Source organism: Bos grunniens, chromosome X (genome assembly GCF_055505025.1).
Source record: "Bos grunniens cultivar Pamir isolate PY7600 chromosome X, Bosgru_T2T1.0, whole genome shotgun sequence".
In the NCBI taxonomy this organism is placed as follows: domain Eukaryota; kingdom Metazoa; phylum Chordata; class Mammalia; order Artiodactyla; family Bovidae; genus Bos; species Bos grunniens.
In genome coordinates this window covers 44,465,015-44,529,148 of record NC_141194.1, presented here as the reverse complement: position 1 = coordinate 44,529,148, position 64,134 = coordinate 44,465,015, and the positions used below count along the sequence as shown (strand labels likewise).

At 38.4% G+C, this 64,134-nt stretch overlaps 1 long non-coding RNA gene across 1 annotated transcript; it reads left to right on the top strand.

Moving 5' to 3' along the window:
* The first annotated feature begins 3,668 nt into the window (after positions 1-3,668).
* Positions 3,669-41,162, top strand: LOC147340237 (uncharacterized). The gene is made up of 4 exons (XR_015158878.1): positions 3,669-3,874; positions 7,547-7,617; positions 37,356-37,543; positions 37,634-41,162. It is a non-coding gene; the product is annotated as an uncharacterized LOC147340237 (long non-coding RNA).
* Positions 41,163-64,134: the final 22,972 nt, after the last annotated feature.

The window sequence follows — 64,134 nt, the reverse complement described above, 5'->3', positions numbered from 1 at the left end:
GCAGACAGAATCCTTAAGTCCCAGACCAGTCTTCTAAATTCAGGCCAACATGTACTTTAACCCTTGACATTCTTTACAGTCACTGGGAAAAGCTTAGCTTGTTGCCAATGGACATGGCAAGCCTCATAAAACTCAAAATTTTCATGAAATCTTCAGGAATTTATACAAGTTTTTATTACTAGCTACCATTCTGATTATCAGTAATTTTGTGTAACTGCCATTTACTCTGCAAATATCACAGTACCCCATAGCTCTACTAATAATATTCTGGCTATAGATGAGGGTTTGGGCTGAGTCTGCTTTCACTGTGTTTAATATAAATTGCTACGTCTACACAAAGTCTTGCATGCTAATGTTCAAATCAGCATTAGTCAGAATAGCCAAGACATGAAAGCAACCCAAATGTCTACAAACTGATGAATGGATAAACAAAACTGTGGTGTCTCCATACAATGAATACTATTTGTCAGTAAAAAGGAATGAAGTACTGATACATGCTACAACATGGATGAACCTTGAAAACATGTTAATGAAAGAAGTTAGACACAAAGTGCCACATATGGCATAATTCCATTTATATGAAATGTCCAGAAAAGGCAAACCTATAGTGACAGAAAGCAGATCGGTGGTTGCCTGAGGCTGGATTTAGGAATGGGGAATGATGGCTAATGGGTACTAGTTTCTTTTTATGGTGATGGAAATGTTCCAAAATTGGACTGTGGTGATAGTTACACATCTCTGAAACTATACTAACAATCACTGAGTTGTACATTTAAAATGAGTAAATTTTATGATATGTAAAGCATACCTCAATAAAGTTATTAATAAATAAAGTGCTTCACAATGACACCTCCACATATATCTCTCCCCTTCAAAAAAACACCAAGGAAACAAATTGCCTTTGCCAAGACAAGAGGAATCACTTTATATCATTGAAGTTGGACTTTCAGGACAATAATATAGGTGTCATGAGGTTCAAAGCTTCAGTGTTGTGATCTGAGGGTAATTCCACCACAGGTGTGCAGCTTAACAGGGTGTTAATTGGGAAGCCTGTGAACACCTCCTCCACAGGCAGCCCAGAAAGCTGTGCCAGGATTTGTTAGTGAATAGAAGAATTCAAAAGCCAAACCCATGATCAAAAATCAAGAGAAATGTAACTTGTTTTTATACTGCAGCCATTACCACACAAAATTACTTACAGCACATTTTAATTGGAACTGAAGGCTTTTTGACTTTACCACTAATCAGAACCACTTCAGGTTTTGGAAATACTTCTCTGCCATGGAAGGAAAATAAAAGAGCCAAATTAAGGGCTGAGGTTTTCTAATAGAAATAACTTCCCTGCGTTTAGCAGGTTGGTTTATTCAGCATGGGTAAGAAAAAAGTCCTGCTGATTCCCTGGGGAATCAGACATCCAAGGTTTCTACATATAATAGAAGTATGGATAGCTGAAAATGTACTTTTCCTCTCATAATGCATATTGCTTCTTCCAAACTCTGAACCCTAGCTACTAGGGTAGGAAATAGAAAAGCGCTCTTCTCTGGGAAGGTAGCTAACACTCTGGAAATGAGAGAGCTCAGGACAAGAAATTTACATTCTAATTGGAGCCACAGGGTTCTAAATCCTACATCTTTAGCTTCCCCTGGTTATCCATCCTCTGCTGCTCCTGGAAGACTGCAAGAAACAAGGAATCGATTACTTTCCAGAGACAAAAGCCACCATCTCAAAGATAGGATGATTTTGAAAAGCTTTGATACCTTTCCCTTGGTAGGAGAGTCTTCTACTTTTACGGAAAAATGGTTTGAAATAAAAAGCTTCTGACAATATTATTAAATAAAATAGCTTTCCGAGAGCCCTAGTCCCAACCAAAGAGTAATGGTTAGCAATCTTATTCTCTTTTAACCCTCTTAATAAATGAGTGTATCATATGCCTAAGAAAAGCAGAAATTCTTTCTTGTATCCAACAATATTTGTAGAAAAATGAGATCTAAAACAAAGCATAAAACTCAGAAGGCATGAGTGTCCTTCAGAAGGCACCAAACTTGCCTTATGGGAAAGGCAGTGTTTTCCCACAAACACTTTCAATCACTGCATCCCAATCTAACATTGCATAAAAGCAATAAACCTCAAATCTCTACAACCAACCAAGGTCACTGAAAACGGAAAAATTGCCCTGTCCTTGGCCTAATGCGGAATACAATTTGACATATTAAAATCTGCTGTAGCAATCTCTTAGCATTTACCATGAGTGATTTGGACCACGTAATTTACAGAGATCTGCAAAACAAAATCTCATTCAGGCATAAGAAATGAAATTCTTATGTTTTTTTAATATTCGGATTGGCATAAACTCTTTGGGTTCCAGCTTATTCTGCCTTATCTTGGTATTACTTTGGATAGAAGAACGAGAATGTAGACCTAGCTCACTGCAGAAGCAGTATAAATCTAGAATATTTTTTTTTCCAGTGTGTTTCACAGGACAGAGTTAAACATATAGGACTTTTTAGAACCTTTAATGTGATCATGTTCATTGTGAATCTCTAAAGTGACTATGTAGTGCAGCATGTCCTAAAATGTCTTTATCCATGGTCCTCTTTCCTGCAGAAAATCGAACACAAATAACATTCTGAGAACTACACTTTAAGAAAGATTACAGGCAACTTGGGCTCCAATTCTGACAATAGCCCCCTGAGATTGCCAAAATAAGCCACTTGACTTTTTTAGTGTCTCCATTTCTTTCTTTTCAAAGTCTGATGTCCTTCTTATAGACTTCCAGGGATTTTAAAAGAGTTAAATGTCAGAGATATAAAAATGTTTTGAAAAGTTAAGAATGTAACACCGGAATGAGGCACCATTTCAATATCTGTTACCCCATACTGCTAAACCCACCCATTACTGCTTGTTAAAAGTTTTGAGAATTCAAAACAATATCAAAATAATGCAATTTCAATTCAAACCCCAGTGTGATTTAAATACCAATTAACTTTGTTTGTAGCAGTTAAAAATTACAATTCAAAAAGACAATCAATAGGGACTGAAGTTCATCTTTTGATTCAGTCTGCAAACACTTGTATTTTGACTTTACTTTATTGGCACATTAGGTAAATACAGTTTTAAGAACCATTGAGGTTCCGATTATGGCCTAGTTTGAGATCTCTTTGCCTGTTGGAATAAGTGATTCCAAGGTCCCTAAGACAAAAAGTCAGATCCATTATTCTACTGTGTTGATACAGTGGTGGTACTTGCACACTTGAGAAGAAAACTGAAAACTTGTGCCTTTTGTTTCTTTAGGAAAACAAATGAGATCCATAGTTATCCTTTACTCACTTAAAAAAAATTTTTTTTTGTCGTATAGTCACTTTACAATGTTGTGTTAGTTTCTGCTGTACAGCAAAGTGAATCAGCTATACGTATACAGATACCCTCCCTCCCTTTTGGATTTCCTTCCCATTTAGATCACTACAGAGCATTGAGTAGAAGTCCCTGTGCTATAAGTAGGTTCTCATTAGTTATCTATTTTATACATAGTGTGTGTATGTATATATATATATATATGTATATATATATATATATATATGTCAGTCCCAACCTCCCAATTTATCCCACATCCTCTCCCCACTTGGTAACCATGTTTGTTCTCTATGTCTGTGTATTTCTGCTTTGCAAATATGTTCATCTGTACCATTTTTCTAGATTCCACACATATACACTAATATGATATTTGTTTTCCTCTTTACTTGCTTTTTATTTCAGCTATCTAAACTGCCTCAACTGAGCACTGTTCCAGGTCTTGACAAGGGAGTGGTCCTGCCAGGGAAGGAGTGGGAAGAGAGAAAGGCTGAAAGGCCTGAATTCTAGTGTGGTTTCTGAGACTGTAAGTTTGATCCTCCATTTAGGATGGCAGACTGATCCTTTACTGTGCTTCTCCTTCTCCTTTCCCCAATTCTCCCCTTTGTTTATTTCCTTCTTCTCTTATTTTCCCTGTTCTTTCCCTAGCCTCCTCTTAATCTCTTTCTGAATGTATTACAAGTCCTTTCCCCCTTCTTTCCTTCCCTCCTTTGTTCCTTTCTTCTTTCCTTTCTCAAAATTCCAAGCGGTGCAGCAGTCACAGGCCAAACAAAAGATACTAAACACAAAATAGATAACCAACATGGACTGACTTCATAGCACAGGGAACTATACTCAATATTTTGTAATAACCTATAAGGGAAAAAGATATGAAATAGAATGTTTATATATAACTGAATCACTGTGCTGTAACCTGAAACTAACACAATATTGTAAACCAACTATACTTCAGCTAAAAAAAAGACAATAGACCTTCTACTTCTGTTAACCCTTACACTTTTGCCTACACCAAGCATACCCAGTTGAGTTCTTCGTGCTGGCAGAGAGAACCTTACATTTATTCTTGCTGCATTTCATCCTCTGTGATTCAACTCAATCACCCCAACTTTTCAAGATCTTTTGCAATTCTCTTTTTCTGCTACACAGGATATCTCTTGCCAAGATGGTCATATAGAAATTCAGTGAGTGTAGATAAAAAAAATGTTGGCTAAGGGAGTTCCTTGTGGTCTAGTGGTTAGGATTTGGTGCTTTCACTGCTGTTTCTGGGGTTCAATCCCTGGTCTGGGAACTGAGATCCTGCAAGCCACATGTTGCAGAAAAAAAAAAAAAGTTGGCTAAGATAGGAAAAGGAAAGAGTTTGGGTGGGAGAGAGGGCTAGGGTAGTCTATGGGGTGATCTAGTCTGTGAGCTGTAAATCATTGTACTCCAAAGATATTACTATGAGAGCAAAGAAGATGTGGAAGACGAGGCATGGTTATCCACAGGGGACAACCCACGGGATTGGGTCTGTACATCCCTTTCTCCTGGACCTCCATAAGTTTAAGTTACTTAGAATCTCAGAGTAATTGGACATGGAAATGTTGATGAAAGCTGAGATGATGACCACGAGTTCCCATTTATTAATGTTTATGAGTCCTTATCTTTTTTTTTTTTTTTTAGTTTTTAAAAACTTTGGAAGAAAATTACTGTACGATATTGCATTGTTTTCTGCTGTACAACAATGCAAATCAGCCATAATTATATATATGTTACCTCCCTCTTGAGCCTCCCTCCTCTCCCCCCATCCCACTGTTATAGGCCATCACAGGGCACCAGGCTGGGCTCCCTGTGTTATACAGCAACTTCTCACTAGCTATCTATTTTACACATGAATATATGTAGATGCTATTTTCTCCATTTGTCCCGCTCTTTCCTTCCCCCATGTGCCCCCAAGTCCGTTTTCTTAATGAAGGTAGTTTATTTTCCATCAGCAAGTGGTTTGGACAGAAATTCATCCATGACCCAAAATTTCAGTCCTCCATCTTCTAACTGATCTCTGCACAATTTAGTGCTCTTTTGTTAAGAAGAATGTCTGACTGCAAATAACCTAAGCAACAGGTAAATACCCACTTGCCTAGTAGAGAGGGAAACAGTAAGTAATAATGAAGAGACTAAATGAAGAGTAGAGGTAAAGTTGCTGCTGCTGCTGCTGCTAAGTCGCTTCAGTCGTATCTGACTCTGTGCGACCCCATAGACGGCAGCCCACCAGGCTCCCCCGTCCCTGGGATTCTCCAGGCAAGAACACTGGAGTGGGTTGCCATTTCCTTCTCCAATGCATGAAAGTGAAAAGTGAAAGGGAAGTCGCTCAGTCGTGTCCAACTCCTAGCGACCCCATGGACTGCAGCCTACCAGGCTCCTCCATCCATGGGATTTTCCAGGCAAGAGTACTGGAGTGGGGTGCCATTGCCTTCTCCAGAGGTAAAGTTAGAAAGGCCTAATTTTTGAAAGATTCTGAGATGGAGAAACACTTATTTTTTTGTTACGAACACTTCGGCCCTGGCTTCAAATAGAAATTTTGGAGTTACTCTGAGCAGGAAAATAGACACCTGCAGGTTCTCTGCAAACCTGTTGTCTACATCCTCCTTTCATGATCAATGTGAAAACAATGTGATTATTTATGTTTATTTGTTCTGATTATACTCAGTTATAGGTTATTACAAGATATTGCGGAAAATTCCCCGTGCTGTACAGTAAATGCCTGTTGCTTATCTATTTCATATATTGTAGTTTGTATCTGTTAATTTGTACTCCTAATTTGTACCCCTCGCCTTCCCTCCCTCCTTTGGTAACATAAATTTGTTGAAAACAATAGGATTAAGCCTTTCATTTTCTGATTCCTAAAGCTCTGAGAACCAGAGCATGAGAAATGAGAATAAATTCAATAGAAATTGCCCAATTATTTTACATCTCTTCCTTTTAGGAGTAAAGAGGAAGCATTGCATACATTTATGTTAGCATAAAAAGGGATTTTTAAAAATTTTGTTCCATCTAAATAGAAGCACTGGATTCCTGTTGATCAGCTAGCTTCATCTCAGATTGAGTTTTTCAACCCATAAACCAATTATGGTGATCATTCAATTGATTTAGAATAGAAAAGATTCATATCTCATACTCTATACTTTACATCAGCTTATACATCAAGCACAATGTATCACAGCAGGCATTCCATAGGACAAACATTTTTACAGATGCATAAGTAGGAGAATCCCCTATAAATTTTCATCTTTCTCTAAAAAAATCCTTAAACGTGGATGGGCTTTTGAGGGCGTTTTGTGAGGGGTTTTTTTTTGACACATCACAAAACATCTAACTTATTGTAGATTGTCAACAAATGTTTTTGAAATGATTTGTTATTGTGTTACATAAGGGTCACTTAGTAATAATAACTTCAAGCTAATTAAAAAGCCTAAATATCAGTGCTGCTGATGAGATAATCAGCTTTGGCTAGCACTGTTAATTTAGCAAATGTGGTTCTTTAAAAACACATTTCCTAAACTAACAATTTATAAAAATGAGAGAGTCAGAGAAATGACTACTCAATTCTAGGATAATATCAGAAAAAGAGGCCGAAGGAAAACTGGCCAAAATAAAATGATTACTTCATGTTGCCAGAATAAGAGAGGCTAAAGATAATGTCCTATTCATCTTGTACCTCTCATAATACCTAGCACACAGCCATGTTCAAGTTGACCTCTGATGGATTTATTTTTTGAATCACCAGATTTTTATAAATCAAGCAGTAGTTGGAAGTCATAGACTTTTGGAACTAGAAAAGTTCTTTTAATATAGTAGAAAGAGCACCTGCTTTGAAATTAGAAAAATACACTTTCAAATAGCAAATCTACCACTAATCAGTTCTGTCCTTAGGCAAGTTACTTACACGTTTTGAGGTTCAGTTTCTTCATCTGTAAAATGAGGATATTCTTATGCAAGAATTAGGCAAGATAGCATATGTAAATAGCTTTGCACATTTCCTGGCTCAATAAATGTTAGTTATTATTTCAGTATTATTGTTTTTAAGCATAGATAGAACAGCCTTTTGACAGATGGGAGATAACAGAAATAATAATGATTAATGTTTATTGATATTTGTTATATGCTGGTTACTGTGCTAAGTGGTTTATGAGCCTTATTTCATCTATTTACTTTTTTTTAACAGTTCATCAGGTAAACGAATCCATTAGATGTTTACTCTGACTTTGCAGATAAGGCAACTGAGGCTAATAGAAGGTAAGTAATTTGACTAAATTCACACAGCTGGTGAGTAGCAGTCATCCAATCTGTGTAGGAATAGAAAGTATTAATCTGAGTCCCAAGCTTATAGGGAGACGTTCAAAATCATCCTGATGGATAAAGTCAGAGTCAAGGTTGGCATTCAGAGCTCCTACTTTGCTTCTAAGCTTGTTTCTCCATTTGCCTAATAGGTAAAATAATCCTATCATAAAGGGTTAGGAGATAATGTGGGAATGGGACATAGGCTAGAATTTATGAGGACATAAGGGCACCAAGAAAAGGAGATGAGAGAAAATCAAAGACAAAGCCTTCTGACTTCAGAATTTGGCCTGGAGCCTGCCCTTCAGGCAGGCAAGAAGACTGAAGATCCCTGAGAAGGCAGTTTATTTGTATTCACTCATGCATGCATGCATTTGTTCATTGACTCACCCATCCATCCAACAGTTATTTATTAACCATTTATAAAGTACTCATCTCTTCTAGACATCACAGGTACAATGGTGAGCACAACACAGATAAGGACCCATTCCAGATTTTTGCTTGATGTTGCCAAGATTTGGGGAACCTCATGGAGGCTAAGACATCTGTTAACTGCTGGACCTCTGAGCCAGAAACTAACAGATTCCTGCTACTCCTGCTTGCATCTTTTGCATTTCTGGCTGGTCAACCTGCTGGTCCCATAATGTCTGGGTTTTCTAAGGACCAAAAGAGACAGGTTTGGAAAGGGAAAGTGGCTTACATAATGAAGGAGAAAAACCTCATTAAGCCAACATCAGAGAGGGATGTATACTCAGTAGAACTAATTGCTCTGTTGTGTTTGATGAGTAGTCCATGCTGTAAATTTATGCTAACAATAAATGGTTTAGTGCAAACAAGGTCAAGTCACTTTGCTAGTAAGTGGCTTTGGTTTTACAGTTCTGAATATAGTAACTCAATCAAGTTGTTAAAGGCACTTTATCATAGAAAAGGATAATTTCCAGTTACCACTTTGAAGCTTGGTTTATTTGCCTCTTGAAGACTCTGTGACATTGCCTAAAATCAATTTGCATTTACTACGTGAGAAATAATATACATAGTATCTTTTTATTGGCGAGGCTTATTTTCTGATAGTGGTCAATATGATTCTCTTCTAAGGGAAAATACCAGAATTTTTCCTTTTAAAAATAATAAATCTGTGTTTCATTAATGTTTGAATGAGAGACAAGATAAAATATATACGTTATTAAAACTCAACAGGAACCACAGCTTTGATCTTAGGTCAACTGTCCAATATGGTAGCCATTAGCAATATGTGGTTATTGATATGTGAGCACTTTATATGTGGCTAGACTTAGTACAAGGAAAGAATATATTTCAATATATATTTAATATATATTTTAATATATTTATATTAACAACACATTGAAATGAAAATAATTGGGATATATTATGTTAAATAAGTATATTATTCAAGTTAAATTTAGTTATTTCTTTTTACTTTTGAAAATGTGACTACAGGAAAATTTTAATTTAATAACCTTCCAAAAAAGAAATGCCTGGCCCCAGATGGTCTTACCAGTGAATTCTACCATTCTACCATTTAAGGAAGAAAATACCAGTTCTCCATAATCTCTTCTAAAAAACAGAAAAGAGCAAACACTTCCTAACACATTGTATGAGACCATTATTAGGCTAATAACAAAACCAGATAAAGACATTACAAGAAAGAAAAATTACACCAATATTTCTCATGGGCATAGAAATAAATATCCTCAACAAAATATTAACAAATGAAATATAATAAAGCTTATAAAGAATTATATGCCATAATCAAGTGAGATTTATAAGAGGTATTCAAGGCTGGTTCAACATTCAAAACACAATCAATGTAATCCAGGACAATAGTCTAAAGAGAAAAAAAAACACATAATCATATCAATTGATTTAGAAAAAGCATTTGACAAAGTTCGATACCAATTCACAATTAAAAAAAAAAAAAAAAACACCTCTCAGCAAACTAGGAATAGAGGGGAACGTCCTTAAATAGATTTTTAAAAATCTACCGAAGCCCTATAGCTAATATCATAGTTAATGGTGGAAAAAATGGCACTTTCTCCTAATATCAAGAACAAGGCAAGCGTGTCCTCTCTCACTATTCAGTAAAGTTTTAGTTAATGCTATTAGATGAGAAAAGAAAAGATATACAGACTAGAAAGGAAGAAATAAAACTCTCTACTTACAGATGGCATGATTCACAGAAAATCCCAAAGAATCGACAAAAATTCTTCCAGAACTAGTAAGTGACAAGGTTGCAATACACAAAGGTCAATTGCTTTGCTATATACCAACAATAAATAAATAGAATAAATGGAATTTGAAATGTTAAATAACTACCATTTGTGATAGCATTTAAAATGCAAGTACTTAGGGGTAAATATAATAAAATATATAGAGACCGAGACTTGTATGCAGATAACTACAAAACACTGATTTAAAAAATCAAGGAAGATCTAAATAAATGGAAAAATAACTCATGTTCATGGATTGGAAGACTGGATCCACTTTTCTCTTTCTTGTCCTTCTAGAATCCCTGTTATGTGTAGGTTGGCATGCTTTATATTATTCCATAGATCTCATATGGTGATTTCATTTTTTTCATTTGTCTTTCTGTCTGCTGTTCTGATTGGGTGATTTCCATTACAGATCACTTGTTCATTCTTCTTCATTATTTAGTCTGCTATTCATTGCCTTTTGCTGGTTTTTTATCTAGGCAATTGAGTTGTCTAATTTTGATTGATCCCTCTTTGTAGTTTCTAGTTCCTTGTTCCAGTGACCTGCATTTTTATTGATAATCTTTCTTAATCCCTTCATGAGGAATTAAGTTTCATTAGTTCCTTTAGTCTTAATTCCTTAACCTCCTTTTGAGTCTGGTATACTGGAGAGGTCTGTTTCTTGTTCTTTCAGGAGATTTCTCTTGTTCTTTTAATTAGAAGTAGTTTCTCTGCTTCTTCACTTTCCTTAAATTTCTCTGAGTCTATGATCAGTCTTGCTGCTAAGTCGCTTCAGTCGTGTCCAGCTCTGTGTGACCCCATAGATGGCAGCCCACCAGGCTCCCCTGTTCCTGGGATTCTCCAGGCAAGAACACTGGAGTGGGTTGCCATTTCCTTCTCCAAATTATCAGTCTTGAAGGACTGATTTTATGTGAGAGTATCCCTGTGTAGACTACCTGAGTCCAATATTTTTGGTGTGAGGGCTATTTTTTTTTATATGCATGCCTGCTGTGTCTCTCTACAGGTTGTGCTAGCCATTGTCCCCTTGATGGGGGGTGTGTTTCATGTTGTGGTGACCAGAGCATCCACAGGATATTGGGCAGGACTTCCCTTTTGCTCTGTGGCTGTCACAGCCCTGTTGGGGGCAGGGTCTGCTCCAGTTGTTGAAGTAGAAGCCCCCAGATCTGGTTCTAAGCTGCAATGTGAGGTAGGTGGAACTGCAGCATTCTCACTGGGAAAAGAACCACTGCATATTCCTCCCCAGGGGCTGTCCACCAGGGATGTGGGATTCTGTGATGCCACCCACCATTTGGTGTGAGTGCCCACAAAGTCTGCTGCTGCTGGCACCACCCCCAGACCTGTCCCCCCTCTGGAAGTGCTAATAATCAGCTCAGATGTCAGCCTCAACTCTGGTGAGTGTGAGCTCCCAAAGCCCACCAGAGCCACACTCACTGTGGGAACACTGACAATCAGCAATTTCATGCTCTGCAAATGACAATGTTAAAAGAACAAAAAGACAAGCTGCAGAGTGGGGAAAATATTTTCAGAGCATATAGCTGATAAAGGACTATGATCCAGAATGTTTAAGAACTCTTAAAACTCAACAATAAGAAAATAAACAACCCAATTAAAAATGGGCAAAAGACCTGAATAGACATTTCATCAGTGAGGACATACAAATGGTAAATAAGCATATGAAAAAGTGCTCAACATCATTTGCCATTAGGGAGCTGTGAATTAAAACAACGTTGGGATACAACTACACACCTATTAGAAAGGCTAAAATCTGAAGAACTGACAATACCAATTGATGACCAGAATGGAAAAGCAATGGGAATTTTCATTCATTGTTAGTGGAAATGCAAAATAACGCAGTCTCTTTGGAAGACAATTTGGCAGTTTCTTACAAAACTAAGTCTAATATTCTCATATGATCAGCAGTCTAATAACTATTTACCTAAATAATTGACAACATATAACACAAAAACTTGCATGCAAATGCTTATAAGATCTCTATTCATCATTGCCAATCCTGGAAACAACTAGATATCTTTCAATAGGTGGATGAATAAACAAGCAAATATTTATATAATGAAATTTTATTCAGTGATAAAATAAATTATCAAGCCACAAAAAGACATGGGTGAATCTTATGTGCAAATTACTACATGAAGGAAGCCTGTCTGAAAAGACTACACATTGTGGGATTTTAATTTTATGATGTTTTGAAAAAAGAAAAGCTACAAAAACAATAAACAGGTCAGTGGTTGCTAAAGTTTGGGGTTGGGGAGGAGGGTTGTATAGGTGAAGCACAGGAGATAGTTTTATTCAGTAAGTCTATTCTCTGTGATGATGTAACGGTGAATATGACATTAAGTATTTGTCAAGTCCCATAGAACAAATACAAAGAGTGAACCTTAATGTATGCAAGTTTTAAAAAATCATTTAGAAAGTTGGAGGATTCCAGAGTGGAATGTAGAATGTGACAAAACAGTCTAACTGTATTACAGGTGTATAAAATAACCTCACTGAAGGGGGTGGGGGAATAAGGCACTGACCTAAGTAACTTTGGAAATGAGTGGAGTTGTAAGGCTGAAAGCAAAAGGAACTCTACCTAAGGACTACTCTAGTTGATAAAGCTTTCCCCATGGGCATATGGGGTAATCAACAGCTACTCTTGTTGTTCAGTGGCTAAGTCATGTCCAACTTTTTGTGACCCCATGGACTGCAACACATCAGACTTTCCTGTCCTTCACCATCTCCCAGAGCTTGCTCAAACTCATGTCCATTGAGTCAGTGATGCCATCCAACCATTTCGACCTCTGTCGTCCCCTTTTCCTCTTGCCCTCAATCTTTTCCAGCATCAGGGTCTTTTCCAATGAGTCTGGAAGTCCAATGAGACCAAGAAGGACGGGTCATGGTGGAGAGTTCTGACAAAATGTTGGCCCACTGGAGAAGGGAATGGCAAACCACTTCAGTATTCTTGCCTTGAGAACTCCATGAACTCCATGAACAGTGTCAAAAAGGCAAAAAGCTAAACAGCTATAAGGACATGTAAACATGTATACTGGAATAAACAACTAAGTAAATGGATGATGGATAATGGGTGCCAATTCTCACTGTTGGAATAAGAGATTACAAGATAAGCAAGAGGAAGAGGCTAGAATGAATTGGTGATATCAGTATGAGTTCATGACTAGCTTAATATATAGATAACTACATATAGGAATGTTTGTAGATTTACATATACATAATGGTTTGTATACACACATATATCTTCTTGCTCCATCAGCTGAGAGGACCTAGAAACAATGACACTCCAATACCTAGTACTCAGATCTTGTTTTTTATACTGTTCTTCAAAAAAAACAAATAAAGGCCCCTTGGAGAGATGGCAGATTTTAGGAGGTGGAGGGCAAGAAATATACAAGATGAGCCTGGAGCATTTCATAGTACCTGAAAATAAGGAAATACAACCAAATAAATAAACCACAGTAGTTGACATATGACAAGGGATACAGGAACTAGCTGACTGTTGTTGTTCAGTCACTCAGTCCTTTCTGACTCCTTGTGATCCCATGGACTGAAGCACACCAGGCTTCCCTGTCCTTCACCATCTCCCAGAGCTTGCTTAAATTCATGTCCATTGAGTCGGTGATGTCATCCAACCATCTCGTCCTCTGTCGTCCACTTCTGCTCCTGCCTTCAATCTTTCCCAACATCAGGGTCTTTTCCAATGAGTCGGCTCTTCACATCAGGTGGCCAAAGTATTGGAGCTTCAGCTTCAGCATCAGTCCTTCCAATGAATATTCAGCACTCATTTCTTTTAGGATGGATTCATTGGATCTCCTTACTGCGCAAGGGACTCTCAAGAATCTTCTCCAACACCACAGCTCAAAAGCATCAATTCTTCAGTGCTCAGCCTTCTTTATGGTCCAACTCTCACATCAATGCATGACTACTGGAAAAAACATAGCTTTGACTGTATGGATCTTTGTTGGCAAAGTAATGTCTCTGCTTTTTAATACGCTGTCTAGGTTGGTCATAACTTTTCTTCCAAGGATCAAGCGTCTTTTAATTTCATGGCTGCAGTGACCATCTGCAGTGATTTGGGAGCCCCCCAAAATAAAGTTTGTCACTGTTTTTGTTGTTTCCCCATCTATTTGTCAAAAAGTGATGGGACTAGATGCCATGATCTTAATTTTTTGAGTGTTGAGTTTTAAGCCAGCTTTTTCACTCTCCTCTTTCACCTTCATCAAGAGGCTCTTTAGTTCCTCTTCACTTTCTGCCATAAGGGTGGTGTCATCTGCATATCTGAGGTTATCAATATTTCTCCCAGCAATCTTGATTCCAGCTTGTGCTTCATCCAGCCCCATATTTCGCATGATGTACTCTGCATATAAGTTAAATAAGCAGGGTGACAATATACAGCCTTGACGAACTCCTTTTCCTATTTGGAACCAGTCTGTTGTTCCATGTCTGGTTCTAGGTGCTGCTTTTTGACCTGCATACAGGTTTCTCAGGAGATGGGTGAGATGGTCTGATATTCCCATCTTTTTAAGAATTTTCTGACTGAAAGGATTATTAATGGTCAAACCTGGGGCAATTTAAACAACAAAATAAATAAAGTAGTATTGGATTATAACCCAAAGAGTAAAATAAATATTCATGAGTCCACACTGAATGGCTGCGATCCAAAAGTCTACAGGCAATAAATGCTGGAGAGGATGTGGAGAAAAGGGAACCCTCTTATACTGTTGGTGGGAACACAAACTAGTACAGCCACTATGGAGAACAGTGTGGAGATTCCTTAAAAAACTGGAAATAGAACTGCCTTATGATCCAGCAATCCCACTGCTGGGCATACACACTGAGGAAACCAGAATTGAAAGAGACACGTGTACCCCAATGTTTATCGCAGCACTGTTTATAATAGCCAGGACATGGAAGCAACCAAATGTCCATCAGCAGATGAATGGATAAGAAAGCTGTGGCACATATACACAATGGAGTATTACTCAGCCATTAAAAAGAGTACATTTGAATCAGTTCTAATGAGGTGGATGAAACTGGAGCCTATTATACAGAGTGAAGTAAGCCAGAAAGAAAAACACCAATACAGTATACTAACACATATATATGGAATTTAGAAAGATGGTAACAATAACCCTGTATACAAGACAGCAAAAGAGACACTGATGTATAAAACAGTCTTATGGACTCTGTGGGAGAGGGAGAGGGTGGGATGAATTGGGAGAATGGCATTGAAATATGTATAATATCATATATGAAATGAGTCGCCAGTCCAGGTTTGATGCATGATACTAGATGCTTGGGGCTGGTGCACTGGGACAACCCAGAGGGATGGTATGGGGAGGGAGGAGGGAGGAGGGTTCAGGATGGGGAACACATGTATACCTGTGGCAGATTCATTTTGATATATGGCAAAACCAATACAATATTCTAAAGTTAAATAAAATTAAATTTAAAAAAAGAAAAGAAATAAATGAATAAATACATGGGGGGAAAGAGACAAAGTTCCTATATAGAACAATTCCAAATATTTTATATAGATACTGTCTTTAAAGGAGGTGGAGCTTAACTCCTCAACTCTTGAGTATGTAGTGATTTGCTTTCAAAGAGTACAGTATGCAGAGGGAGAAACAAAAGGGTAACTGTACAGTGGAGAAACCCAACAAACATCAAGGTTAACATCAACAGTGACAAGCCACATTAATGGTATAGACTTTTGATATGATGTGATGAGAATGGCACTTTACCTTTTGTGGTCTTCCTACCCAAATCCCATAATCGCAGTCTAATTATAAGAAAAACATCAAATAAATCCCAGTTGATGGACATTCTACAAAATATCTGACCAGTACTCCTCAAAACTGTCAAACAGCATCAAAAACAGAGAAGTCTAAGAAATTGTCACAGCTGAGAGGTGTCTAAAGAGACACAGTAATTAAATGTAATATTGTGTTCTGGATAGATCCTAGAACAATAAAAGGACACTAGTGGAAAGTTAAGATAATCTGAATAAAGTATGGGCTTTTGTTAAAATAATATATAATATATTGATTCATTAATGATAACAAATGCACCATTCTAATGTAAGTGAAGTGAAGTAAAGTCGTTCAGTCATGTCTGACTCTTTGCGACCCTGTGGACTCTAGCCTATCAGGCTCCTCTGTCCATGGGATTTTCCAGGCAAGGGCACTGGAGTGGGTTGCCATTTCCTTCTCCAGGGGATCTTCCCAAATCAGGGATTGAACTCAGGTCTCCTGCATTGTAGGTAGAGGCTCTACCATCTGGGCCACTAGGGAAGTCTATGCTAGGGAAGAATATATTCGTATTCTAATGTAAGATACTAAGAATAGGGGAAAATGGGTTTGAGGCGAATGGGAATTCTCTGTACCATTTTTACCATAATTTTGTTAATTTAAAACTGTTCAAAAATAAAGATACCTTTTTAAAGTATTTTGAGCCTATATATTCCCATAGAAGTTTTTATTTTCATTTTTTACTAACCTTGAGAAGTTTCAAAGCAATCCAAAGCTTCTACAGCTCTTTTCTCCTGTTACCTGCCATTGGTTCAGTTCAGTTCAGTTCAGTCGCTCAGTTATGTCCGACTCGTTGAGACCCCATGAACCACAGTATGCCAGGCCTCTCTGTCCATCACCAACTCCCAGAGTCCACCCAAACCCATGTCCATTGAGTTGGTGACGCCATCCAACCATCTCATCTTCTGTCATCCCCTTCTCCTCCTGCCCTCAATCTTTCCCAGCATCAGGGTCTTTTCAAATGAGTTAGCTCTCTGCATCGGGTGGCCAAAGTATTGGAGTTTCACCTTCAACATCAGTCCTTCCAATGAACACCCAGGACTCATCTCCTTTAGGATGGACTGGTTGGATCTCCTTGCAGTCCAAGGGACTCTCAAGAGTCTTCTCCAACACCACAGTTCAAAAGCATCAATTCTTCGGTGCTCAGCTTTCTTTATAGTCCAACTCTCACATCCACATATGACTACTGGAAAAACCATAGCCTTGACTAAATGGACCTTTGTTGGCAAAGTAATGTCTCTGCTTTTTAATATGCTATCTAGGTTGGTCATAACTTTCCTTCCAAGGAGCAAGCGTCTTTTAATTTCATGGCTGTAATCACCATCCGCAGTGATTTTGGAGCCCAAAAAAATAAAGTCTGACACTGTTTCCACTGTTTCCCCATCTATTTCCCATGAAGTGATGGGACCGGATGCCATGATCTTAGTTTTCTGAAGGTTGAGCTTTAAGCCAACTTTTTCACTCTCTTCTTTCACGTTCATCAAGAGGCTCTTTAGATCTTCTTCACTTTCTGCCACTGGTAAGCAAAGAGAAATGGGAATTCCGTTGGGGATTGTCATTTTCTCTGAATCAAGCATTTGAATCATAAAATTTGACTTTGTGCTTGATGTATTTTAGTCTTCCAGGATCTCTTTCTTTGATAGCAGGAGGCTGAAACTCTTACATTTCCTATTACTCATAAACCCTCACAGCTGAGGGCTCCTGTCCATTCCTCAGAGCCGTTTCTTAGAAGGATGGAAGGAAAGAAGGATGGAAGAGCTAAAGAAAGATTTTATTATCTTGAGTAAGTACTAATTGCCGTAATGCTAAGCATCTTAGACATACTTAGCTGTGGATTATGGATTAAAATTACCCTGCTTTATTTTTTCTAGCAAGCACAGTGTTACTAATAAGGTTCACAGAGTTTGCCTTTTTCTATCAGGAAGTAAAAGGAACTTGGAGCTCATTAACTAGTTGGATCTTTTAGACATAATGCTCAGAGGAAGGAAATGTGAGAGAGCTGTAGGGATTTGGGGAGGCGTTTACAATTTACAGCTCAATGAGATGCAAAAATATTCATTGTTAATAGCATCTGCTGGGAGTTCAGCAATCCCAAAAGGAAAAGGAGTATTGACTCATTGGTCTATAGAAGCCACCTGCCTGTTTCTTAAATTGTTTTGAAGGAGCTAGTAAGTGCCCCATGAATACATCCTGGCACCTGCACAGCAATATCCTGGGTGAGCTGTTAAATAGAATATGAAAGTGGTCAAACTCACACTTTGTTTTTTTAAAGTTATGTATGATGGACAAATGAAATGAAAGGGACATCTGAGTGAAAGAAGAAAAGTGTGACTTTATTTTAACAGAGTTGAGTTAATGTAAACTCACATGAGACTAGTCTTTAAACTCAGTTTAGCTCATTGCATCCCACCATCTTCCTACTCTAACTTTTCCCTTCCTAACATCTGCCACCAGCATCACAAGTGTTCCAAACTTACAGGGAAAGCTGGAAGCTTCTTCAGTGTGCCAAAAAGTAACAAAGTAACTGTGGATTATGTGGTCCTGGAATCATGTTCTTTCACTGCCCTACTGCTGGATGATGCTCTTATCCTTCATGAAGTCTGCCAGGGCTGCCCTTAGAAGGTGCACATTAAGTCACAGTATCAGAATAATGATAGTGAACACGATTAGCATTTACTATGTGCCAGGTTCTTTTCTGGGCACTTTTCATAGATTACCTCATTGTAATCAAGTTCATTCCTCTGTGAGGTACATGTAGTTTTCTTTTTCCCATTGTTTAGATGAGGAAACTGAAGCACACAGGCTGTTTTTGAGATTTTTTTTTTTACATGTTGATGCCTTACCTGTGCCACACAAGCCCCCAAAACTCTTAGATTTGTCCTAAAGGAAGGTAATTTCCTTCATTTATGGGTGTTTGCCTCTCCCTCTCCACTGCTTCTCTTTCTAAAGATGGTATTTCTGACCTGCGAAGCCTTGACATGCCTGTCTCCTGAAATCCTTTTCCTTTCCATGTAAAGATGAGTGGGGTCCTTTTTGGCATCAGTGCCTAGCATTTCCAACCATCTGCGTGTGCCTACATCCTTCTTGCTCTGAAAGCTGTCTACACATCAATCTTTCTCCTCAACACCTCTTGCCTTAGCTCTCCTGACAGACCTGCTTTGCCTTCACTCTCTCTTTCCATCCATTTCTAGGTGACCAGCATCACCACAGAACTCCAAATCCTTGGAACTAACTTCATTTAGCACGGTAGGTTCTCCTTTTTCCTTTCTGGTCTTCCCATTTGGAAGAGGAAAGTCTTTTTTATGTCTTTAATATTGCTGCTTTCTGGCCTCTGAGACCTTGATATTTCGCCTCTGCAACCAGTTCCTAACTGTGCTGAAACATCACTTAAATTGTCTCTATGTAATAGCAAGAAGAGATAAGAAAGCCTTCTTCAGAGATCAATGCAAAGAAATAGAGGAAAACAACAGAATGGGAAAGACTAGAGATCTCTTTAAGAAAATCAGAAATACCAAAGGAACATTTCATGCAAAGATGGGCTCGATAAAGGACAGAAATGGTATGGACCTAACAGAAGCAGAAGATATTAAGAAGAGATGGCAAGAATACACAGAAGGACTGTACAAAAAAGATCTTCATGACTCAGATAATCATGATGGTGTGATCACTGACCTAGAGCCAGACATCCTGGAATGTGAAGTCAAGTGGGCCTTAGAAAGCATGACTACGAACAAAGCTAGTGGAGGTGATGGAATTCCAGTTGAGCTATTCCAAATCCTGAAAGATGATGCTGTGAAATTGTTGCACTCAATATGCCAACAAATTTGGAAAACTCAGCAGTGGCCACAGGACTGGAAAAGGTCAGTTTTCATTCCAATCCCAAAGAAAGGCAATGCCAAAGAATGCTCAAACTACCACACAATTGCACTCATCTCACATGCTAGTAAAGTAATGCTCAAAATTCTCCAAGTCAGGATTCAGCAATATGTAAACCGTGAACTTCCTGATGTTCAAGCTGGTTTTAGAAAAGACAGAGGAACCAGAGATCAAATTGCCAACACCGGCTGGATCATGGAAAAAGCAAGAGAGTTCCAGAAAAACATCTATTTCTGCTTTATTGACTATGCCAAAGCCTTTGACTGTGTGGATCATAATAAACTGTGGAAAATTCTGAAAGAGATGGGAATACCAGACCACCTGACCTGCCTCTTGAGAAATTTGTATGCAGGTGAGGAAGCCACAGTTAGAACTGGACATGGAACAACAGACTGGTTCCAAATAGGAAAAGGAGTTCGTCAAGGCTGTATATTGTCACCCTGTTTATTTAACTTCTATGCAGAGTACATCATGAGAAACGCTGGACTGGAAGAAACACAAGCTGGAATCAAGATTGCCGGGAGAAATATCAATAATCTCAGATATGCAGATGACACCACCCTTATGGCATACAGTGAAGAGGAACTCAAAAGCTTCTTGATGAAAGTGAAAGTGGAGAGTGAAAAAGTTGACTTAAAGCTCAAATGCAGAAAACGAAGATCACGGCATCCGGTCCCACCACTTCATGGGAAATAGATGGGGAAACAGTGGAAACAGTGTCAGACTTTATTTTTCTGGGCTCCAAAATCACTGCAGATAGTGACTGCAGCCATGAAATTAAAAGATGCTTACTCCTTGGAAGGAAAGTTATGACCAACCTAGATAGCATATTCAAAAGCAGAGACATTACTTTGCCAACAAAGGTCCATCTAGTCAAGGCTATGGTTTTTCCTGTGGTCATGTATGGATGTGAGAGTTGGACTGTGAAGAAGGCTGAGCACCAAAGAATTGATGCTTTTGAACTGTGGTGTTGGAGAAGACTCTTGAGAGTCCCTTAGACTGCAAGGAGATCCAACCAGTCCATTCTGAAGGAGATCAGCCCTGGGTGTTCTTTGGAAGGAATGATGCTAAAGCTGAAACTCCAGTACTTTGGGCACCTCATGTGAAGAGTTGACTCATTGGAAAAGACTCTGATGCTGGGAGGAATTGGGGGCAAGAGGAGAAGGGGACGTCAGAGGATGAGATGGCTGGATGGCATCACTGACTCGTTGGATGTGAGTCTGAGTGAAGTCCGGGAATTGGTGATGGACAGGGAGGCCTGGCTTGCTGTGATTCATGGGGTCGCAAAGAGTCGGACACGACTGAGCGACTTATCTGATCTGATCTGATCTGATTGATTACATTTCTTCCTGTTTAGGGATGCTGCACTATATTTCTGTTTAGGCTCACTAACACCTTTGGATAACAGAGAACCAAAGGAGTCTGAGTTACAGACATTATATAGTGTGATAAATATGGCTACATAGGCAGTCATAATATATAAATATATCAAAATGACATTCTATATACCTTTTCCTGTGGTCATGTATGGATGTGAGAGTTGGACTGTGAAGAAGACTGAGCGCCAAAGAATTGATGCTTTTGAACTGTGGTATTGGAGAAGACTGTTGAGAGTCCCTTGGACTGTAAGGAGATCCAACCAGTCCATTCTGAAGGAGATCAGCCCTGGGATTTCTTTGGAAGGAATGATGCTAAAGCTGAAACTCCAGTACTTTGGCCACCTCATGCAAAGAGTTGACTCATTGGAAAAGACTCTGATGCTGGGAGGGACTGGGGGCAGGAGGAGAAGGGGATGGCTGGGAGGGACTGGGGGCAGGAGGAGAAGGGGACGACATAGGATGAGATGGCTGGAGATGGCTGGATGGCATCACTGACTCGATGGACGTGAGTCTGAGTGAACTCCGGGAGTTGGTGATAGACAGGGAGGCCTGGCGTGCTGCGATTCATGGGGTCGCAAAAGTTGGACACGACTGAGTGACTGAACTGAACTGAACTGAACTGATACCTTAAAGTAACACAATGTTACACATCAAATTTATTCAATAAGAATAATAATGTGCTACTAAAGCACTCCTTTTGTTGCTTATATATCTTAAACATAAGTATTAATAAATTCTAATCTAGAGTATATTTTTTAAATATTTATTTATTTATTTATTTCTGGCTGTGCTGGGTCTTTGTTGCTGCACAGAGTCTTTCTCTAGTTGTGGCAAGTGGGGGCTACTCTCTAGGTGTGGTGTGCAGGCTTCTCATTGCATTGGCTTCTCTGTTGCAGAGCACGGGCCCTAGGCATGTGGGCTTCAGTAGTTGTAGCACGTAGGCTCAGTAGTTGTAGTGCACAGGCTTAGTTGCCCATGGCATGAGGGATCTTCCTCTACCAGGGATCAAACCTGTTTCCCCAGCATTGGCAGGAGGATTCTTAACCACTGGACCACCAGGGAAGCCCTAACCTAGTGTATATTAACAAAAAATGTTCTGAAAGCACATACTGTGTTCAGAAACTTTACTGCTCTTGGGAGAAGTAATACAGGATACACAAAGATGTATTTAACAATATCAGTAAGGACTATATTCATAGTGAAGTAAAATAACTCAAACATGATGCTTAGGTGACTCAATACCAATTAATACTATTTATCAAGTGTTCTGGAATATGTAAAATATTGGATTGGTCAAAATCATGCTAGCACAAAACCCATTTAACGAGAACAGTTATTTTTCATCCTATATGAAGTATAAAATACTTACTTGAGAATGCTATTTGCAATCAGCTTACTAATGAAGAGTTGTAAATTATTTCCTGTTTTGACAGCAGGAAAGGGTTTTTAACAAGAAGCAGAAATGAAGAACAAAAATGTATATATTGAATATTCAAAGTTATTGAGAAGAAGGTAAGGGAGTCACTGGGAGGGAAGAAAGGGAGAAAACTTGCTCAGATTTCTTAGGGTTACCTAAGATTTTCCTGATTCTGCTGAACCACTGAAGCAACTATCCTTTCTTAAACTCTTGCTGCGTGATAGATATTTTGTTACTTATATTTTCTATAACTCAACAGCAAGCCTATATTATTGGTGAGATTATCAATGTCCAAAGTTAGGTAACCTGACCAGAGACCAAAACTAGCAGGTGGCAGAACTGGGATTCAACCTCATGCTCAGCTCACTCTCATACCCTTGTCTCTTACCTATTCAGCAGAGCTACTTGTGTGCACTACTCATCAGCACATTCATGCTGCAGAGAAGGGGATGCTATTGACATGCGGCTGTGAATACACGAGTAATTTCTATTATTTACGGGGATGGATCTTGTATTAAAACATTTATTTCATAAAAGTAATGTATGTCTGAGATCTAAAAATCAGAAACATGCAAACAAACAGAAAACAAAGAAATGTAGACTCTTCCACTAGCACTTCTATATAAAGCCAGCCAATCTTGGCATCATCATATCTATTCTTTTTTTTTTTTCATATCTATTCTTATAGCACATAAGCATGTATAAATCAAAGGATACAGGCATTTTTAAGGCTTTATTTATGCACTGCCATATTGCCAGAATAATTGTTTCAGCATAGTATACAATATTAAAATGAAACTTCATTATTAGAAATTTGTTAATTGAAGTGTCATGGAATGAGAGTCAAGCTTCTGCAACATCTCTGAAATTTCCATCTAGAGAAAGCTCCAAGATTTATCATTTAATTTTTTTTTGCTGAAATAACAACTAGTTAGCGTTTATAATGATGGAAAGTACCACCTTCATAATGGTGATAATGACATTGGGAAAAAAAGATTATATTTACTTCCCTGGTGCTCAGCAGTAAAAAGTCTGACTGCCAATGCAGGAGATTCAGGTCTGATCCCTGGGTTGGGAAGATCCCCCGGAGGAGGAACTGGCAACCCACTCCAGTATTCTTGCCTGGGAAATCCCATGGACAGAGGAAACTGGAGGGCTACAGTCCATCAGGTTGCAAAGAGTCAGACACAACAGTGACTACATAACAACAATATTTACCAAGAGATATCAAAAACGTGTGAAGAATAATTTAAATCACTTTGAAGTACACCAAGGCAATGATTGGAAAAGCAAGCCATGTTCTTGGATGGGAAGACTCAATTTTCAAAAGCCGTAAATTCTAAGTTTATTCATAAATTCAATGTAATAGCAATATGAATTGCAGTAGATATTATTAACTTATTTAATTTTGATGATGTGGGTAGGAAGAAAAAGTCACTCTAAAACTCATATGGAAAAGTAAATAACAATAATAAGGAAATTTTAGAAATGAGGGTAAAACCATTTCTGTCAGTCAGTAAAACATTTTATAGGCCCTCAACAAAGTGATATTAGTACATAAATATTAAGGCGGTCAATTTAAACAGAAAAGAAAATACACTAAACTGATATACATACAATATTTTATGATATAGGTAGCCTCTCAGATCAGTGCTGAAAAGATAGATATTTGACATATTGTTTTGGAAAATCTAACTGTCTGAAAAATAGTAACTTTGACTCTCTCTCACACCATCTACCAAGATAAATTCCAAGTAGATCAAAGATATAAATCAAACCTTATAAGTGCTCGAAGAAAACATGGAGAAATTACTTGATTACCTCAAAGTGGGGAGGGTCTTTTAAATTTCAAAATTCAGTGACTATACCATTAAAAATGGATAAATTTGATTTATGGACAAACTACCTAAAACATAAAAGTTTCTGCTTAAAAAAAATCATCAAATCAAAAGACATGAAAAAACTAAGAAGAAAAGTACAATTTATAATAAAAATAGCTCACACAGCTCAATATTTTTTAAAAAACCTAATCAAAAAATGGACAGAAGACCTAAACAGACATTTCTCCAAAGACACAGGCACTCAACATCACTAAAAGATGCTCAACATCGCTAATTATTAGAGAAATGCACATCAAAACTACAATGAGATATCACCTCACACTGGTCAAAATGTACATCATCAAGAAGTCTACAAATAAATGCTGAAGAGGGTCATCATGAGAAAGTTTATAAGTAATAAATACTAAAGAAGGTGTAGAAGAAAGGGAATCTTCCTACACTGTTGGCAAGAATGAAAATTGGTGAGGCTGTTAGCAAGAACAGTATGGAAGTTCCTTTAAAAACTCAAAATAAAGTTGTCATGTGATCCAGCAATCCCACTCCTGGACATGTATCTAGAAAAGACAAAAACTTTAATTCAAAAAGATACATCCACCCCAATGTTTTTGTTTTTGTTTTGTTTTGTTTTAAATTTTATTTTATTTTTAAACTTTACAATATTTTATTAGTTTTGCCAAATATCAAAATGAATCCGCCACAGGTATACATGTGTTCCCCATCCTGAACCCTCCTCCCTCCTCCCTCCCCGTACCCTCCCTCTGGGTCGTCCCAGTGCACCAGCCCCAAGCATCCAGTATCGTGCATCGAACCTGGACTGGCAACTCGTTTCATACATGATATTATACATGTTTCAATGCCATTCTCCCAAATCTTCCCACCCTGTTCCTCTCCCACAGAGTCCATAAGACTGATCTATATATCAATGTCTCTTTTGCTGTCTCGTACACAGGGTTATGTTTTTGAAAGTGAAAGTGTTAGTCACTCACTTGTGTCCAGCTCTCTGCAACCCCGAGGACTGTAGCCTGTCAGGCTCCTCTGTCCATGGGATTTCCCAGGCAAGAATACTGGAATGGGTTACCATTTCCTTCTCCAGGGGATCTTCCCAGCCCAGGGATCAAACCTAGATCTCCTGCAATCCAGTAGGTTTCCTTACCTGGAATCTGGGAACCTGGAACCTGGGAGGCCCCAAAGTTCATAACAGCACTATTTACAAGAGCCAAGTCATAGAGACATAAGAGTCATGTGTTCGATTCCTGGGTCGGGAAGATCCTGGAGAAGGGCATGGCAACCCACTCCAGTATTCTCACCTGGAGAACCCCATGTTGTTGTTGTTCAGTCCCTGAGTCATGTCCCATCCTTTGCAACTGCATGGACTGCAGCTCGCCAGGCTATCCTGTCCTTCATTATCTTCCAGAGTTTGCTCAAATACATGTCCATTGAGTCAGTCATGTATCTAACCATCTATCTGCTGCCATTCTCTTCTCCTTTTGCCTTCACTTTTTCCTAGCATCAGGGCCTTTTCCAATGAGTCAGCTCTTCCCATCAGGTGGCCAAAGTATTGGAGCTTCAGCATCAGTCCTTCCAATGAATATTCAGGGTTGATTGCCTTTAAGATTGACAAGTTTGATCTCCTTGCAGTCCAGGGGACTCTTAAGAGTCTTCTCCAGCACCACAAATCAAAAGCATCAGTTCTTCAGTGCTTAGCCTTCTTTATGGTCCAACTCTCACATCTGTACATGACTACTAGAAAAATCATAGCTTTGACTATATGGACCTTTGTGGACAAAATGATGTCCCTCCTTTCTAATATGTTGTCTAGGTTTGTCATAGCTTTTCTCCCAAGGAGGGAGTGTCTTTTAATTTCATGGCTAGAGTCAGTATCCACAGTGATTTTGGACCCAAGAAAATAAAATCCGCCACTGCTTCCACTTTTCCCTCTTCCATTTGCCATGAAGTGATGAGACTGGATGCTGTGATCTTAGTCTTTTTAATGCTGAGCTTTAAACCAGCTTAATATTCACTTGTGTGTGTATATATATACACACATATATATACAAATCTTTATATATATACACACACACATATACAGTGGAACATTACTCAGCCATAAAAAATAATGAAATAATGCCATATGCGGCAACATGGATGGACCTAGAGTTTATCATACTAACTGAAGTAAGTCAGACAAAGATGAATATAATATCACTTATATGTAGAGTCTAAAAATTATACAAATGAACTTATTTACAAAACAGAAATACACTCACAGACAGAAAACAAACTTATGGTTACCAAAGTGGGGGAGAGAGAGATAAATTAGGAGTTTGGGATTAACAGATACATAATACTACATATAAAATAGATAAACAACAAGGACTTACTATATAGCACAGGGAACTATATTCAATAACTTGTAATAACCTATAAAGGAAAAGAATCTGAAAGAGAATATATATATATATATATATATATATATATATATGACTTTGCTGTACACCTGAAACTAACACATTGTAAATCAAGTATATTTCAATTAAAAAGTGCAGTTAATGTCACAAAGGGTTAATTCCTCACTTTAATTTTTCATTTTAGTCTCTCAAACAGCCCCTACTCCACTGAAGATCAGGTATATAAAGCATATATAGAAGCAACAAAACAAAAATTTGGAGCTATTTAGGAAGGCAAAATAACATATGATTAGACAATCATTTGGCATACAAATCCAGTATTTTATCCAAATAAAGCATATTAACCAAACCAACAACTTTGAAGAGCACTTAACAAGGACACAAAATAACTTCTTTCTTTCTATAAACATTAAATATTTCAATTCTAAATAACCCTGTTCCCAATGTGGTTGTGGCTTTCCTTTATCCTGGCTCTCTCACCTAGAATTATGTTAAACATGAAAGACCTTCAGACATACCCAGAATTGGCTAAATTCTAGGTTGTAATTTATTCTTGTGGACAGAGCCTGAAACTGACCATATATTCTCACTCTACTGCTTTAAGGCCCATTTTTTTGTACCTCAAGTAGTCTTGGAAGTTTGAGAGTGACTTGTGTGAGCCTGGAGCTAGGTTCAAGCTGGTCAATGGGCAGTAACAGCTACAGCCTCCCCAGGGAACCCCTTGCCTTCACACTGCTGCAGCCTGGTTGTTTCCCCAAATCATTCTGAAATGGTCATGGAGCAGGAATCCTTAACTGGTCCCAAGTGGTAAAGGACCATAAGATTCAGGCTATGCTCTGAAAAACCTTACCACAACTAGGATTATAAGTCACTTCAGCTGCCAATTGGAGGAAATTCCATTAAATTGTGTTCACCAGAACATATACATATTATTTGACTTATTATCATTTGCTTTGCTTTTTAGTACATTTAAAATCATTTGCCAAAGAGTGTACAGGTCTTGTCTAAATATATTTTCATTAAATTTACAGTTAAATTGATGTTAATTCAATAACCATTAAGTGTTTTAGTTTTTGGATGTATTCTGGGTATGAGAGAAAGGAAGAAAGAAAGAATCAGGGAAGGAGGGAGGAAGGGAAGGAAAAAATGAAAACAGGAAAAAACACATATAACATATAATTATGCATTTAGCACAAACAAGAGAATTTTCCAATAAACTCCCACAGTAAACTTGCTTCTGCCTCTGGCAAAATCTATTGATCAAATCTTTGGTTTGTCACTGTTGTTTCGGAAATCAAATGCAAGTGTGTTACTGCTTCCAGCCTAAGCTGAAAGGGATTTTCAAAGCACTACTCCTCAGTCTTGTAAGCTATGGATAAGAGTGACTGCTGGGATAGTGTCAAGAATGCTGTCTTTCTGGGCATCTGGGAACATGTAATTTTCTATTCAAAGACATGTCTAAGAATTCATCTATGTTTATTTATCTTAATGGTAATTTATGTATCTTAAGGAATACAAATGATGGGGACAAAACAGGGTAGATGGCAAAGTAGGGCCTTGATAATTTCAGTCTCCTGGACAGCTTCCTATCCCTCTTGGGAGTTTCAAGAGTTCTCATGAGATTCCATTACTTTCATTCTTTTCCTCACTCAATACATGAGATTAGATGCTTCAGGAATGTGAAGATGCAAATAACCAAAAACAAAAGACATTGTTAGTTCCCTAGGGAACTGCATTTCACCTATGATTACAGCCAATAGACAAATAAAACTGGTTCAGCTCTTTATGGGAAAAAACAATTTTAATCAAGAGACCTGAAATTCCAGACTATAGTTAACCATTCATTGCACCTACTCAAAAATTCATTTATTCACTTATTTATTCATTAATTCACTTATTTATTCATTCATTCATTTAATAAATATAAACAGAGCACCAACAATGTGCCAGCCATGGTATTATATTCTCAGATTCAAAGATAAACCAGTAGGCAGAGCTTCTTAGATATGACATAATATGAAATAATGGGTAAAAACTTCCCAAGTTTAGCAAAAGACACAAAGAAGTTGAGCAAATCCCAAACAGACATATGCCATGAGACATTATAATTAAACTTTTGAAAACTAGACAAAGAAAAAAATTTTGAAATCATCCCGAGAAGATGATGCATTACTTATACAAAAACACCAATTCAAATGACAGGGGATTTCTTATCTGAAACCATGGAAGCCAGAAAGAACTGCTGAAAGAAAGAGACTGTCAACAATCAATTCTGTATCTGGCCAGATATCACTAAGAATGAAGGAAAAATTAAAAACATCTCAGATAAAAGAAAATTAAAAGCTTGTTGCTAGAAGGCCATTTTTAAAAGCTGGCTAAAGGAAATTCTTCAAATAGGAATGATAAAGGAAGCTTAAAGCACCAGGAACCAAGACCATGGATAATAGAATATACTTTCCCTCATGAGTTTTATATATCATGTTTGATGATTAAAACAAAATTATAGCACCATATAATACTCAAGACAATAGTATTTTAAAGTAGTGAAGATAAAGTTACCTAAATTGAAATGAGGTTTCCACACTTGACTCAAAGTGGTAAAATGTTGATACAAGTAGACTAAGTCACATGTGTATATTGTAATGCTAAGAATAATCACTACAAAAATTTCAAAGAGAGATACATCCCAAACCACTATCATTAAATAAAGATTGAACCCTAAAAACTACTCAACCCATAAAAAAGCAAACAAAGAAATAGGAGGAAAAGACCCTGTGAAAATAAATTAAAAACAAATAACAAAATGGCAAACTTGATTAAATACTAATGTATCAATAGTTACCTTACATATAAATCATATATATATATATACCACTCAAAGAACAGAGATGGGCAGAGGGCATTTTAAAAAAAGCACAGCTCAAACCTATGCTATTTTTAAGAAACTCACTTCAAATTCAGTGACACAGGTAGGTTGAAAGTAAAAGAATACAAAAAGATAAACTATGCAAACATTAATGTGAAAAAGCAGAAGTGGTATATAATGTGAAAAAATAGGTATATTAATACCTGATAACATGACTTTGCATCAAATAAAAATTTCTAGAGACAAGGAGTGACATTACACAATGATACAAGAATCAATCCACCTGGAAGATATAACAAATCTAAATTTGCATGCACACAACAAGAGAGTTTTAAAATGTATAGAGTAAAAAGTGATAGAGCTGAAAGGAGAGATAGACAAATCCACAATTATAGTTGGAGACTTCAGCTTCACAATCTCAATAACTAATAGAACAATTTCACAGAAAATCAGCAAGTATATAGAAGAACTCAACAACACTATCAACCAACAGAATCTAGTGGACAGTTATCGAACACTATACCCAACAACAGCAAACACATTCTTTTAAAGTGTCTATGAAATATATATTAAAATAGACCACACCCTGGATCATAAAACAAACATCAACATATTTAAAAGAATTGAAATCACAGCAGAGTGTTTTCTCTGACCATGGTAGAATTAAACTAGAGTCACCAGAAAGATAAAGGAAATATCTCCAAAGACTTAGAAATTAAATAACACACTTCTGAATAATTCATGGCCAAAGAGGAAATGAGAAAATATATTGAACTGAATGAAAATTAAAATACATCACATCAAAATTTGTAAGGCACAGCTAAAGCAGTGGAGAGGGAAGTTTATAGCACCAAATGCTTGCATTAGAAAAGAAGAAAAGTCTTAAATCAACAGTCTAAACTCTCATCTCAAGAACCTAAAAAGAGAACAGGAATGTAATCCCAAAGCAGGCAGAGGAAAGGAACTATTAAAGATAAGAGCAGAAATCAGCAAAATTGAGAACAGAAGAACAATAGAGAAAATCAACAACACAAAGAGCTGGTTCTTCAAAACAGTCATTAAAACGGACAAACATCTAGCAAGACTCACAAAGGAAAAAGAGAGAAGACACCAATGACCAGTATCAGGAAAGAAATAAGAGTTATACCTACAGATACTGTAAATATGAAAAGGATGCTACAAAAATATTATGAACAATTTTGCAAGCACAAGTTTGACAACTTATATGAAATGGACCAATTCCTTTAAAAAAAAAAAACAAAAAACAAAGTATCACAATTTACCTATATGGAATAGAAAATTTGAATAAATATAAAATAACTAAATAAAATTTGATTCAGTTCAGTAGCTCAGTCGTGTCTGACTCTTTGCGACCCCATGAATCGCAGCACGCCAGGCCTCCCTGTCCATCACCAACTCCCGGAGTTCACTCAGACTCAGGTCCATCAAGTCGGTGATGCCATCCAGCCATCTCATCCTCTGTCGTCCCCTTCTCCTCCTGCGCCCAATCCCTCCCAGCATCAGAGTCTTCTCCAGTGAGTCAACTCTTCGCATGAGGTGGCCAAAGTACTGGAGTTTCAGCTTTAGCATCATTCCTTCCAAAGAAATCCCAGGGCTGATCTCCTTCAGAATGGACTGGGTGGATCTCCCTGCAGTCCAAAGGACTCTCAAGAGTCTTCTCCAACACCACAGTTCAAAAGCATCAATTCTTGGGCACTCAGCTGTCTTCACAGTCCAACTCTCACATCCACACATGACCACTGGAAAAACCATAGCCTTGACTAGACAGGCCTTTGTTGGCAAAGTAATGTCTCTGCTTTTGAATATGCTATCTAGGTTGGTCATAACTTTCCTTCCAAGGAGTAAGCATCTTTTAATTTCATGGCTGCAGTCACCATCTGCAGTGATTTTGGAGCCCCAAAAAATAAAGTCTGCCACTGTTTCCACTGTTTCCCCATCTATTTCCCATGAAGTGATGGGACCAGATGCCATGATCTTAGTTTTCTGAATGTTGAGCTTTAAGCCAACTTTTTCACTCTCCTCTTTCACTTTCATCAAGAGGCTTTTTAGCTCCTCTTCACTTTCTGCCATAAGGGTGGTGTCATCTGCATATCTGAGGTTATAATTTGAATAACCTATAACTAGGAAATTGGATCTGTAATTTTCAAATTTCCATAAAATAAATAATTCTACCAAGAAAAATAAATAAATAAATAAAATAATAAAATAATTCTACCAAATATTTAAAGAATAATTAACAATAATAAAGAAGAATAAAGAATTAAAAATAATAATTAGAATTAACAATAATAATAAATAAATAAATAAAATAATTCTACCAAATATTTAAAGAAGAATTAACATCAATTCTACACAGTCTCTTCTAAAAAATAAAAGAAGAAAAAGTATTTGTAATTCATTTTATGGAGCTAGTATTACTGTATCAAATTTAGAATGACAAAAAAATAAGAAAACTACAGACTACTCTCTCATAAATATAGATACAAAGATTCTCAACACAGTATTAAAAAATAAATTCAGCAGTATACAAAAAGAATTATAACATTATCAAGAGGAGTTTATTTCAGGTATGCAAAGTTAGTTCAGTATTCAAATAACAAAGTAATTAATCAACAGGATATAGAAGAAAAGTCGTATGTTCATAGCAATTGATAAATAAAAAGCTTTTGAAAAAATTCACCACATTCATGATAAAAATTATCAGAAAAATAAGAATAGAGGGAACTTGGTAAAAAACATATACAAAAAACCCTACAGTTATTATACTTAATGGTGAAAGGCTGAATACATTCCTCCTAAGTTCAGGAATAAGTCAAGGATATCTTAATAATACTGTTATTTAACGTAGTGCTGGAGATTCTAGCTAGTTCAATAAGGCAAGAAAAGGAAATAAAAGTCATATAAATCATAAAGGAAGAAATAAAACAGTTTCTGTTTGCAGATTGCATGATAATATATATAGAATATCTCAAGGAATCTATAAAAAAAGCAAAACTCCTAGAACTAATGAGTTCTGCAAGATTACAGGATACAGGTGTCTTACCAGGTGGCTCAGTGGTAAAAAATCTGCAGGAAACCCACGTTCAACCTCTGGGTTGGGAAGATCCCCTGGAGAAGAGCATGGCAACCCACTCAAGTATTCTTGCCTGGAGAATTCCATGGACAGAGGAGGCTAGTGAGATACAGTCCAGGGGATCACAAAGAGTCAGACACGAATAAGTGACTAACACTGCCTACACTGCCTGCAGGATACAGGGTAAATATATATTTAATCAATTGTACCTCTATATACTGCCAGTGAATATGTGAACACTGAAATGAAAAGATACAATATCATTTACAAAATCAGGTTAAAAAAAAATTAACAATATCATGTAGGTGTGACCATAACCAAAAAAAAAAAATGCACAGCATTTATATGCTGAGAAATACAAAATGCTGATGAAATTAATCAAAGAAGACCTAAATAAATGAAGAGTTATGTCTTATTCATGAACTCAAAGATTTAAAATAGTAAATATGTCAATTCTCCCCCAAACTGATATACAAGTTCAGTATAATTTCTGTCAAATCCCAGCCACATTTTCTTTCTAGATAAAAATAAGATTCACTTCAGTTCAGTCGCTCAGTTGTGTCCCACTCTTTGCGACCCCATGAACCTCAGCATGTCAGGCCTCCCTGTCCATCACCAACTCCCGAAGTCTGCCCAAACCCATGTCCATTGAGTTGGTTATGCCATCCAACCATCTCATCCTCTGTCGTCCCCTTCTTCTCCTGCCCTCAATCTTTCCCAGCATCAGGGTCTTTTCAAATGAGTCAGATCTTCACATCAGGTGGCCAAAGTATTGGAGTTTCAGCTTCAACATCAGTCCCTCCAATGAACACCCAGAACTGATCTCCTTTAGGATGGACTGGTTGGATCTCCTTGCAGTCCAAGGAACTCTCAAGAGTCTTCTCCAGCACCACAGTTCAAAAGCATCAATTCTTCGGCGCTCAGCTTTCTTTATAGCCCAACTCTCACATCCATACATGACTACTGGAAAAACCATAGCCTTGACTAGACAGACCTTTGTTGGCAAAGTAATGTCTCTGCTTTTTAATATGCTCTCTAGATTGGTCATAACTCTCCTCCCAAGGAGCAAGTGTCTTTTAATTTCATGGCTGCAATCACCATCCACAGTGATTTTGGAGCCCCCCCAAATAAAGTCTAACACTGTTTCCACTGTTTCTCCATTTATATGCCATGAAGTGATGGGACCAGATGCCATGATCTTAGTTTTCTGAATGTTGAGCTTTAAGCCAACTTTTTCAATCTCTTCTTTCACTTTCATCAAGAGGCTCTTTAGATCTTCTTCACTTTCTGCCATAAGGGCGGTGTCATCTGCATATCTGAGAGTATTGATATTTCTCCCAGCAATCTTGATTCCAGCTTGTGCTTCCTGCAGCCCAGCATTTCTCATGATGTACTCTTCATATAAGTTAAATAAGCAATGTGACAATATACAGCCTTGACGTACTCCATTATTCTGTGTGAAAGTGCAAAAAAAACCAGAATGGTTAAAATGATTTTGAAAAACAAGAATAAAATGGGAAGAAACATTCTACCTAATTTCAAGACTTACTATACAGCTACAGTAATCAAGACGGTGTGCTATTATTGGCAAAGGGATGAACACACAGAAAGGTAGAATAGGATAGAGAAAATCTTGAAATAGACCCACACAAATATGTCCAATTGACTTACAAAGGTGCAAAAGTAATTAGATGGAGAAATGATAGCATTTGCAGTAAATTGTGCTGAAGTAATTAGACATCCATAATCAAAAGTAAATAAATAAATAAACTTTGACTTAAGTCTTATACCTTATAGAAAATTTAACTCAAAATTGATCACAGATTTAGATGTAAAATGTAAAATTACAAGAGTTCTAGGAAAAACACAGGAGACAATCTTTGGAATCGGGGGCTAGGCAAAGGATTTTTAGACTTGCTAATGGGCTTCTCTGATGGCTCAGATGGTAAAGAATCTGCCTGCAATGCAGGAGACCCAGGTTCAGTCCCTGAGTGGGGAAGATACCTTGGAGAAGGGAATGGCAACCCACTCCAGTATTCTTGCCTGGAGAATTCCATGGACAGAGGAACCTGGTGGGCTACAGTCCTTGGGGTTGCAAAGAGTCGGACATGACTGAGTCACTAAGGCATGAGAGAAGGACCCACAAAAGTAAAAATTAATAAATTGAACTTCAACAAAATTAAAAATCTTCTCTTGCAAAAGACCTTGTTAAAAGGATGAAAGACAACTAGAATAAAATATGTGCATATTACATATCCAGTAGAGGACCTGTATCGTAAATATATAAAGAACTCTAAAAACTCAACAATTTAAAATGCAATCCAATTAAAAAATGGGCAAAGACATGACCAGACATTCCATGAAAGAGGTTATACAGATGGCTAAGAAACACGTGAAAAGATGTGCAATACCATTGGCCATCAGAGAAATGAAAATTAAAACACAATAAGACGACCCTGCTGCTGCTGCTGCTGCTGCTAAGTCGCTTCAGTCGTGTCCGACTCTGTGCGACCCCATAGACGGCAGCCCACCAGGCTCCCCCGTCCCTGGGATTCTCCAGGCAAGAACACTGGAGTGGGTTGCCATTTCCTTCTCCAATGCATGAAAGTGGAAAGTGAAAGTGAAGTCACTCAGTTGTGTCTGACTCTTAGCAACCCCATGGACTGCAGCCTACCAGGCTCCTCTGTCCATGGGATTTTCCGGGCAACAGTACTGGAGTGGGGTGCCACTGCCCTCTCCTAAGATGACCCTACACCTATCAAAATGGCTACAATAAACAATAATGACAACACCAAATACCAGTGATGATGCGGAGAAACTAGATCACTAATACACTGTGGATGAAAATGTGAAACTGTGAAGTCCTTGTGAAAATAGCTTGGCATTTTTTTAAGAGGACTAAACATACAATTACAATATTTCCTGGAAATTTCAGTCTTAGGCATTTATCCCAGAGAAATAACAACTTATATTGACACAAAAACCTGTACACAAATGTTCATAGTAGTTTTATTTATCTGCCCGTTTGCCCTTCAACAGGTGAATAGTTAAATAAACTATGATTGATCCATACCATAGAATACACTTAGCAATAAAAAGGAAAGAACTGTTGACACATACAGCTACTTTGATGAATCTCCAGGAAACAATGCTGAGTGAAAAAACCAACCCACAAATTTACATACTGTCTAATTTCAATTATACAACTCTCTGAAATAACTACATTTTAGAAATCAAGGAGAGATCAGTGATTCCTGGAAATTAGAGACATGGAGGGAGAAGGAAGAATGGGTGTGGTTATAAAAGTGGAGCATGAAAGATCTTTGAGTGTTGGAAATGTTCAGTATCTTGACTGTGGTGCTGGATATATGAAACCACACAAGTAATATAATTGTTTTTGGAAGTAATACATAGAGACAAACACAAATGAGTACAAGTTAAACTGGAGAAATATAAATAAGATTATTGCATTATATTAATGTCTATATCCTGGTTGTGATACTCTATTATAGTTTTGCAAAGTATTACCATTGGATGACTAATACCTGCAGTGGTATTACTTTGGATGAGGGCTTCCCTGGTGGCTCAGATGGTAAAAAATTTGCCTGCAATGCAGGAGACCCGGATTTGGTCTCTGGGTCAGGAAGATCCCCTCAAGAAGGGAATGGCTACCCACTCTATTATTTTTGCCTGGAGAATTCCATGGACAGAGGAGCCTAGTGGGCTACAGTCCATGGGATGGCAAAGAGTCAGAAACATACACAATTATACACCGAAGGATCTTTTCTAGAATCCTAGGCTTTGGAGTCTAATTTCACCACCATCACACCTCTGTCTCTAGCAGTGGGTTTGTTTAGCATAATTGTGACTAGAATACCATGCACTGTATGTACACTTCATCCAGCAGATTGAAAATTCAGCCACAATAGTTTGCAGCTCCTACAATCAAGGAATAATCCATTTACCCACTTTTCGAATCCTGTGACTTGCTTCGACTACAGGATGCAATGGAAATGATATTGTATAATTATCATCCTCAGAGAAGGCAATGGCACCCCACTCCAGTACTTTTGCCTGGAAAATCCCATGGATGGAGGAGCCTGGTAGGCTGCAGTCCATGGGGTCGCTAAGAGTCGGACATGACTGAGCGACTTCGCTTTCACTTTTCACTTTCATGCATTGGAGAAGGAAATGGCAACCCACTCCAGTGTTCTTGCCTGGAGAATCCCAGGGACGGGGGAGCCTGGTGGCTGCCATCTATGGGGTTACAGAGTCAGACATGACTGAAGTGACTTAGCATAGCATAGCATATCATCCTAGGTCTTTAAAAATCTTGCAGCTTCTGTTCTCACACACTTAGAACTCTGTGGCTACCACGTGTAGAACCCAGCCTACTGAATGATGAGGGAGACAAGATATGTGAATGAGACTGTCTTAGGTCATCCAGCCTTTAGTCAACCTGTAAGCAGAAATTAGTGGAACCTGCCCAGACCAGAATAACTGCTCAACCAACCCATAGAATCATGAGTGAAAGGACTGGTTGCTTTAAGGCACTAAATTTGGGGACTTTTTTTTTTTTACACTGCCAAATGAATGCCTACACTAATGAATTTAACACTAATTAATGAATGCCTACATTTCTTTATTGTGCTGATAACCCATTACATTAGAATAAATCATAGTTCATATCTTATGGTTTCTTGAATCAAGAGACTAGGAAATGTACTGTCTTAATTTTTGTTTTATTATTTTCTTTTAGATATCTAAGCTTTAAAAAGCAATTTATAGAACAAATTTTTGGACATGCGAGTCTATGTGCAGCTCATTGCAGGCCATCTGCTCTGAAAAAACCATTGGTAGAGCCCGTTATTTTTACCAAGAATCTCCACTTCTTCTGCCCACATCTCAAGGCATTCAACAATGATCTATCTGTACACATGGATCAAGGTAATATAAAGTGGTGGCTGGAGTGAGGGGTGGGCGATGAGGAGGCAGCTCCATTGTAAATTGGGAAACAGCAGTGACTTTTTTTTTCAGTTTGATTCCCGCCTGGGGCTTTCTAAATAAACACTGCAGAAGCATCTCCCCAAGTGACGCAACGAGGAAAATGAAGCAGAATGAATATATTCCTGATCTGCAGGATGGCAGATGAACAGGCTGAAAAACTCCTACTCCCATCAAAGGCTCTAGGGACTCATTACTCATAGCTTTTCATTTCCATGGAATCTTGAATTTGAAACACATTAGCTCTTAACAAAAATGTACTTATAGAAAATGTCCATATTTGCCTGCCTAGGTACTGATGTCACATGGACCTTCAGTATCCAGTCATCCAATTTTGTGATCAAGTTTGACATTCAGTTTGGCACCTTGGCTCTGTAACACAGCAAAACACTGAGCTGGACAATATTTGACTGTTGCCATTACATACCTCTATTATCTCTCAGAATCGAGAGTGTGGGGAGGATTATTATCTTTTATAGGTTTAGTCCCTGTAATTACACCCTGGTCAGTCAAGATCTTTTCTTTTTATCATTCAAATACACTTCAAAGATAAGTCAAAATTCTTCAGACCATAAAATTTAAAGTGAGCTGTTTCACCTTCTTTATTGGTTTCTGGGGCCTCTCATGTTACTTTTCTCCTCCTTTTTTTTCATCAAATTCCTCTAACAAGGAACAAGAAAAAAAAAATAGTCATACTCAGTAAAACAGAATCTAAAAATAATCATCAACTAAAGAGCACTCTTGTCACACTCAAACTGAAAGCAGAGGGACAAAATACAAGAAATCTTAATCATCAATAAGTGTTCATGTTTTAGGACCCATCATTTATTCAACAGAAGTTTATTGAGCACCAATTCTGTGCCAGACATGATGCAAGACTCTAAAAGTTCCCAGGTGAACAGGAAAGATTCCGATCTCACCCTTAGGGAATAGTCAAGTGTCCTGGTCTCAACCTGATTTCTATATTTCTTCTAGTTTCATCTTTCACCTAAGTTATAGTTTTGTACCAAGAAAAAATTGTCTAGTAGTGTGATTTCTTTCAAAATATTGATAATAATGGTGAATACCTTCATAGTGCTTGGTGGTGGTGGTTTAGTCGCTAGTGTTAGTTGTTCAATCGTGTCTGACTCTTTTGCAACCCCATGGACCATAACCCACCAAGCTCTTCTGTCCACGGAATTCTCCAACAAGAATACTGGAGTGGGTTGCCATTTCCTTCTCCAGGGGATCTTCCGGACCGAGGGATCAAACCCAGATATCCTGCACTGTTGGCGGATTCTTTAACTACCGATCCACCAGAGAAGCCCTTATAGGCCTTACTATGTGCCAAAAAGTATTCTATGCATTTTCACAAATTAACCGATTTAATCTTGAACAATCTTTTGAGGTACCATTATTACTCCTTTTTTTAACAGATGAGGAAACAGAGGCAGAGAGGTTAAGTAATTTCCACAGATTCAAGCTATTCACTACACTGTTCTTACTAAGGCAAAACACTGTAGAGTTGTGATTTTTTAGCAACAAGGATTGAAAGAAAATGTGATGTTGTTGACGCAAGTTAATTAATAAACCTGAATGTCAAAGTATCCCGTTCTCTAAGCATTCAGCCTGAGATTTAATAATCTAATCTGAATGTTTTCCACCAAACAGATGCCCTTAAAAACCACATCCAAAGGTAAATAAATTGTAGAGAGTGTTGAATTTTCTTAAAAACAGCTGCTGATTTATAATCAGCCTGTCTAATTCTCTTCTCAGACTTTCAGCCCATAAGTTAGCATATCTGCTTCTATTTTGAAATGGGATATCAGGTCCCACATATTCCCAGAGGAAATCAGGAAAATCTGATTAAGTATTTACTAGAATTTCCTCGTGGGCACCTTCTTCCAAAGATATGAAAATTATCAGAGAGTTTTCTCAAGACCCAATTTCAATAACAGTAAGTCATTGTTAGTAAACCATTGCCAGAACCTTTATGTGCTTCATATCTGATGAACCTTTATGTCCTGTCTCTTGTATGTATCTATGTGTACCCGAGCCAGGTGGGTAGACACTCTGAAGAATGTTTTGCTAAACAGACTCTGGTCTCCTGGAGATAACTGCGAACCTACCTCTGATACCTGGGACACAGAACATTCTGAGCAATAGGCAACAACTGCTTGTTATCTTTAACAGGCAAACTAGCACACTGACAACCCTTGTTTGTTCCCAAAGACACATAAGTACGATATCTTCTGAAATTAATGATAACATTTAAAAAGAGCAATGATGATGTTGGTGATGATGGTAGTCACTGACATTTGTTCGGCTCTCATGATATGCTGGGCTCCATGCTAAATGCTTTATAGCAGTTACAGTCTCCTTTTAAAAACCTTTTTATTTTGTATTGGGATATAGCTGATTAACAATGTTGTGATAAAATCAGGTGACTTGCAAAGGGACTCAGCCATGCATATATATGTATCCATTCTCCCACAAACTCCCCTCCTACGCAGGTTGCCGGGAGAGAGATCCCTGAGCAGAGATCCCTGTGCTATGAAGTAGATCCTTGTTGGCTATCAGTTTTAAATATAGCAGTGTGTACATGTCCATCCCAAACTCCCTATCTATCCTTTCTGCCATCCATCTCCCCAGCAACCATAAGTTCATTCTCATAAGTCTATGAATTTGTTTCAGTTACAGTCTCTTTTAATTTAAATCTTGCAATAGGGCTTCCTTGGTAGTGAATCTGCCAGTGGTAGAGAATCTGCCTGCCAATGCAGGAGATATGGGTTCGATCCCTGATCCCAGAAGATCCCACGTGCCTTGGAGCAACTAAGTCCCTGCTACACAACTGTTGAGCCTGTGCTCTGGAGCCCAGGAGCCACAACTACTGAAGCCCATGTGCCCTAGAGCCCATGCTCTGCAACAGGAGAGGCCACTGCAATGAGGAGCCCTTGCACTGCAAATAAAAAGTAGTCCCTCTCTCCAAAACTACAGAAAGCCCGCACAGCAACCAAGACCCAGTGTAGCCAAAAGTAAAGAAATACAATTTTTTTTTTAAAAATCTAGCAATAATTCTTATTCCAAAGAGGTTTTAAATGTTCACTATGGCAAAGTCTTCAAACTGCTAAATGTAGAAATTACCTGGGAAGCAGAAATGTAGCTTCCCCAGCCCCATTATGGAACATGTGATTCAGTAGGTCTGAGGAGTAGTTGAAACACCTGTTAATAAAAATAATGAAAAACTGGTTAAAATGATTGCTATCAACAAATCCAGTTAAATAAAATTGCTATAGACTGTGTCCTCCCATAGTCCATATGTTCAATCCTAACCTCCAAAGTGATTGTATTTGGAGGTAAGGCCTTTGGTAGGATGAGATTGGAGCTGTCATGAATGGGATTTGTGCCCTTACGAGAGAAACCCCACAGAGCTCTTTTGTTCTTTCTGACATGTGAAGACACAACAAGACAGTCATGAACAAGAAAATAAGCTCTCATGAGACACCAAATCTCCTAGTACCCTGATCTTGGACTTCCAAGGCTCCAGAACCATGAAAAATAAATTTCTATTATTTATAAGCCACCCACTCTATGGTATTATTCTGTTATAGCTGCCCAAAATAACTAAAAAAAATTTACTGAGCTAATACTTAGTCCATACAGAAAGGAGCCAAATAAGAATCCATGTTATTCATCATCTTATAAAAAGAATGGCATTGTTCAACTTATCCTTCCCCAAGGAGAAAAAATATGTGTTGATTGTGTGACAGATTTGGGGGAAAGCAAGTGAAATTAACAGGGAAGGAAGGAGAGGGAGAGGAGTGTTAAAAGAAGGGGGCTATGCTGGTTATCTATTGCTTCTATTGTATAAAAGAACTGTACAAAAAACATCTTCATGACCTAGATGATCACGATGGTGTGATCACTGACCTAGAGTCAGACATCCTGGAATGTGAAGTCAAGTGGGCCTTAGGAGGCATCACTACGAAAAAACCTAGTGGAGGTGATGGAATTCCAGTTCAGTTTAGTTTAGTCACTCAGTCATGTCCGACTCTTTGCAACCCCATGAACTGGAGCACCCCAGGCCTCCCTGTCCATCACCTGTCATCACTCCCGGAGTCCACCCAAACCCATGTCCATTGAGTTAGTGATGCCATCCAACTATCTCATCCTCTGTCATCCCCTTTTCCTCCTGCCCTCAATCTTTCCCACCATCATGGTCTTTTCAAATGAGTCAGCTCTTCGCATCAGGTGGCCAAAGTATTGGAGTTTCAGCTTCAACATCAGTCCCTCCGATGAACACCCAGGACTGATCTCCTTTAGGATGGACTGGTTGGATCTCCTTGCAGTCCAAGGGACTCCCAAAAGTCTTCTCCAACACCACAGTTCAAAAGCATCAATTCTTCAGCACTCAGCTTTCTTTATAGCCCAACTCTCACATCCATACATGACCACTGGAAAAACCATACCCTTGACCAGACGGAAATTTGTGGACAAAGTAATGTCTCTGCTTTTTAATATGCTGTCTAGGTTGGTCTTGACTTTCTTTCCAGGGAGTAAGCGTCTTTTAATTTCATGGCTGCAATCACCATCTGCAGTGATTTTGGAGCCCAGAAAAACAGTCAGCCACTGTTTCCACTGTTTCCCCATCTACTTGCCATGAAGTGAATGGGACCAGATGCCATGATCTTAGTTTTTGAAATGTTGAGCTTTAAGCCAACTTTTTCACTCTCCTCTTTCACTTTCATCAAGAGGTTCTTTAGTTCTTCTTCACTTTCTGCCATAAGGGTGGTGTTATCTGCATATTGATATTTCTCCCGGCAATCTTGATTACGGCTTGTGCTTCTTCCAGCCCAGCATTTCTCATGATGCATATAAGGTAAATAAGCAAGTAAATAAGCAGGGTGACAGTATGCAGCCTTGACACACTCCTTTTGCTATTTGGAAGCAGTCTGTTGTTCCATGTCCAGTTCTCACTGTTGCTGTTGCTTCCTGACCGCATACAGCTTTCTCAAGAGGCAGGTCAGGTGGTCTGGTATTCCCATATCTTTCAGAATTTTCCACAGTTTATTGTGATCCGCACAGTCAAAGGCTTTGGCATAGTCAGTAAAGCAGAAATAGATGTTTTTCTGGAACTCTCTTGCTTTTTCAATGATCCAGCGGCTGTTGGCAATTTGGTCTCTGGTTCCTCTGCCTTTTCTAACACCAGCTTGGACATCTGGAAGTTACGGTTCACTTATTCCTGAAGCCTGGTTTGGAGAATTTTGAGCATTACTTTACTAGCCTGTGAGATAAGTGCAATTGTGTGGTAGTTTGAGCATTCTTTGGCATTGCCTTTCTTTGGGATTGGAATGAAAACTGACCTTTTCCAGTCCTGTGGCCACTGCTGAGTTTTCCAAATTTGCTGGCATATTGAGTGCAGCACTTTCACAGCATCATCTTTCGGGATTTGAAATAGCTCCACTGGAATTCCATCACCTCCACTAGCTTTGCTCGTAGTGATGCTTTCTAAGGTCCACTTGACTTCACATTCTAGGATGTCTGGCTCTAGGTGAGTGATCACACCATCGTGATTATCTGGGTCATGAAGATCTTTTTTGTACATTTCTTCTGTGTATTCTTGCCACCTCTTCTTAATATCTTCTGCTTCTGTTAGGTCCCTACCATTTCTGTCCTTTATTGAGCCCATCTCTGCATAAAATTTTCCCTTGGTATCTCTAATTTTCTTGGAGAGATCTCTAGTCTTTCCCATTCTATATTTTCCTCTCTTTCTTTGCTTTGATCACTGAGGAAGGCTTTCTTATCTCTCCTTGCTATTTTTCTTATCTCTCCTTGCTATTCTTTGAAACTCTGCATTCAAATGGGTATATCTTTCCTTTTCTCCTTTACTTTTCGTTTCCATTCTTTTCACAGCTATTTGTATGGCCTCCTCAGACAGCAATTTTGCTTTTTTGTCTTTCCTTTTCTTGGGGATGGTCTTTATTCCTGCCTCTTGTACAATGTCACAAACCTCCATCCATAGTTCATCAGGCACTCTGTCTATCAGATCTAGTCCCTTAAATCTATTTCTCACTTCCACTCTATAATATAAGGTGTTTGATTTAGGTCATACCTGAATGGTCTAGTGGTCTTCCCTACTTTCTTCAATTTAAGTCTGAGTTTGGCAATAAGGAGTTCATGATCTGAGCCACAGTCAGCTCCCAGTCTTGTTTTTGCTAACTGTATAGAGCTTCTCCATCTTTGGCTGCAAAGAATAAAATCAATCTGATCCTGGTGTTGGCCATCTGATGATGTCCATGTGTAGAGTCTTCTCTTGTGTTGTTGGAAGAGGGTGTTTGCTATGACCACTGCATTCTCTTGGCAAAACACTATTAGCCTTTGCCCTGCTTCATTCTATACTCCAAGGCCAAATTTGCCTGTTATTCCAGGTGTTTCTTGACTTCCTACCTTTGCATTCCAGTCCCCTATAAATGAAAAGAACATCTTTTTTGGGTGTTAGTTCTAAAAGGTCTTGTAGGACTTCATAGAACCATTTAACTTCAGCTTTTTCAGCATTACTGGTCAGGGCATAGACTTGAATTACCATGATACTGAATGATTTGCCTTGGAAATGAACAGAGATCTTTCTGTCATTTTTGAGACTGCATCCAAGTACTGCATTTTGGACTCTTTTGTTGACTGTGATGGCTACTCCATTTCTTCTAAGGGATTCCTGCCCACAGTAGTAGATATAATGGTCATCTGACTTAAATTCACCCATTCCAGTCTACCTTAGTTCGCTGATTCCTAGAATGTCTATGTTCACTCTTGTCATCGCCTGTTTGACCGCTTCCAGTTTGCCTTGATTCATGGACCTAATATTCAGATTAGCCATCATAGTCAACAAAAGAGTCCGAATTGATGCTTTTGAACTGTGGTGTTGGAGAAGACTCTTAAGAGTCCCTTGGAATGCAAGGAGATCCAATGAGCCTATCCTAAAGGAGATCAGTCCTGGGTGTTCACTGGTAGGACTGATGTTGAAGCTGATACTGCAATACTTTGGCCACCTGATGCAAAGAGCTGACTCATTTGAAAAGACCCTGATGCTGTGAAAGATTAGGGGCAGGAGGAGAAGGGGATGACAGAGGATGAGATGGTTGGATGACATCACCGACTCAATGGACATGGGTTTAGGTGGACTCCGGAAGTTGGTGATGGACAGGGAGGCCTGGCACACTGCAGTTCATGGGATCGCAAAGATTTGAACATGACTGAGTGACTGAACTGAACTGAACTGAACATTCCAAGTTCCTATGCAATATTGCTCTTATAGCATCGAACCTTGCTTCTATCACCAGTCCCATCCACAACTGGGTGTTGTTTTTGCTTTGGCTCCATCCCTTCATTCTCTCTGGAGTTATTTCTCCACTTATCTCCAGTAGCATAATGGGCACCGACCGACCTGGGGAGTTCATCTTTCAGTGTCCTATCTTTTTGCCTTTTCATACTGTTCATGGGATTCTCAAGGCTATAATACTGAAGTGGTTTGCCATTTCCTTCTCCAGTGGACCACACTCTGTCAGACCTCTCCACCATGACCCGTCTGTCTTGGGTGGCCCCACACAGCAAGGCTTAGTTTCATTGAGTTAGACAAGGCTTGGTCCATGTGATCAGATTGGCTAGCTGTCTGTGACTGTGGTTTCAGTCTGTCTTCCCTCTGATGCCCTCTCTCAGTGCCTACCATCTTACTTGGCTTTCTCTTACCTTGGACGTGGTAGTTCTCTTCATGGCTGCTGCAACAAAGCGCAGCTGCTGCTCCTTACCTTGGACGTGGGTTAGCTCCTCTCAGTCGTGCTTCCGCACCATCACAGCCGCCACACTTCTGCCAGAATTCCAGTTGAGCTATTTGAAATCTTAAAAGATGATGCTGTGAAAATGTTGCATTCAACATGCCAGCAAATTTGGAAAACAGCAGTGGCCACAGGACTGGAAAAGGTCAGTTTTCATTCCAATCCCAAAAAAAGGCAATGCCAAAGAATGCTCAAACTACCACACAGTTGCACTCATCTCCCACGCTAGTAAAGTAATGCTCAAAATTCTCCAAGCCAGGCTTCAACAATACATGAACTGTGAACTTCCAGATGTTTAAGCTGGATTTAACACCTGTTGGATCATCAAAAAAATGAGAGAGTTCCAGAAAAACATCCACTTCTGCTTTATTGACTATGTCAAAGCCTTTGACTATGTGGACCACAACAAAATGGAAAATTCTTAAAGAGATGGGAATACCAGACCACCTGACATACCTCCTGGGAAATCTGTATGCAGGTGAAGAAGCAACAGTTAGAACTGGACATGGGACAACAGACTGGTTCCAAATTGGGAAAGGAATATATCAAGGCTGTATATTGTCACCCTGCTTATTTAACTTATATGCAGAGTACATCATGAGAAACGCTGGACTGGATGAAACATGAGCTGGAATCAAGATTGCCGGGAGAAATATCAATAACCTCAGATATGCAGATGACACCACACTTATGGCAGAAAGTGAAGAAGAACTAAAGAACCTCTTGATGAAAGTGAAAGAGGAGAGTGAAAAAGTTGGATTAAAGCTCAACATTCAGAAAACTAAGGTCATGGCATCTGGTCCCATCACTTCAGGCAAACATATGGGGAAAAAATGGAAACAGTGAGAAACTTTATTTTGGGGGGGCTCCAAAATCATTGCAGATTTGACTGCAGCCATGAAATTAAAAAACACTTGCTCCTTGGAAGAAAGTTATGACCAACCTAGACAGCATATTAAAAACAGAGACATTACTTTACCAACAAAGGTCTGTCTAGTCAAAGCTTTGTCTTTTCCAGTGGTCATGTATGGATGTGAGAGTTGGACTATAAAGAAAGCTGAGCACCAAAGAATTGATGTTTTTGAACTGTGATGTTGGAGAAGACTCTTGAGAGCCCCCTGGACAACAAGGAGATCCAACCAGTCCATCCTAGAGGAAATCAGTCCTGAATATTCATTGGAAGGACTGATGCTAAAGCTGAAACTTCAATACTTTGGCCACCTGATGCAAAGAAGTGACTCATTTGAAAAGACCCTGATGCTGGGAATGATTAAAGACGGGAGGAGAAGGGAACAACAGAGGATGAGATGGTTGGATGGCATCACTGACTCAATGGACATGATTTTGAGTGGACTCCATGAGTTGGTGATGGACAGGGAGGCCTGGTATGCTGCAGTCCATGGAGTCACAAAGAGTCGGACACGAATGAATGACTGAAGTAAACTGATTGGTTCACACCAAACTACTTTGAGACATAATGACTTACAAGAACAACAATCATTTTTTTTTAATGCATCTAAAATTTGGGCAGAGCTCACTGGGGGCAATTTGTCTTTGCTCCATATGGTGCCAACTATGGTGTCTTTACTAGGGCTGAGCTCAGCTGGGTTGAGCATCTGCTTCAAAGATGGCTCGTTCATATAGCTGGCAAGTTCATACTGGCTATTGGCTTCTCTCTATGTTGGACTCTTCCATGCAGTGGCTTAGACTTCCTCACAGCGTGGGGCTTGGGTTATAAGAGGGATCATTCCAAGGGACAAGAAGTTGAAGCTGACAGTTTCTTAAGGCCTGGGCTTATAAATTAGCACAACATCACTTCTCTAATATTCAATTGGTAAAACAGTCACAAAGCTCAGATTCATGGGGAAGGGATACAGATTTGACTTTTCAATTGTAGGACTGTAAGAAAACATTGGGTAATGCTTTAAAATTGCAACAGGGACAGAGAAAGGGAAGACTGAGAACATGAAAAAGAAAATTTGTCTGTTTTGCTGAGGCTAGTTTTTTAGAAAATTTAATTGAAGGCAGTTCAAGCAGAATTTTTCTTAAAAACTACTACTGACTTTCAGTCAGCCTGTCCAAATGTCTTCTTAGGCAAGGTCACTAAACCTTTTTAAGCCTGAGTTTTATTATCTATAAATCAGAGATAACAATATTTCCCTTCCAGTGAAGACTGTGAAGACAACCTGACTGAAGTTATTGAACATGTATCTTTTCAAACCTGCTATTCCAAACTGAAGTAAGCCAATGGGATAGTTGGCCACTTGAGAATTTGAAATGAGAGTTAGGATAGCAATATCTCATCATTGTGAATAATGTAAGTGAAGACTATTTCTCTGATTATAAGTAGATTGCTCAAGTTGAATTACTTAGAAATATACTCAGTAATTTCATCCCATCATTTCAGGACCAAGCTCATGTTTTTCCATTGAGAATAAGACATTAGGATGTCTAAAGAAGACTAAATGGTGATACACAATTCTCAATCATCAAAAGTTGACACTTTTCTAACATGACAGGTTGTTGATATATCATAGAGTGTATTTTAAAATCATCTTCTAGTACATCAGAATATGAAAAAATATTTTCAAATTAGAATACAACCGAAGAATAGATAATCAATTTGCTGCCATTTTCCAAGTTATAGCACTCCTCCCTCTAGTTTTGTCTGTGATATGCTATTCAGCTTAATAAAAAACAGAGACATTACTTTACTGACAAAGGTCCAAATAGTCAAAGCTATGGTTTCTCCAGTAGTCATGTATGGATGTGAGAGTTGGACCATAAAGAAAGTTGAGTGCCAAAGAATCTATGCTTTTGAACTGTGGTGTTGGAGAAGACTCTTGAGAGTCCTTTGAACTAAAAGGAGATCAAATAAGTCAATCCTAAAGGAAAGCAGTCCTGAATATTCCTTGGAAGGACTGATGCTGAAGCTAAAGCTCTAATATTTTGAAAAGACTGTGATGCTGGAAAAGATTGAAGGCAGGAGGAGAAGGGGATGACAGAGGATTAAATGGTAGGATGGCATCACCGGCTCAATGGACATGAGTTTGAGCAAGTTCCAGGAGTTGGTGAAGGACAAGGAAGCCTGGTATGCTGCAGTCCATGGAGTCGGACAGAGTTGGACATGACTGAGAGACTGAATTGAGCTGATGCTATTCAGCTTATCATCTGAAAAGCATTAATTTTTAGTTAAAATTATCTTCATATTTTCTGGTTCTATGCTTAATCCAATATCCAAAATTTATCTGGTAAATGTACAAAGTATTTGATACCATTCCTACAACTCAAAATTGTGAATTAGGGCCTTAAATTAGTATAAATAACAAGGAGGAAAAAAGAAGCAGATATATATGATACTTGACCTAAAAGTCAAGTGATTCCACATCAAGGCAGATAGAGAAACCATAAATAAATATTACAAATAACATCATTATTTTCTCTGTTGTGTACCTATGACCATTATTTCTTTAGTAATATGAATTTATTCTTCACTTTTACAAATAGAAATGAATCTTTTAATTAAAAAAGTTGTTCATCCTTGTATGTGTCACTATCCCATTAGACTCCAAATGTTTGAGAAAAATTGTACAGATGGTGATGACATAAGCAGTGGGCTAGATCGCTCCAAGATAGTGTAAATGAGAAGAGCAGAGAGCCAAAGACAGATCCCAGGGAACACCCACATGAAAAGAGACAAAAGAAGAGTCAAAGAAGGAGACCAAGTAAGGAGAGGCCAGAGATGAAGAAGTAAATATGGAAGAAAGTATTTTCATGGGATCAAAGGAAAGCAAGAGTTTGCAGAAGCTTTTCTTATCACAGAAAAGGATCAACAACATCAAATTCTTCACAAGGCACATGGAAGAAGAGTTGAGACTTAACAAAAAAAGAATCAGTAAATTCAATGAGAGCAGTTTCAGCTGTGTTGTGACTAGAAATCCTTTTGCTTGAATTGAGGTGTGGGAGGGAATAAGGCAATAAAAACAGTGAGTACAAAATACTCTTTCCAGATTTTTGGCAGAAAATGGAAGGTGAAAGGTAGGCTAGTAGTTAGAGGGATATATAGTGTTAAGAGGATGTGTGTGTGTTTCTTAATATAAAAATAAATTAATTGTTTAAACACTGACAGAAATCAGTCAATATAAAAGGGAGTGCTTAAGGGATAATAGAGCAAGGGAGGGTTTAAAGAGGCTGGAAGGGATGAAATTCAGATCTTGATTCAGAGGATAACCTCAGATAAAAAAAGAAACTTCTTTCAGGTTGACATGAGGAAAGTAAGGAATGATTAGATGCTTTACCATGTTGTATTATTTTCAACATTGTAAACCAACTATATTCCAATAAAAATTAATTAAAAAATAAATCCCCATGTATAAATAGCCATTGACAACACTAGTAATGAGCTAACAGCTTCCTTTGAGAAGGTCAAAGACTCATATTTTAATAGAAAGCACATATAAAAATTTTCCTTACAATGTTGAACCACTTATATCTATGAGTGTTCCTCTTATGTGTATATTAACTACTGAGACAAAAGCTCACCTTTGATTCTGCAAAGGCTTATTGTGTACCATAATGGCCAGAATATTCTAAGACTACGATACTTACTGATAGAACAAATAAATGGTTGGGATGAATTTTTTAAAAAAAAGAATGATTAGAAATGCAGTTTTTAAAAGGTATAGTCAATGAAACAATATTGACCATGAGTTGATAATTATTGAAATTAAATGATATGTACACGAGGGTTCACTTTATATTCTGTCTTGTTGTGGATGTGTTTTAAATTTTCCACAATAGCTGAAAAACATCAACAAAGAAATTTTTTGTAGAAGATTGCTATAATACTCAGACGATGGCTGAAGGTTTTCTGTGAAGTACAAGATAAAGGTTTCTGGTGGAAGTGAAGATTGTGGATTGAGGGATTTAAAGGAATGGCAAAAGTTTAAAATAGCAGGTCTGGAAATGAAAAACTGAGTGAACTAGGGACCAGCTAGTTAATGATCCAGTTAAGATTGGAGGTCTTGCATTTCCCGTGGCAAATATTTGTATGTTATAAGATTTTCTCCAGTAGCTCTCAGGAGCTTAAATGTAGGAGCTGTTGGGGAGATCCATAATTGATTTTTGATGGGCTGGTGCAAAAGACTAAAAGAGGCATCAGTAAGAAAGATTTAATGTGATGGAGCATATTGTAAAAGCTCCCATCATGACAAAGTTATTGTGTGTGTGTGTGTGTGTGTGTGTGTTTAGAAAGTAGGAAAATACTTCAGTATAGCAGTCTTATGTTTTGAGTTAGATTCTAAGAAGAAAGAGAGAAAGACTAATTTGAGAGGTAGGATAATTTTTCCTTAAAAAATTCTCTCATGTAATATCATGTAATAGTAATCATAACTACTTACAAGGAAATCGAATGATAGTCAAATAAAATAATCTAAACATATTTTCATAAATATTTTAAGATTTTAAACCAAATGTGCTTTAAGTATTTATACATTATTTATATTGAAAAAAACTAATGTCTATCTTCAAGCAAAGTTATTTCATACATTGATCTCCAAATTTAGTAACCTTTAAGCTATTTCCACTGATGACTTTATTTTCCATCCCAGACTTTCAACTATAACTCAGATCTGAATATACTTTTAATGGAGATTGGTTGTTGTACATTTTCTACACTCAACCAATATCTTGATGGCATAAGAGTCCCTTGAAGCAGAATGACTTATAGTCCTTTTGAGACCAGTGGTGGCAAAATCTTCTCAATTTGCCATATTGTGTTTATATTTTGCAAACTAGACCATGGAGTTTAAATATTGTGGGCAGGTGGTTACCAGTAACCAACACTTTGGTTTCAAAATAGTACTTCATTAATCAAAGCAATAAGATAAGGCTTAATATAACTAAAGAAAAGGAGGCCAGTACTAAGAGCAAGTGGAGGTTAGTGGAAATCATTGTGTACCGTTAACAGTATAAAGCAAATCTGGTTATATATATTGTTTCAATATGGGCTTAATTTTCAAATGATAGAGTTGTCAGTGGTAACTAGTTTGCATCATCAAGTTTTAGAGGGAGAGACACACATGTCAAACTCTTTATGAATGAAAGATAGCAGGTTATGAAATGATATAATGTCATTGCCAGTTCACGTAATCATAGACTGGGGAAGTCAAACCAACTCTTCTATTGATGAAAACTGTATAAAAGCTGGACAAATTATATAAGCCATCTTTATAAAAACATCAGAAAACTAAAAAGAGAGTGAAAAATTATAGAACCAGGATGTGGTTAGGGCATGAGCCCCAGAAATTAAAGACCATCACTTGGGCCCTGTTTTCTCTAGGTGTGTTTTCCCATTTCAGAGGAGGATACTAAATAGTTGAGATGTTGAGTAGCATTTTTAATAGCTTCACAAGGCTGGGTAGACAGGGATTGGAGCCCTGGAACTGTCAAAGGTGGGATAGGGGAGGGCAGGGACTAGTGATTTTCACTTACAGGTGGGACTCTGAAAGTATGTACTCTAATAGAAGAGTGAACATGAAAAAAGTGTCCATTGTTGTGACTCTAGATAAGCTTTAAACCATTTTCTCAATCCATAAACTTGCATTGACATAATCCCTGATTGCTTATGACAACAATCCAGTTAATGGAATCAAATGTTAACTAATTTCTAACAATTTTGATAACACTGTCTATTGTTTCTCTTGGTTTTTAATCAGGTATCCTATTTTCTTTTGTACCTGGTTGTGTGTGTGTTGGACCTTGTATTATCAAAATTGTTAGAAATTAGTTGATGAGGGGTCATTTGCTTAAGAAACCAAGAACAGTAAAGGGCAAATCAGGACCGCTTAAAGGAGTGTGCGGGCATGCTCAGTCATTCAGTCATGTCTGACTTTGCAAGCCCATGGACCGTAGCCCACCAGGCTCCTCTGTCCATGGAATTTTCCAGGCAAGAATACTGGAGTGAGTTGCCCTTTTCTCCTCCAGGGGATCTTCCTGACCCAGGGATTGAACCCACATCTCCTGCATCTCCTGCGTTGACAGGTAGATTCTTTACCACTGTGCCACCTGGGAAGCCCCAACTTAAAGGAGGTTAAGGGTCAAATCTGAGAAAATTGAGCTTAATCATAGTATAAGCAGACAGGACAAAGACCAAAAGCAGAAGAGAAACACCCCACAGATTGGGACTTAGGCAGAACTAAAATGCAATAGGAAGCTAAAGCCAAGCAAAGCTGTGAAATACCTTCCATTTCATGTAAACAGAATCTGATTATCTGAGGCAAATGGTTAATTTGGTTTGAAGGCATAGTACTAGAGTGGCTGACTGAAGGTTTTAAGGAGGTGAATAACTTGATACTGTGCTTTACAAAGATAATTCTGTAGTCAGTGTGTGAGGTGAACTAGAGAACTTATATTGTGATGGTTATGAGTTCACATTTGGGAATCAGGCAGTCCTGACCTGAATGTATAAATAAAGCAAACACATTTTAGTGTTCCACATACTAAAAAAAATTCACCTCTACTAGCTCTGTCTCCTAAGACATGTTACCTACGTTCTCTAGATCTCAATTTTCCCATCTGCAAATTGGAGATATTCATAGGGTTGTTTTGAAGTTAATGAAGTAATGCACACAAAGCACTTGGCTCAATGCCCAGATGCAGTAAGCATGCGATGAACTCTAATAGGGCACTTTGCGGAGAAAGGAGAGGTGGCAAGAACAACCAGGATTATACGAGATGTTCTAAGGGAGCCTGGGGAGGTCCAGGCATGAGCTTGTCAATAGCTGTAAGAATGAGGGAAGACGTAGAAGAGATTAAGGCCAGAGACTGTGTAGGAAGGGGTTGTAGCGTGGGGAGAGGATAGGGACAGTGAAATAAGGCAGAGAGAGAACATAGGAGTCCACAGTCATATTTTTCCAGGACACATGCTCTGTGTCCAGTCATATGCAGCTGACTGAACCCTATGCCTGGATAATATTGATAGTCACTGGGCTAATTAAACAAATTTGTGCATTCTCCCATATAGGAAAAGATTCATTTGGTTTTCAGAACTAAAGGGGCCTATGAGCCTAATATTCTACAAGAATGTACAAGCCCAGTATAAGCTGTGACCAGAGGCAAGCACTTTTTTTTTTTTTTGGCTGTGCCTCAAGGCATGTAGAATCTTACTTCCCTGACCAGGTATCAAACCCACGCCCCCTTCAGTGGAGGCAAATATTCTTCAGCACTGAACCACCAGGGAAGTCCAAAGCACTTTATTTTTAATAATCTGTTTCAGTTGTACTATGGTCCCAACAATTTGTACAAATCCAATATAAAGTGGAGAGTGAAAAAGTTGGCTTAAAGCTCAACATTCAGAAAACAAAGATCATGGCATCTGGCCCCATCACCTCATGGGAAATAGATGGGGAAACAGTGGAAACAGTGTCAGACTTTATTTTTGGGGGCTCCAAAATCACTGCAGATGGTGACTACAGCCATGAAATTAAAAGACGCTTACTCTTTGGAAGGAAAGTTATGACCAACCTAGATAGCATATTCAAAAGCAGAGACATTACTTTGCCAACAAAGGTTCGTCTAGTCAAGGCTATGGTTTTTCCTATGGTCATGTATGGATGTGAGAGTTGGACTGTGAAAAAGGCTGAGCGCTGAAGAATTGATGCTTTTGAACTGTGGTGTTGAAGAAGACTCTTTAGAGTCCCTTGGACTGCAAGGAGATCCAACCAGTCCATTCTGAAGGGGTTTAGCCCTGGTATTTCTTTGGAAGGAATGATGCTAAAGCTGAAGCTCCAGTACTTTGGCCAGTACAATGCGAAGAGTTGACTCATTGGAAAAGACTCTGATGCTTGGAGGGATTGGGGGCAGGAGGAGAAGGGGACCACAGAGGATGAGATGGCTGGATGGCATCACTGACTCAATGGACCTAAGTCTGGGTGAACTTCGGGAGTTGGTGATGGACAGGGAGGCTTGGCATGCTGCAATTCATGGGGTCGCAAAGAGTAGGACATGACTGAGCAACTGAACTGAACTGAACATGCTATTAATATCTCATGCAATTGAAGAAATAATTCAGAAATATTTAAGAAAACTTACTTAAGTCATCTACTCCCCCTTTTCACGTGGCCACTCTTCAACGAAACTCTGTATCTCAGAAGAACAACAGCTCAGAACAGACAGTGCTTATCTTCTCAGCCCAAGCAAGCTGTCTTGCAAAAGATGTTAAGAATATATTGCTTTGGGTGCCCTGCTTCATGCATCAAACTCAAACTGGTCATCTGTTTTACATATGTTAATGTATATGTTTCAGTACTATTTTCTCAAATCATCCCACCTTCTCCTTCTGAGGTGGGAGGGGGGTTCAGGATTGGGTTCAGGATTGGCACATGTACACCCATGTCCGATTCATGTTGATGTATGGCAAAAACCATCACAACATTGTAAAGTAATTATCCTCCAATTAAAATAAATTAAAAATTTAAAAATTAGAACAAAAGACTATATTGCGATTCCCTCTCCAGTCTCTGTTTTCTCCCCCTTGTTGCTGTCAATTAGACAAAAGGCAGTTTTTCAAAGGAGTTCCTGGGGCTCAAATTCTCTGAGTGACTAGCTAAGATATGAAAACCAAATGCCTCACTAGAGAAAATTTCGATCAGTGTGTACCACAAGTAGGGGTCTTACCCACTGTTTATTTTTGGTTACTCCAGTTGCATCACTGACAGAAGCAGGATATAAGGGGTGGCTAATGATGGGATAGGAGAAGGCGATGGCACTCCACTCCAGTACTCTTGCCTAGAAAATCCCATGGATGGAGGAGCCTGGTAGGCTGCAGTCCATGCGGTCGTGAAGAGTCAGACACAACTAAGCGACTTCACTTTCACTTTTCACTTTCATGCATTGGAGAAGGAAATGGCAACCCACTCCAGTGTTCTTGCCTGGAGAATCCCAGGGACAGGGGAGCCTGGTGGGCTGCCATCTATGGGGTGGCACAGGGTCGGACACAACTGAAGCCACTTAGCAGCAGCAGCAGCAGCAGTGATGGGATAGGGCTTCCCAGGTGGCAGTGGTAAAGAACCTGTCTGCCTAATGCAGGAAACACAGGAGACTCAGGTTCAATCTCTGGGTTGGGAAAATCTCCTGGAGGAGGGCATGGCAACCCACTCCAGTATTCTTGCCTGGAGAATCTCATGGACCAAGGAGCCTAGTGGACTACAGTCCGTAGGGTTGCTAAGAGTCAAACAGGACTGACACGACTTAGCGTGTAAACACAATGATGGAATGCTAAGGAGGTTGGGAGGAGGAAATCCTTCTCACTGTACCTTAGAGAATCTCATGACAAAACCCCACTTCCTCAGAGTTAACCTCTCCACTGCCATCTCTCACATCAGCCAGCCCCAGGAAAAATAGTGCAAAAGGAGACACGATCTCCAATGCCCTAACCCCATTTTCTACTTGCTTCTCCTACCCATCCTTAGCCCCTTTCCAATGCTGAACTACAGTGGCCTTCATGCTGTGCCTCTCCTTTTGGTAGATACCAAGATGTGATCCCATCCAATGATTTGGACCTTTCTTTTCCTTATTCAACTTCACCCCACAGAACCTGAGCTAATGTGTGTGCTTGCTCTAGCAACACACCAAAGGAGCCCTGGCTCTTCACATTGACGTGTTTAGGAAACTTGGGGCCCCAGAAGAGTTACTTTCAAGCAATGATATCTGTATTTTGCCAGAAAAAATGGCATTTGAAGGAGCTACAACAAATTGAACAGACACAATATTTTGATCCTTTTACTCATCTTGTGCTGGACTGTGCTATGCTAAGTCGCTTCAGTTGTGTCTGACTCTTTGCGACCCCATAGACTGTAGCCTGCCAGGCTCTTCTCTTCATGGGATTCTCCAAACAAGAATACTGCAGTGGGTTGCCGGGCCCTTCTCCAGAGGATCTTCCTGACCCAGGGATCGAACCCGCATCTCCTATGGCTCCTGCATTGCAGGCAGATTCTTTACCAATGAGCCACACGGGAAGCTCTTACTCACCTTGACTAAGGTCTAAATTCAATGCTAATTCACACTGCTTTTTGTTTTGGTTTCTATGTATGGACAGTAATTTGGGGGCTTTTTGGGGAGTGAAACCATGCCTATCTGACTCATCTTCATGCCCACCCACGCACAATCCCCCTTCCAACACCTGTGTCTAGCACATGGCATTCTGCAATTGTTCCCCAGACTTAATGAGAGGAGCACATGATTATTGATTTTTTTCATTCTTAATCTTAGAGCTATCAAGAAACACTTTTCCATTATAAAAGCAGCTTTTGCAATACCAGTTTTAGTATTTGCTGGGGGTTATATAATCATTCAATAATTAATTCTCATAATATCTTGTGGAATTAGTTATCCTTATGAAAGTTTTATGGATAAAGAAATACTGTTGAAATCCTGGTTTAAGAACAAAGGAGAAGAAAATATAGATCTGAACTCAGATGGAAATTGCTGGAAGCTGGATTCAGGCCAGTTTATGCTTAAAAATATTAATCAGTGACAGTGAGGATGATGATTCTGAGATGGCTCTTTTCTAATTGGAAGCCCTTAACCATCTACTTAACACGTTTGTCTTTCTCCTAAAAAGACACATTTTGATGAAAGGGAAAATTTGTCTTTTTAATGGTCTATCAAATTCTATTCTCAAATGTCTCCCTCATGCCAGTCCAGGGCATCATCATCCCCACAGTGGGTCGAAGTCATTATGGCCTCTCTCCCTCTTCCATCCATATCCATTCATCAGCAAGTACAATCACTTCAGCCTCTTAGATCTCTTCCAGTATTTTCATTTTGTCTGCTTCTAATCTAGCCCCAGTCCTTGCCTGGAAGAGTGACATCTTTTAAATGTTTACCCTGCAGCCATTCTTATTCCCTTACAACCTGTATTTCTCAGATATAGAAGCACAAATCAGTTCATGCTCTATTTCTGCCTTTGTTGCATCTCAAATAAAATTGAAACCCCTTCCCAAGGTCTACAAGGCCTTACCTATTGTAATCACTCTTTTACCTTAAGTTCTTTTACTCTTCCCCTTGCTTTCTACCCTTACACTCTAGCCATCCTAGCAATTTGATGATTCCTTAAACATGGCAAGCTTATTTCTACCTCTGAGTTCTTATATTTGCTGCCTATTAGAGATAACCATCATTCTAATATTACTAGCATTATTGTTAATATAACAGATTTTCACTGAACTGGCTAAATTCCATACAGTGGAAGCAGAAAACAACTTTGCTCTTCTTACTACTGCTCTTTTGTCAAATTGTTTCTTCCTCAGCCCTGAATGAAATCCTGGACAGATCCCATGGCTTATTTGATAGCTTTCAGATATAAAAATATCCTGTAATTCTGAAGCTGTGGTTCTCAGCAAATGAGGCACCATTCACTGAGGGGGTGGGCATTAGAAATTCAATGGGGCACTTTTGGTTGTTGCATTGATGGGGGAGGGGTGAGATTTAATGACATTTGCCAGATAGAATAGGGTTTCAGCCAGTAAGTGAACACTTGTTCATAATACTCCATGGCTTTTGAATGTCTTGCTGAATATTTGCGTACATGGAAAGACGTAAATACAAAGTGTTTTTTGCGTTGGTTTACTATACTCAATTTTCCTAAATTGCAAACACTGGATAAGTTAAAGCACCATTTGGGGGCTTCTCTGATGGTCCAGTGGTTAAGTCTCTGAGTTTCCAGTGCAGATGGGCACAGTTTTGATCCTTGGTTGGGGGACAAAGATCCCACATGCCGTTCAGTGTGGCCTGAAACAAAAAAAGACTATTGGACGTTGTCTTCTTTATAACCTTACAAAGTATTGTCCACTATTTCCGAAAATCATTTTCCTAACAGACATATCATTTGTGTGTGTGTATACATATATATTATTTCAAATGGATAAATATAAAGAAAAAACGTTGACTATATTTGATTGACTAGTGTTATTTCACTTCATTCCAAACCTGTTCATTATAAGTAGTTGCAAGCATTTGATTCATTATGTCTTCATATAGTTTAATCACACCAAAGTACTTTCAAATTGAAACATGCATTGATTTATTATATAAAAATGTGCTTTCCTTTCTTTTATTTCTCCTTCATGATACAGTTACAGCATTACATTTCTTTATTTTTTGAATTATGTGTGCAGGTAGGTTATATTATTTATACATTTCATTTCAGAGTACTAAAGAGGAGTATTATAAAATATTTATTATAAAAAAAAGGCATTGAGTCTAATATGATGGAAGATGACATGAGATTCTCAAGAAATCTTATATCTTTGCACCCCCTGTACTTCACCACCAACCTCCCCAACCCACTCATGAGAGTACAGCTCTCTTCCTTAGTAGCCTCTCTTCTTGCTTTTTCCTAAGGAAAGTCTGTGACCCCAATTCTATTTCAATCCCCTCAGCCTCCAAATTTCAGAGGGCACAGATGTCCTGATGGTTTTCTTAAACCACTCAACTAAGGAAAGGGAAAATAAGGAAACATGACAGTACTTCATTGAATTCCTCTCTAAAGAAATTTTCCCTATCAATGCAACTATTTATTAATCTTGTGTGTCCCGTACATATGGTGACCTGAGAGGACCAAACCAGCTGTTGCCACCTCTTGTGCAAGTCCTTCATAGACTCTCTGACACCTTGACAGTTTTAGAACCTCTGCCACAACTCCAAGGTAAGAAGGTCTACATTTTAACATTTGGGAAGGTGAGGATTCCTCTAGGAATGAATATGAGTATTGGGTGCAAATATTCTCTAAATGATCAGCTCACTATTGAATATGATTTTAATCAAATATCAGTGGCAAACCCCACATATTTGTTACTCAGAGTGGATAATTTTTTAACATCCTCTCCACTATATGACACAGTTATATGTAATCTTCATGGTAACCACAAAGAAAATATCTATAGAATATACACAAAAGTAAATCAGAAGTAAGTCAGAATGTACTTAATGCCACTGAACTGTACACTTAAAAATGGTTAAGATGGTAAATTTTACTTTATATACATTTTACTACAATAAAAATACCTCATCAATAATTGCAGTAATTGTGTAGAATTTAGACAGAAGATTAGGGGAGGAAGGATTGTTATTACTGATATTTATAGAATTTCTGCTGCTGCTGCTAAGTCGCTTCAGTCGTGTCCGACCCTGTGCGACCCCATAGACGGCAGCCCACCAGGCTCCCCCGTCCCTGGGATTCTCCAGGCAAGAACACTGGAGTGGGTTGCCATTTCCTTCTCCAATGCATGAAAGTAAAAGGTGAAAGTGAAGTCGCTCAGTCGTGTCCGACTCTTAGTGACCCCATGGACTGCAGCCTACCAGGCTCCTCTGTCCATGGGATTCTCCAGGCAAGAGTACTGGAGTGGGGTGCCATTGTCTTCTCCGTATAGAATTTTTAGTACATGGTAATAATAAAAATAAGGTTGCTTTTTGTTGATTTAATATTTTACATTTTCTACAGACAATTTATTGCTTGTATAAATGACATATCAATTCCCCACCCTTTGTACAACACTGTGATGGTTAATTTTGTGTGCCAATTTGACTGAGCCATGGAATGCCCAGTTGTGGTTATACATTTGATTAAGCATTATTCTGGGTGTGTCTGTGAGACTGCTTCTGAATGAGATTAACATTTGAATTCGTAGACTGAATAAGGTAGATCTTCCTCCCTAATGTAGGTGGGCCTCATTCAATCAGTTGAAGATCTAAATAGAACAAAAAGATTGAGTAAAGGAGAATTCATTCCCTCAGCCTGACTGTCTTTGATCTGAGACAATAGTCTTCTACCATAAGACATGAACTCAAACTAGAATTTACTCTCCTGGATCTCTAGCTTGCTGACTGCAGATCTTAGGGACTTCTTAGCCTCCATTTTATATACATATATATTTTTAATATTATAAACATTATTATATTTTTGTATATGTATATTGGTTATATACATATGATTATTATATATATTATATATATGATTTATTGTATATACTGATTTATCTGGGTTCTCCAGAGAACCCTGATAATACAACCACTGTTCAGTAGAATCATACTCCATAATAACATAAGCCACTTTCAAGAAATCATATATATCTATAATAAATATGATTGATACATACAATAAAAATGTATATGAGATAGTTGGATAGATAGATAGATGCCAGTCCTATTGGTTCTGTCCTGGAGAATCCTCAGTAACACAGTCACTGTTTAGTAGACTCACTTATTTGAACTGAAGAAAATATCCTATAGATTTATTAAAAGATGAGTCCCTTTGGATTAAGGATTCTCAATTATTATGTTTGAGGAGCTAATTCCTTCTTTTACAAATTAACAAAACAAAGTCCTCTGATCAAGGAATCTTCTAGCTTCTGGGATACCGTACTGAACAAGATAGACAAGGCTCCTGCTCTTGTGTAGCCTGCATGTTTGTATGAAGGAGAGATAAATCTCTTAGATCACCAGCTTGGAAGTGGAGCAGAGAGTAAAAGGGGATGGAGTTATTTATGGGAACCCTTGGGGAAAATCATACTTGTGGTCTCATCCTATATATCCTCACATTTGTATGGGCTATAGATAATGGTGAGTAAATATTCATTAGATGATATCTTATCTTTGGGAAAGTTAGGAGATGGATAGATTTATTACAAAGTAATAGATGTGGGGGCTTTCCTCATGGGTCAGTCAGTAAAGAATCAGCCTGCAATGCAGGAGACCTCGGTTCAATTCCTGGGTTGAGAAGATCCCCTGGAGAAGGAAATGGCTATCCACTCCAGTATTCTTGCCTGGAAAATCCCATGGACAGAAGAGCCTTGTGGGCTAAAGTCCATGGGGTCACAAGAGTCAAACACGACTTAGAGACCAAACCACCACCACCACCTGATTAAAACAGAATGCAAATAGATGTTAATGCACTGAACTGAAATCAAAGCTCCATATTTCCCCCATGTCACTGTTTGGTATATTTCTGTTTATGCACTTAGCATTTAAAACAGAAATCTTTTTTATGGATTGCATCCTCAAATACTCTCATGTCAAAAACAAAACGAGCAATGGCTTCCCATTTCACTCAGTGTAAAAGCCTACAAGGCCCTACACCATCTGTACACACATTCGCACATCTCTTCGACTTCAACTCTCTCCTTTTGTAACTTCTGCTGATACTACATTGGCTGTTTAGCTATTCCTTGAACATCTTGGCAGAAACTTGCCTCAGGGCCTTTGTACTATCTGTTCCCTCTGCCTAGAACAATCTTCTTCCAGATATCTAAATGGATCACTCCTCCAAGTTTTTGTCTAAATATTGCCTTTTCAGTGGGGGTCATCTCTTTATAATTACAACTCCCCTGCCCCCACCTTACATACATACTTTTTAGTCTCTTCCCTACTTAATTTATCTTCACAGCATGTATCATCATCAAAGGAAGTATTTCTCTCCCCCCCCCATTATGATTTGAGGTAACTGAGAGCAGGAATTTTTGTCTATTTTGTTTACAGTTATATCCCTAGCAGAGAGAACCTACCAAAAATAAAACACTAATTAAATATCTTTTCTAGGAAGAAAGAAGGAAAGTAAATAAAAGAAGGAAGGAAAGGAAAGGAAGAGAAAGAAAAATAAAACTTTAGAAAGTATTTCAGTTTCAGGAAGACATAGCCAAATAGTAGCCAACACACTAGTTTTCTTCTCATTCCTTTGATGGAGTAGGTAAGAAAGATACAACCAGAAAATGCACTAAATAATGCACTTATGATTTTTCAGAATTTTTTATATACAATGTTTTATTTGATTAAAATGTTGGACTACATTTCTAGAAAAGAAGTCTACTGGTGGAATGTAGCAATTTTATATTTGCATTTATCACTCAATTCAAATTTATACAGAAAGTAATGCATCTTTTTATCAAATAACGGAGACCTTCAAGTTATTTTGCTATTCGTGCTGTTCCCCTCATCAAAAAGACTTTTCCAACCCATATATCAATTTCTAAATGCCATTAATTCTTCAAGGCCCAGTGTTGGAAGTATGGAGGAAGAGCATGCTAGTATGTATTAATGAATAAATTTCACTCTTCTTCAGTTACAAATTTCACTTGCAAAATCCTGCTTCTTGATAGCTTGTCAGTTCAGTCACTCAATCGTGTTTGATTCTTTGTGACCCCATGCACTGCAGCACACCAGGCTTCCCTGTCCATCACCAACTCCCAGAGCCTACTCAAACTCATGTCCATTGAGTCGGTGATGTCATCCAACCATCTCATCCTCTGCTGTCCTCTTCTCATCCTGCCTTCAATCTTTCCCAGCATCAGGGTCTTTTCAAATGAGTCAGTTCTTCGCATCAGGTGGCCAAAGTATTGGAGTTTCAGCTTCAGCATCAGTCCTTACAATGAATGTTCAGGACTGATTTCCTTGATAGCTTGTAAAGAAAGTCTAAAAAAGGTCTTCATTGGGAAGTGTTTTGTAGCTCTATTTTCCTAAAGCCCAATGATTTCTCTGAATCATTCCTGACAAATATTCAACACTTGAATAAATGAATTATTCTGAGTCTCTGCATAGTCAGAGTTCAACTTAATTATACCTTGAACCATTAAAGAATGAGACCACATCAGTGCTTATATACTGAGTTAGAGAGTCATCAACATTTCATGATGGCAGGTTTTCATATTTCCACATCCTCTAAACACACAGCTTTCTAATTGCCTCCTACACAACCCACAGTAAATGCATAACACTGTGTAATGGGCTCGCTTTGTGCAGCTCTTCTTTATGTGTAACCATGGCAATGCTGTCTACTTCATACTTGAAGTGTCTGGAGGACTACGGCTGTGAATGTTAACTCCCTGTATGATGACTTGATGACTGTTTTGCATGCAAGGGGACTCTGTACATTTTGGGTTTTTTTTTTTTTTAATCATAATAATCAGAACACTCCCTCTGTTTCCTCCATGAAGTAAAATACCTATTTACAGAACAAACTAGAATAAAAATTCTTAAAATATATATACTGTAAAAAAAAAAAATAAAAGAAAAATAAATAAATAAATGATTGAGGGAAAAAAAAAATTCTAGACCCCAAACTAATATTAATATCTCAAGGCACTGTCTGTCTCTGAAATCTAAGGATGCAGGACTTAGGGGTTGTCCCCAGAGTTTCTATTTTCATCTGAAATCTAAATATTGGCAACAGAATCTGTATAACCATTTTGCACAGAGAGAATATCTTGGAGGGTGCTGAAAGTACAGAGAATTGAAATGTAGTGCATCTTGCATATTTTGTCTCTACACAGGTTCCAGCTATGACATGTGGCCAAGTCCTCCAAGCAAGAAACATTTTTTGCTCCAGGGTTTGCATTTATTTTTCATGTGAATATTTGGATGCTGTCAGAATCCCACCCACATATCACCAATCTGATCAATTTCCCACCATCTCTTCCTTTACTGTTAATTGGAAATATAAGACATGCTCAAATATCAAATAAGACAAGCTGGCTTTTTTAAAACACACATATCCATATTCTGAGAGAAAATTTATAAAAGACTTTGAAATCAAATCCACATCCCACCTCAGATCTGTTAATGATCATATCATTATATAAACATTATGTGAAAAAGTCACAGATATTTTGCATTGAAAATGACTCAAATTTCAGTTGCATTTCAAGTAGTTTCATTATTGACCTATTGTAGGCAAAT